This window comes from Bos indicus x Bos taurus, chromosome 1, assembly GCF_003369695.1.
Source record: "Bos indicus x Bos taurus breed Angus x Brahman F1 hybrid chromosome 1, Bos_hybrid_MaternalHap_v2.0, whole genome shotgun sequence".
Classification (NCBI taxonomy): Eukaryota; Metazoa; Chordata; class Mammalia; order Artiodactyla; family Bovidae; genus Bos; species Bos indicus x Bos taurus.
Genome location: NC_040076.1, coordinates 145,912,374 through 145,973,321, shown reverse-complemented (window position 1 = coordinate 145,973,321; position 60,948 = coordinate 145,912,374). Strand labels below are relative to the sequence as shown.

At 47.0% G+C, this 60,948-nt stretch overlaps 1 protein-coding gene and 1 long non-coding RNA gene across 7 annotated transcripts; one reads left to right on the top strand and one right to left on the bottom strand.

The window, feature by feature from the left end:
- Nucleotides 1-609: 609 nt before the first annotated feature.
- Nucleotides 610-28,650, bottom strand: FBXO25 (F-box protein 25). Of its 6 annotated transcripts, none has more exons than XM_027548507.1 (11): nucleotides 28,155-28,256; nucleotides 18,219-18,359; nucleotides 15,649-15,752; nucleotides 14,509-14,558; nucleotides 12,026-12,118; nucleotides 10,258-10,351; nucleotides 8,234-8,418; nucleotides 7,126-7,308; nucleotides 5,847-5,990; nucleotides 2,312-2,338; nucleotides 610-1,711 (listed from the first exon to the last, which is right to left on the bottom strand). In XM_027548507.1, the coding sequence occupies exons 2-11, from the start codon at nucleotides 18,350-18,352 to the stop codon at nucleotides 1,622-1,624; spliced, it is 1,104 nt and encodes a 367-aa protein (XP_027404308.1). In that variant the 5' UTR covers nucleotides 18,353-18,359; nucleotides 28,155-28,256; the 3' UTR covers nucleotides 610-1,621. The 6 variants fall into 6 exon arrangements, with proteins under 6 accessions (XP_027404308.1, XP_027404336.1, XP_027404301.1 ...); XM_027548500.1 differs by lacking the exon at nucleotides 28,155-28,256 and adding an exon at nucleotides 28,541-28,650 and having other exon boundaries at nucleotides 945-1,711; XM_027548516.1 differs by lacking the exon at nucleotides 28,155-28,256 and adding an exon at nucleotides 28,541-28,650 and having other exon boundaries at nucleotides 945-1,711; nucleotides 7,126-7,305.
- An 80-nt stretch (nucleotides 28,651-28,730) lies between these two features.
- On the top strand, nucleotides 28,731-30,404 carry LOC113896306. Its single transcript, XR_003512022.1, has 2 exons — nucleotides 28,731-28,849; nucleotides 29,887-30,404. It is a non-coding gene; the product is annotated as an uncharacterized LOC113896306 (long non-coding RNA).
- The last annotated feature ends 30,544 nt before the right edge of the window (nucleotides 30,405-60,948 follow it).

Genomic DNA, 60,948 nt, shown 5'->3' with positions numbered 1-60,948 from the left:
TCCAAGCACATCTACAGCCTGTGGAGATGGGCTGATTAATGGGGGACAGCTACACACGTCTCCTAAGACTTTTCATGTTGTTGAGGGGGAAGAACTCACTTCAAGAGGTTAATGTCTTCTTAAGAAATTAACACAAAAAAGACCAACACCCCAAAAGTAAACACACATTAGGTAATTTGCCAAAAGTAGAACAGAGATAAAAGTGATCAGGAAGCTTTCAGGAGGAACACCCCCACCTCACAGCCTCTTCACACATCCGTCTTCAGGGGAGAAAGATGCCACCACCCACTCTCGCCACTGCTCTGGGAATGTCCCTGCAGATTTCTGACTTGCTTCCCGGGCTCTGCTGCTTGTCTGACGTGAGGAGAGCATCATCAGATGGATGGAAGCACCTGTGCAGTGTTGCTGATCACAGAGTGATTCTTTCCAGCTGCATGGTACCGTGTCACCAATAAAAACCGTATTTCTACAAACTCTTGTGAAAAAAAGAGCTGGTTGTAAAATGAAAACAATATATATGCCGTTGATGGTTTTATGAAAAGCTTCCACCTGATTCACAACACAGGGTAACAATCATCTGACAACTAAGCATAGTTTTGGCTACACCAGTTCGGCACAGAACGTGTGCTGAAAGCACAGACTCTTTATTTACAAATACGCAAGACTGCACATTTCCACCTGCTAAGAAGGAAGCAGGAGTGCCTGGGCTCGGGTCCCTGACCTTGTTCATTTCTCCCCTGTATCTGCCGGGGCCATTCCAAGCACACATATTCTGGGTGCCAGGGTTATGCACCAGTTTTATTCTTTTATAAACCTTTATTTTCAAAATTTTCTAAAATGTACATGCAATATTTTTAAAATAAAATTATCTTTGAGAGGTTTCAATACATGATTATCAAAATCATTGACACTACTTTTTTCAGTAAGATGCAAAATTGACAAAGTTAAAATAGGTAGACAAACATGATTTATTACTTTGCTAGAAGAGGATTCCAAGCAGTGTGGTGCAGGCCACACCAGGCTCCCCCAGGTCAGGGCCCTGCCTGTCAGTCTTGGGCACGAGCCCAGGACCACAGCCCCAGACTGAGGCCCTTGTGGGTCTCAGCCATCTGCACAATTCACAACCCACTGCTGAGCATCCAGGAGACAGGCACATACTTCCCTGGATCCTTCTGTATCTGAGAAGACTCGTGCAGACACAACCAAAACTGTTAATATACATCTTAAGAAAAATAAATATTCTGTACAATGTCATTACAAGGATCCGTGATCTACCCTCACCCCAATCACTACAAAATCGGGAAACCATCATTTGAGTTAAGAGGCAGTCTTCTTGGCTGTTAGTGTCAGTTCAGCACAGGATGTGGTGCTGAAAACACACTCTTTTTGAACCATATTTACAAATACACAAAGTTCCAAATTTTAATGTGCTTAGAAGAATTTTTTAAAGAGAGAAGCAGAAATGATTTTGCTGGGGTTCCTTGACCCTATTTCAAAGGTGGATTTTGCTGGGGTTCCCTGACCCGGTTTCAGAGGTGGAAGCCACAGGCACCCTGCCCACAGGCCCTTTTCACGTTGCCTCCAACGCAGACTCCAGGTCATGGTGGGCCTGGGTAGGCCCTCAGTACTTGAAAAGGTCGATGAAGTGCTGCGGGGACACAGGCGTGAAGCAGCTGTCTGGGTCGGCAGCCGTGCAGGGGTGGCCCGAGTCCTGTGGGAAGGGCAGGGCGTTACCGCACGTGCTGGGAAGGAAGACAGCTCAGAAGTCACCAGGCATTCACTTAAATGCACCTGGACCCCACCACACAGGTATGTGGACAGCAAGCAAGAATTAGGAACACGTGGCTGCTCAGCGGGGAGAGTTTCTCTGCCAGTGCATGGGGTACAGGCGGCCCTGAGTCAGGGGGCCGGGAGGAGCCTGTGCTTCCCTCCTCCCCACCCCCAACCCTGCCCTGGTCATGCTGCCCCCTCCCCTGGCGGTGGGTCAGGATCCACTCTGGAACTGCTCTGGGCACCACCCACCCACGTTCACCCGAGGGCCCAGCACCACGCCCCACGGCAGAAACACCCAGGGCTCACTTGTGTCAGCAGACAGAACAGCCTCAGGACCTGGGGGCCAGTTAGGCCAGTGTCTGGAGACAGGACCCCCCCCCCCCAACCCAGCCAAGCCTACACCCCTGGTCTAAAGGCAGCTCGCGGGACCCCGATGGTGGCCAAGTAGGAAGGCCAGTCACACGTCAGCAGAGGCTGCGGCCTCATTGGCCCAGCCCCAGACAGGGGACGCGCACAGACGCGGGCATAGAGGAGGTACCTCGAGTAATAAAGCAAGGCGGCAGTCCTGGAGGTGGCGGAGGAGGAGAGCAGTGAAGGGAGGAAAAAAGGGAAAACAGGGTTAGGAAGAGCCAGGTCACACCAGGACTCAGGCTGAACATGAATCATTTATGAAAATGACCAACATCACTGGGCAGTGAAACCGAGGGGAGAGCTGCCCCCGAGGCCCCACGCAGCAGCCAGAAGCCAGAGGACGCGCAGGCCGTCTGGGGCCGACCTGGCTTCCACCTCCTCCAGTCTCGGGCCCACAGCTGGTGAGACAGCAGAGCCAAATGACCGTCACGACTTCACTGAGAACATGCAGAGCAGCGGGCCACACTGGAACGTTTCTAGCAGGTTTCCCTGAAGCCCACTCACTCCCTCTGAGTCAGCTCAGTGGAATTAAGTGAACAATGTAGGTTCCATGGGAGCCAGCTCCTTCCTGCTCACCCACGGTTTTCAACTCGAGGTCAGCACCAACTTGCCCCTCTCACCACCGGCTGGCTGCTCCCCCTCACCACAGCCCAGGGGTCTGCAGGGCTGGCTGTCGGCACAGGCCCAGACCAGTGGCCTCCTGGCCCCCGCTGCACACTGCAGTGTGGGCCTGGCAGTGGACACACAGTCCTGATCCCTGCCTTTGACTGCATTCACTCTGTCGGGCTTCCAGCCCACTCCACACCTGGCTTTAGCTGAAGTTCCTGAAAAGCAGCTAGAGGATGGGGTGAGCACAGTGGCCTCACAGGAGGGCCACCCCACGGAAGGCAGACAGGCCTGAGCTGCGCCTGTGTGCAACTCCAAGACCTCCTTTCACCTTGCCAACGTTCCCCAAAGGCAAAGCAGAAAAACCGACACAGTGTCCAGACAGTGAAGCCAGGTCAGACAGGACGGCTTGGGGCAGCTGGGGCGGCTGCATGAGCTCGCGGCAGAGCCCCAGCCTATGTGTGTGGAAGAGGACAGGTCCGGTGGGACGCGGGCAGCACGGGCACAGTGGGGTATTGCCCCACATGGGGCTGAGCACCATGCAGCCTCCACGCAGCAGGCCTGCCCTCACGGAGGCGCCACGAAACTGGGCTGAGGCCTGCGGGGGCCAAGCTGTGTGTGGGGGTGCAGTGGCCAGCCAGGGGGCTTGCTCAAGAGCTGACACAGGCAGCAGGGTCCACCACAAATTCCAGACACTCGTTTCTTCTTTATATTTCCACCCGCAGACTCAGTAGAAAGTGGAAGGGCCTCTGGGAGAAAAAGCTGCCATGTGACCCCACAGATGGACAGAGCCAGTCCCCAAGGCTGCACAGAGGTCAAGGCGCTCGGCCTTCAAGGCAAGGCTGTGAACAACATTTCACAGCCCAAAGGCCAGCAAGACACTTGTTCTGAATTTTCATAAACAGAAGAACCTGTAGGCAAATTCTTCTGGAAACCCAAAAAATTACCTCTCCATTTTTAAAAATCCAGAATGCCCCTATTTCTGGATACTTCACCTGAACATGCTGTATGCCAACACAGAAAGCAGCAAGGGTGCCTCTGTTCACTACATCAGAAACAGTGTCCTCAGACGGTCTAAGACAGTCTGCCACATGCAAAGACGAGACGTCTGTCCCAGGGGGACACACCACTGCTCCCAGTGTCTCTGGAATAAACCTTCAGCTCGGGGGAAGCGTCGTTCAGAGCAGCGACCAGATCATCTCATCCGCTGACTCGGCTCTGAAGCTGCCACATGTCTGGGACTACCCTCTGTGTGCTGTGGCAGACTGGCTCACCCGTGTCCCGCTAGCACCCTGGCAAGACTGAGCGTGAGGTGCCCTGGCCTGGAGGAAGAGGTTGCACAGAACCACCACTGCAGCCGTGCAACACCTTTCCTCGTTAACTGTGCAGAACAAGCCGTGCCAGACTCCAGAACAAGTCAGAAACAAAGTGGTCTCCGGCTGGCCCCCTGCAGCACCAGCAGTAAAGCCTTGTTAACACGGGGACTCCCACCGTACAACCACAGGGGTACAGGTTAAAAAAAAGCCCACGTTATCATGTATATAACCTGAAATGAAAACAATTTAAAGTAGTCATTTGTTTTTTAGCAGTTTAGAGTTGGCCTCATAATCCAGCCAACAAATTACAGATAAACAGAAAACAAAAAACAGCCACGGTGCTTCAGACCAGGCAGAAGGCACGTGGCCCATGGCCCCAAGGGAGGACCCTGAGCAGCAGGGGCAGACCGCCTGTCACCCTCCTCCCCAGTGAAATTTCACAACATTAAACAAATTCAGACTCAAGGCAAACTACGGAAATGGTCTTTCTAAGAGGAGGTGAATAGAAGCACCCGTATCTCCCCCAGAAACTTGTTTTTATCAGAGTCTGGACGGGAGAGGAAGGGGCCAGAGAGGAAGAGGATGGGGCTGACAACTGCGGACACAGCTCAGTCTTCACAAGGACCAGACATGCTAAGTTTGGCTCAAAAAAACAGGAGGAGCCCGGGCGCTTTCATGGGCCTCTCCTCTGCTCCAGGGCTGTGCTGTAAGGAAAGCCCCTGGAGGCACCATTGCTGGGGTCCTGACAGTGGAGCTGAGGCCAACTGTGGAAAATGGGGGTTGGGGGTGGCCTCCCTTGACTTCCAGAAGAGGCGGGGATCCTGACCCTCCTCTCAGGCTGAGCCATGAGAACAGGGGGAAGCAGCCCGCCGGGACTCAGGCCGCAGCACAGTCAGCGTGCTCACAGCCAGGGACCAGATCACGCCCTAACATCCTGCACCAGACGAGGTTGGGTGGCCCCAATTTCAGGTCCAACCATGTTCTGCTTTGGTGAACCTGTCCCTGGCCCCAGTCCCTGGGGAGACGCCGTCGTGTCATCACACTCTACACTCGGGTGGACAGTCCCTGCTGAGACACCATCATGTCATCACACTCTACACTCAGGTGGACAGTCTCTGGTGAGACACCATCACATCACACTCTACACTCCGGTGGACAGTCCCTGGTGAGACCCCATCATGTCATCACACTCTACACTCGGGTGGACATCCCTGGGGAGACGCCATCATGTCATCACACTCTACACTTGGGTGGACAGTCCCTGGTGAGACCCCATCATGTCATCACACCCTACACTCGGGTGGACATCCCTGGGGAGACGCCGTCATGTCATCACACTCTACACTCGGGTGGACAGTCCCTGGTGAGACCCCATCATGTCATCACACTCTACACTCGGGTGGACAGTCTCTGGTGAGACCCCATCATGTCATCACACTCTACACTCGGGTGGACAGTCCCTGGGGAGACGCCGTCATGTCATCACACTCTACACTCGGGTGGACAGTCCCTGGTGAGACCCCATCATGTCATCACACTCTACACTCGGGTGGACAGTCCCTGGTGAGACCCCATCATGTCATCACACTCTATACTCGGGTGGACAGTCCCTAGTGAGACACGATCATGTTATCACACACTACACTCGGGTGGACAGTCCCTAGTAGACACCATCATGTCATCACTCACTACTCTCAGCTGGACAGTATGTCTCTCCAGGAGCACAGGTGCTATCCTTACCTTCCAGAAGAGGATGCTGCAGTGCCGGCAGAAGTGCAGGGTGTCTCCATACTGCTCCTTGGTGGGGTAGTGCTTCTGAAGTGCAAAATACATCAGCTTCCACTCCACATGGCCTTTTTCTGAAAGGATCAAGTGTCTACAAAACTAGACAAACAGACTTCTGTTCAGACGCAGATGACTTTCATAGCAACGTCATTTGTACAACAACTTTAAAAGGCAACACACTGCAGGAAACATTTAATTATGTGAAATTAAATTTGAGCTGAATCCATACAATGGAATACCATGCAGCTGTTCAACAGACTTAAAGGTTTTTATCTGGAGTGATGTCCATGATGTCTATTAAGCTAAAAATAAGTTATATGCTATCGAGTCTGACGGGGACTGGTAACTAGAATGCAGAAAGTATCCAAATACAAAATGGGCAAAGGATTTGGAGAGACACACAAGCAGGCAACAAGCACGTGAACAGATGCTCAGTGTCTTGGACCCCAGAGACGGCAGGAGGCGGCACCTCATACCCTACGGGGCAGCGACCACACCCTCAGAGGAACAGGCACGGATGGAATGCTGAGCAGGCGGGCTTGGGCGTGGCCAGGGGCTGCCAGACGCAGCAGCATGTTCACAGTTCCTCACAATGTTACCCTCCGCTCATGAGCCCCGTGCCCCCAGGAGAAGGTGACCATGGTTGCTCCACGGCCTGGCTGTGCCCAATCCTCACCCTCTGATTCAGGCAGGAACCTGCTTGCTGCCTCCACCACCTGACTTTCTCCTGGATAGGTACGTGACCCCTGAGGTCTGCGAGCCTGTGTCTGAGGAGACACATGACATCTGGTCCTCCCTGGGGCCTCCCTAGGGCAAGACTGTGTCTGCTTTGGCCCTGCACACTGCTGTGTATGTCATGGGCACCCAGCTGGCGGAGCTGTGCTCCAAAAACCACGCAGCACAGGGGTGGCAGGGAGAGGCAGCGATAAGCGGAGACACACAGCATCCACCAGATCCCAAGGCTGGCCCCATCCTGGGAGGGCAAGGTGCAGGGAGCAGGCGCCTACCCGTGAGTCTCTGAGGGGACACGCCGCCTGGAGAGGGGCCTCCAGTTACAGGAAAGACTAATGGCCCATCCTTGACAGGAAGAAACTGCCCTGGTTCTGCTGCTCTGTTCTGGATCATTTTTAAAATTATGACTTTCTCCACATGAAAAGCAGGCTTTCCCGTAGTGATTCTAGTCCACTCCCTGAAGCGGCCAGGCTCAGCCATCAGGGCCACAACCCCCACTCACCTGCTTCTCCCCAAAGTGGTACTGGCAGAGCTTCTTCCACAGCTGCCGGTCCTCGCTTAGCGCGGACAGTGTCGGGGTCACCTGACCCAGGGTGACGATGTCCCACCCATCCGAGAACCTGTACAGGATGTTGCTGAGCATGTGCACAGGAAGGTCGCTGAGCGTCAGGCCACTGTCCACCTGCTGGGAGGGCCCGCACACTTACTCCAGCGGGAACACGGGAGCTCATCGGTCACAGTGACGTCTCCCTCCTCCCCAATCCTCCCAGATGACACCCTGCAGCGGCCCTGGCTGAACCTGGGGCCCCGGACACTGAAACCCTAGTCCCAGCGTTCGCCGGGTGATGTGGCGTCACTGCACATCAGGGACTTGGGGACAGTGGCATCTGGGGCACGTGGCCTGGTCACGGTCTGGAAAGCAGACACACCCCACATGTAAGTGTCTTACAGGCGAGTGGCCCTCACAGCACAAGCCCCTGAACACGGGAATGAGGCTGCCTGGACACGGAATGTCAGAGCACCCCTGCTAACTGCAGGGCCTTAACTAGGGAATCATCACTCCCTATAAATCTCGCATTTACACGACAAATACTGGCCCAAGGTCACCTCTGAACCCAACCAGAGATAAACCAAACACAGCGTAAGACACTTTAGTGAATGGGGTCAACATTTCTCTTGGTGAAACCAGTTATCAGAATAAACACAAAACATCAAAGACAGCAAGAAATGGAGATGAAAACACCAACCCCAAGAAGCAACAGCAGGTGAACAGTCACCACTACACAGTGCAGTCTTAATTTACCGAATATCATTCTAGTCTAAAATATCTAATCAGGTGTCAAGGTAAATTAACTTACCACCTCATCACCCACAGGACCAGCTGTTTTTAATAATTACCATCCCCACTGTCTTTCCAATGACACCTATAAGCCATTAAAGAGTCTTCTGGCCTGAATCCATCTTACGACAGTTTAATACGTATTCAGGAAATGTAAACAGAAAAAGCCTTTGGAAAAGCTGTGATAGTCTTCCACATACACTCAGAAGTAGCAATGGCTTCTGTGATGTAACAGCAGAGACTACTCACGTTCAGGCCAGAAAGCACATACCTCCGTCATCTGAAGATTCTGCAGCTGCTGCTGCCAGCGGAGAACGGTCTCTAATCGGCAAATCCAGATGTTGATGTTTCCCACCAGCACAGACTTCCCTACTCCTCGGATCAGAATGCACAGGGTGGAGCTGAGGTCTTGGAGAAGATCCTTGATCAGGCGAGGGTTTTGGTGGTCACCGAGAACTGGAATAAACAAAAACGAAACAATCCAACAATCCCATCAGCCCCCATTGTTAAAAATGACCTGCTTTCGGGCTTCCCTGGGGGCTCAGTGAAGGATCCATCTGCCCATGCAGGAGAGCCACCGGGTTTGCTCCTGGATCCGGGAAGATTCCACATGCCTCAGAGCAACTAAGCCTGTGAGCCACAACTATGAAGCCCGTGCTCCAGAGCCTGGGAGCCGCAACTACTGAGCCCATGAGCTGCAACTACTGAGGCCTGAGAGCCCTAGAGCCTGTGCTCGCCAACAAGAGAAGCCGCCACGATGAGAAGCCCGTGCACCACGACTAGGGAGGAGCCCCCACTCTCCGCAACCAGAGAAAGGCCCGGGCGGCAACGAGGACCCGGCACAGCCAACAGAGAAAAGAAGCAAAATGGTTTTTAAAATGGCCTGCTTTCACAACCCAAGGGCCTCTCGACAGACAGCACAGGTGAACAGAATGTGACTTATACACACAGGGGAGTGTCACTCAGCCTTAAACAGGGCAGAAATGCTGACATGCATCGCATGAAACCTGAAGACCTTAAGATAAGAACCAGTCACAGATGGGCAAGTGTTGTTTGATGCTCCTGATGAGGTCCTTGGAATAGTCAAGTTCACAGAGCGCGTAGATGGCGGGTGCTGGGGAGGCGGCATTAGTGTGTATGGGGACAGTGTGTCAGTTCTGCGGACAGCGTGTCGCCGCTGTGGTGGCCACAGCCACAGCGATCCGTGTGTCAGTTCTGCGGACAGCGTGTCGCTGCTGTGGTGGCACAGCCGCAGCGATGCATGTGTCAGTTCTGCGGACAGCATGTCTCCGCTGTGGTGGCCACAGCCTCAGTGATGCGTGTGTCAGTCTGTGGACAGCGTGTCTCCACTGTGGTGGCCACAGCCACAGCGATGAGTGTGTCAGTTCTGCAGACAGCGTGTCTCCACTGTGGTGGCCACAGCCGCAGTGATGCGTGTGTCAGTCTGCGGACAGCGTGTCACCGCTGTGGTGGCCACAGCCGCAGGGATGTGACCGCTCAGTGCCACTGAGCTGTGCACTCAAGATGCACAGGAAAGATGGTATTTTATGTATATTTCACCACAAAAGGAAAATAATGATCTAATTTCACTGCATATCCAAAGTGGCATCATTTTTGAGGTATCACAAGTATGATGAGATTCGAAAACTTCCAAATGCTGTCTGATAGTGTATTTGTGGTTGAGTCTACAATTTTGTCTTTAAATCCATCTCTACTTTCTTTTATACTTAATCATAAAGAGAATTGATAGTTAAAATGGCATATTTATACATAAACTCTTAAAGTTCCATTTATTATTGGCCATTAACTAATCGAGACAAACATTAAGTTAAAAAGAAAATTACAGGCTTGTCTGATGCATAAGAACTAAGTCACAACCTTGGTAATTACAGAATCACTATATAGCAAAAGTGAGCTATGAGTAGTTAACCATGAAGGAGAACGTGTCCATTTAAAACTCAGGGATACTTTCTCAGGGACTTCCCTGCCAGCCCGGTGGTTAAGACTGCACTTCCACTGCAGGAAGCATGGGTTCAATCCCTGGTGAGGGATCTAAGATCCCACATGCCTCACGGTGTGCCCCACAACCTGTCTTTCTCATTACAATATATTCTTCTGTGTCCAAAAGCATCTTTTAAAGAACACCACCAAGAACATCAAGTACCAAGCGGCCAACCGGAGCCCATCACATTATCTGACACCATTAATACTGGGGGTAAATGAAAGAAAAATCTAATCTCCTTGTACTAAGTTAACTAAGACTGAGATCAGTAAAAACACCAGTGCTCGCCTTACCCTTCTGAACGATCTTATCCAGGATGTTGAAGTAGTTCTTCTGGGCCACACCACTCAGCGAGGTCAGCTGGGACTTTGCAATCAGCTGCAACAGCTTGAGAGGGGGAGGGGCTACAGGTGAGCATTGCCTCTGAAGGGACGCCCACCTCCCCACCCCAGTCACCCGAGAAGAAAGCAAAGGATGCAGGTAGGGCTGCTGCTCAACCTCCGCCCTCCAGCCCCGGCCGGTATCCCGGCCACCCCTGCTGCAATCTGTGTCCCCTCCTCTGACCGCCCCAGCCTCACATGAGCCAGGCCTTCCCTGATGGCCCCCCAGCACATCTGTCCCTCTGTCTGTCCCTCCAGCTTCCTTGCCAGTCCTGCCCTCCCACCACTCCTGCAGGTCCATCGGGCCCCAATATCCACCTGCCTCCCAGGCTCCCCCTCCGTCAGAGGCTGGCTGCTCTCAGCACATGGAAGCCGTTGCAGCCCTCCTCGGCTCTGCGGGAGGAGCAGTCCTGGTGGCCAGCAGGGAGGCCAGCGGGGAGGACCCGGGGGGACCCAGCAGCAGGGCCGGCTTCTCGGACACAGAGCTGCCCCTCCCCTCCGCACGTCAGGGACACCGGTCATCATAAACACCGCTCATCTGTAGGAGTCTCCAGTGACCCACTCCCAGCTCTGTGCACACCGGTTCAGGAGCCCTGGGTCAGCCCATCCCCACTGCCTCACGTCCTGTGACTGCTGTGCCCGAGCAGGCCCTCACTGTGGCCACGCCTGTCTGTGGTGCTGGTCAGACCCGTGCCTGCACACACCCGTTCACTGCGGCCCGTACTGTTCCTGAGCAATCTGAGCCCCTCTGGGTGAGCCGCAAACACATTCCAGAACCCAGATCACATCTGCTCCTGTGTCTCTGAAAAGGGATTCTTCATCCCTCCTCTCCAGCCCTCCCTGCTGCCTCTGTCAGTTGCAGAGGGAGGAGAGAAAGTGCCAACTCACACACACTCACACACTCTCGCACACACTCTGTGTTGACTGTGGAGGCCAGAACGACAAACATGACAATCACACGCTAACTGCTGGGGAGGATCACGCCGCTAATTCTAGTGTGTCTACACACATGTGTCCTGTGCTGCAGTGATTACAGAAACCACACCCCAGCCCGGCTGGGGTCACGTAACCAGCCAGCGCTCTGTCCTTGCAGGAGCGCTCCTACAGGCCGCTACGGGGAGTACGTACCACAGCCTCGTGGCACTGTTAAAAATCCCAACTAACAGTTTCATGACTCATCACTTAGTCTTGGCTTAGGACAGTCAGGTGAGTAAACTTGCTAGGCAAATAAAAACAATAAATGGAATATATAGTGAGATCCCTTATTTTCTGAATGCAGGAAAAGGTAAAAATTTCTTCTAAAAATGTATCATTAACACAATAAGGCTTCTATGCAGCTCTGTTTTGTATCAATTCCCTTCTCTCCACTAGCTTGCTCCCCTCTATGGAGCAGGGCTCATGCTCTGGGAAAAACAAAGTAGAAAATGCATATGAAACCACCGGGCAAGAAACCCTGAGAGAAACTCCCGCTTCTCCCTCTGTCTCCAACGTGACACGTGAGGTGGGCTGGAGGGAGCTTCAATCCTCCTCCTCCTGACCCCCACCCCTCATCCCATGGTTCTCCACCAGGAACAAGCACAGCTTTACGCAGCTGCCAAAAGGATCTTAAACATGTGACATGATAATCTTTAGGGCGCAACCACTCCACGTGTCCTCTGGTGGCTCTGAAATGAATACTCACCCTGACCACATAATTGAATCTTCGGATGTCCTGGATCGCACTCGAGAAGTCTAAGCGATTAAAAGCTTCTCCCAAAGTACAGTAGCCATGTCTCTGGAAAAACAGACACAAGTTACGATACCTCAAATCAGCCAACCAGGCAAAATGAACGGACAGCCAACGGGAATTAGTCTGTGCAACTTTTTTAATTTTCGCAAAGGATATTCATTTTCACTATGATTTATTCCATATTTAATTTTAGAGTAAAATTAAAGCCATTCTAAATCTGTCATTTATGTATAATCAATTATGTATATGCATTGACACTCTACACCACTACAGATACAAAGATAAATACTGATTAAATACTTGTCAATTTCTTTTGTTGACATGCATTTGGGGAGGCCCAAATTAAGCCTAAAATAACAAAATAACCAGATGTACTCTAGGCTGTGCAACTACAAATACATAAATCATGCTTGGCCACTACAAAAGGCATCTTCCATGAACACACATGTTGCCATTCAGTTCCTCTGCAGGCAGTCCTGCGTTCGTCCAGCCACTCAGGATCAAGGCCGAGACGCACCTGAGTGGGGCAGGAGGTTTGAATACCAGTGGTTAGGTGGAAAGGGCTGGAGGCAATGGGATATGACAATGGGCAGTGTTCAGGCTGGGAACAGGGGGCCGAGCGCCCCAAAACCCAAGTATGTGGTAATAAGGCTCACAGGTTCGAGGGTCAAAGACCACGAAGGAAACGTGACTTTTTTTTCATTACCAGAAACACTGCTATTTCAGATGTTTTTCCTTAATGATATGCCCCACGTTCTATATTGAGTGCTGTACAGATCTGAACCCTAGGTTTCAGAGACATTTTAAACTCTATCTCTGTTTTTGAACACTTAGAACACAGAGAGGTTTTCAGTTCAGCGTTGTGAGGATAAAGCGTGTGAATAATCACAGAAAACATGAGGAGACAGACGCGCCTCGTGTTTCAAACAGAGACAGGAGCGGGCCCAGCGGGGCGGGAGGTGCAGGGGACGCCTGGTCTCCGACACGAGACACACCCCCAAACCGCAGCAGCCTCGAGGTGCACAGAAGTCAGCAAGATACACTCGTCGCAAATGCTCAACACCACGAGCTGCAGAATGCTTCCCTGGGAGCTGTGGAGGCAGCATCGGTCATAACATGAAACCCATCACAGCCGGTAACGTTTCTCTCTCTCAGTGAACAGCATCCAGACACTGCTGTGACAGACCCTTCCCGGGCAGCAGACACTTGGTGGGCCCAGAGGAGAAGACCAAAGGTGCGATGCTCCACGGAGAGGGGCCCTCCCGACTCCCGCCTGCACCCCTGCCCCGTGGACCCAGCGCCGTCTGAGGCCTCGAGGCCCCTCCCCTGCTGCCTCGTGTGCACCAAAGCAGGACCCTGCTCTGTCTCGGAGTCTTTCATGAGCTCACACAGGTTCTCCCGGCGGCACATCCATTTAACAACAGCAACTACTGCCAAACAGCTCAGAGTAACTCCGTCTCAGGATCTAACCCTTAAGCTTCTAGGAAACGCGGCTGGTTTCAGAACATCCACTACCAACACTGCCAGAGCACTTCACTCACGCTAACATAGTCTAAACACATGCTGAACGACTCCTCCCAAATCATTTCCCCCAATTGTCGCAAAATAAGGCAAAAGCAAAAGGGTCTTTCAGGTTACAGATGGAAGCAAGCTTCCCCAGATACCAAGCAGAGAAAAAGGAAACAGACAGCTGACGTGAACAGACCAGACCTTCTGCCAAGAAAGGGCGATGGCAGGGCTTGAACTGCATGCTCTTTGCAGATTCCAACTTAACTACCAACACCACCTTCACTACTCTACAAATAAACGAGGGTTTACAAGCTGTTCCCACCCTCCCAGGACACACAGGGGCCGAGAAACAGCCCCACCAGCAACAGCAGCTCACTGTGAACAGCTCGGGGAGGGCGGGGAGAAATATCAAAGTACTTGCAGGCCCATACTTGTTCTGAAACAGCCCTCAGCTGAATCAGATCTGTACAGGGCACTGACATGCACCACACACACACACACATACTCACACCACACACACACACACAGGCACATACACCACACACACACACATGCACATTCACCACACACACAGGCACATATACCACACACGCGCACACGCACACTCACACCACACACACACAGGCACATACACCACAGAGGCACACACACGCACACTCACACCACACACACACACACACACAGGCACATACACCACACACGCGCACACACACACACACCCCACACACACAGGCACATACACCACACAGGCGCACACACACACCCATGCACATGCAAACACTGTCTGAAAGACCCTCGTAAAGCTTTCACCCGTCAGAGTTTGGACACTGATTTGATATTGCAAAAGAAACAATTTACTTAATGTGACATCACACAACCAACAGAAACAATACAAAATATACTCTTATTTATAACAGAATACTTACTTCTCTTGTGCTTTCTTTATGGACATAGATCCAGTTTTCACGATAAAAACCTAGGATAAAAATTTGTTTTTAACATCTGGTGACTCATTACCAAATGAGGATTTTGAGGAGCTTCAAAAGCTGCACGTGTAACGCTGTCTGCTGCCGTGTGGACAGGAGACCCCCGGACTCGGCCACGTGCTTCGCGTCCCAACATCAGTTTACAAAGTGCTGAAACGTCATTGCATGAAAGGTGTCATGGCACGGCCACATCTTGGTGACTTAGAAGAAAATAGTGTCACCAGCGACTTCAGCCATCTCCAAACATAAATGGCTATAAATGTGCATTTTGTATATACTCTAATAAAAATTATCTTCCTCTTTCATTGTCCCTATATGGTATTCCATTTAAATACACTTTCCACGTAACTCCTGTCCCAGAGCTTCAAGGATCGAGACTACACTGTCCAGGGGAGCCTCCAGGGGGCGCACGACTGATCACACTAACAGGTCCTCAGTGGCTCAGGGCTGAGCACATGCACAGGCGCCCTCTCAGAGCTGCCCCATCTCCAGGTGCTCGCCCACCCTGCCTACAGGCTCCAGCTCTGACCACAACTATCTCCTGTTCCGAACCAGCAGTGTCTCCTGCACCAAAGCAGTGTCAAGGCCTCTAAAGGTCAGTTTCACTGCTTGGGAGTGAACAGACCTGAATTCAGGACTGCTACTGTGACTCAGTGGTAAAAAACCCACCTGCAACGCAGGAGACACATTCAGGGTTCAATCCCTGGGTTGGGAAGATCCCCTGCAGGAGGAAATGGCAACCTGCTCCAGTATTATTGCCTGGAGAATTCCATGGGCAGAAGAGCCTGGGCAGGCTCGCAAGGAGTAGGACATAGCAACTAAACACACATAATTCAACATTCAGACAGGCTGTTCTGTGGGTTTTCCTGTCCTTTATTTCATTGCTGTAAATCTTACTGATGACTTAGTCAAGCAAACGGCAGAGCTGCGAGACTCTGACCACCAAGTCTGACCTCTGGACACACTATTGCTTATGTAACTGGATCAGCATTTCTGCCCTAGAAAAGCACTGTCAACACAATCCAATTTATCAAAACAGTCCACAAGCAAACATGAGATTATTAACATAAATGATCTTACACTGAGTATTTGTGTCATTTCTAAAATGGTCCTTTTTCCTTTTTTTGGATGCAAATTCGTGCTCTTCATTACTGAATATTTCTTCATCTTCACTATTTAAGATACTGAAACAAAGATACATTTTATTAAAATATTTTTACAAGGATTTCTTCATTTGGATTTTCTTTTGTAAAATAAATAAATAAATTTTGGTTTATTTGGACAATAAATACTTTTACAATTCAGGAGCCCAAAATAAAAATCATGTTAAAATCTGAAGGCAATCACTTAATTTTCAAAGCAATAAATCACACGTTTGAAATCACAAGGCTAGTATCTAAGTTTTTTGTTTGTTCTGAGAAATATGAGGTTTATCCTGGTTATCAGAAAGTTGCATCAGGAACTGATGTACATGTTTTAGAATCTCCTAAGGATTTTGACATGCTCAACCAAGGTCATTTCAGACTTTAAAACTTATATTTATAATCTATACACTGGAAAAAAGTACCTGATACTAATGATCTGCTGTCTCCCTGATCCAATGCTGAGGAAACACCCGACATTTCTGCTTGTCCCCACATTTCCAAAGCCTCAACTAGAATTATTACTGCACTGGCACGTATTCTTACAAAGCATCAATCAAATAATGCTGCCTATTAAGGCCTTTAACTGAAGCCAGATGAGGTAAAACATGTCTTTTATCCACTGAAATACATGTAATTTAAAGCTTTCCCATTTTTTTTTCTTTTGGATGATACAAGATAATAAAATCATAAGGTGATAACTAAACAATTTGAAAACACTTTCTTTAGAAAAAAAAATCTTCCTTGTAGTTAAAAAAAAAAAACAAAAAAAGACTAGGCAAAATGCAGCCCACCCCCTTCCAAAGTGAAGACGCACACAATGGTTACTCTCAGCACACTGACCCTGGACAGCTTTCCAGCTGGTGGCAAAGAGGGGCTCCCTGGAGATTCTGGCCAGCAGAGGTCCAAGCACCGATGCTCAAAACCAAGGAGGTCACACCGCTGGCTTCCTCGCCACCACTCTCTGACAAGAAAATTGTACACAGGCGCCATCCACTAACCCGAATTCACTTTTAATAAAAGCAGCTGAATTTGCCAAATGAATGCATTCATCACTGTCAGAACAGACTTAAACACTGGCAAGAACTGTAAATCATCAAGACATGCAAAAGAGCACTTACCCAAAACAAACAACTTAACATCCAGTGACAGGCGCTAAATAACACCAATTCATAGAGATCGGATGATCCTGTCTGTATCTCATACCTAGTCACACACGAGTTTGCTGTCACGGATTCAAGCACTAAAGGCAGACGCTCTCAAACCTGAACAGCTTTGCTAACGACAATCACAGAGGTATCCAGGAGGAGCAGAACCACACTGCTCCCCAGAAGGACATCAGAGAAGCGGAACCCAGCACGGGGGATGAGGGAGCTGCCCGGCACCTCCCTCCACGCCCTGCCCCCGGAAAGGCAGGCTCAGACACATGTCTGGCTGGCCGAGAGCAGTGAGGGGCACTGGGGAGACATGCCCACGTGTGCTCTGCCACACTCTGCCCTGGGCGGGCCAGGCCGCCAGACTGCCCCTCATCTGAAGGGAGGGAATGGTATGGGGACAAACGTACAGGAGAAAGTACAGACACCTATGCACTTACGCTGTCTGACCTAGTTGAGAGTTAGGTCAATGTGAGATAAAGATATGCAGTATGATCCACGCCAAGACCCGTGACTCTCTGGAGGAAGAGGTCTCCAGACCTCCCACTCCCCAAATGCCGCAGGACACTGGTGACACAGATGGTGAGTGACATGCCACGGCCCGCCAGCCTGCTCCTGTGTCTGCAACCATCCACTTCCATCTGGAGAGGACCACGGCCCCCAGAGCCCCCTGCCGCTCACACACCAGCTCGTGAGGTGGGGACAGGCGTCTCCCTCCTCCCTTCTCCCACCAGGAGGAAGGCAGCCCTGGGGTGAAGCTGCACCCTGAACCGCACAGGTGAGGCTGCACGCTGGGACCCGCAGAGCAACGAGACGCGTTACTTCAGCCCCCAGCAAAGTCACAGCGCCATTCAGGCCTCCAAGAAAGACCTCTCCCGTCTGGTGCAAGCCATTATTATGGGCCTCGGACGTAGGCCACCAGCACTGCATCTTTCCATTTCTTCTCCTTCCTCAGCTATGCGTGCATCTTTAATCGCTTCAGTCGTGTCTGATTCTTTGTGACCCCATGGACTGTAGCCTGCCAGGCTCCTCTGTCCGTGGGGTTTTCCAGGCAAGAATACTGGAGTGGGTCGCCATTCCCTTCCCCATCCTCAGCTATAATGGGAGGTTAATAACAACAACACCTATCTCTCAGAAAGCTATAAGGAGTAAACGCTTTAAATAAAAAGAAGACAGCAGCATCTGTGTGTGGGCACCAGGCACTCCACCAGGCTGAGACTCTGGCTAATAACTTGTCTCCTCACACCAGCCTGTCTGGGGGCGATTCTCAGCCAATTGGTAAGTCACGGGGCTTCAGCAGATGTGACATCAATGTTGGATGGGACACGCCGTGGCTCTGCTGAGCTAGACTCACATGCCATGGCCTATGTCACACTGGCTGTTCTCCCCCTCAAGCTCCTGGCTCCACGCATCACATCTTTTCCAGCCGTCTTCTGTTTTCATCCAACTCCATCCAGGAGATCTCCAGTCCTGGCCCAAAAATGGCATGGTTCACCTATAAAACATGGTTACTTCATGTTAAAAATGTGTAACTGATACGGTTCTTTTCATTTAGAACATGTGTTCATTAATTTTAATGAATACAATCCTATTGAAATGTCTATATGTGCCTTACATGCCGGCTACACACAAGGATAAGACAGTGAAGATAACACAGTACCTCAGTTGTCCTAACAGGGTCAGACAGATGAGGACTGGTGGCTTTACTAGCCCAATCCTGCATGTGTCATGAAAGGTGTCCTAGGGCTGACATCCCAGGTCATGCCTGAAGAAGCAGCACTCAGAGTAAGGAAGAAAGGGGGAAATGACACTAAACAGAAAATCCACTCAGAAGTTAGAAGCAAAGGACACAAGACACTGACGCTCAGCCCTGCACACAGTCAAGTTTGGTGAGGCTGACCACGTAAGGGGAGGAGCGGGGAGTGCCTGACATGAGAACGAAGAGGCCACCGCTGCAAATGACTCAAAGGAGCTGGACTGCATTTTGAGGACACAGAGTGGCCAACAAAGGGACCTCTGCAGAGAGGCGACTCAACGAGATCTGAGCTTCCCAAAGACCTCAGGCTACTCAGTCTCTCTGCCAGCACCTCCCGTCTTCCCAGTAATAAGTGTCCTCTGAAATTACATGGCTGCTGCCTGCCTTTCTCAAGAAAATATCATGTCTTGTTCAACTCTGTATCCTAATACCTGGAATGATGCCAGGCACACAGGGAGCTCACCAATCACTGAATGAATGGAAGAATGAATGAAACACAAGCAGATCCATGACTCAGAGGAGAGGGTGAGGCAAGAGAGTAAGGTAGGAAAACCATCAGCATCCAGACATGACCACAGGAACCGTCTCTCAGACAGAGACCAGACAGAGTAGGGCAAGGAGAGAGTCAAGCCACAAGCTCTAAGACTCACTGACATCTAAGGGACAGGCAGATGAAGAGGAGCCAAGAAAGGACACCAAAAAGGAAGAGCCACAGATGTAGTGGAAATGGGAAGGCAAGACAAGAATGGATTCAAGAAAGAAACCATCGGCAGGGAGGTAAGTGTGATAAAGAAGCCAGTACGGTAAGAACTTAAAAGTATACATTGTATTCAGCTGTACAAAAGGTATTTCATAATCCAACAGAAAGTTTCAATAGAGTAACTGTGTTATACTAACCTCATGTCCAAAGTAAATCTGGGGTATTTCCCTAATATCACACATCATGTCACAGAGTACACAGGAGATTAAAGTGTTTAAATACTATCTCCCAAATATATTTAATATAACTCACAAAAAATAAGCTATTAAATAGGCATTTATACAGGCTTAAAAAAGATAAAAATATTTCAGAGAGAAATGATAAGCCTTCAACAATATTCCTGAGTTAAGTACAAGTGCCCAACATGAAACGTATGAAGTAATTTTCTGCCATACCAAGAGGATCTCAAAACCTTGTTAAACTAATTCATCAGAACACATCTTTTTTAGTCATATGTTATTTAAATCCTTGCTTTAGAAAATAATTAAAAACAATTACTTAAATCTCAACAGTACATCAATAAAGCTCATATTACACTCTTGTTTCACAACTACAGATCACCCTGAAATGCAAAAGCTGCCACCCGTGTCCAGTCAATCCAGATAAAACACAAACAGGGGAAAAATGTCTGTTAGGACTACTCTGACAATTGCCAAAGTATCTTTCAATATCATATTTAAACTGAATTTTAGAAGAATCAAATGGCAACCATACAGAATATTGCCAATAGGTCCAAGATACGATTTCTTCAATGACAAATATATAAACACAGACTAAATGCATTGTTCCAATCCCAAAGAAAGGCAATGCCAAAGAATGCTCAAACTACTAAACAACTGCACTCATCTCACATGCTATCAAAGTAATATTCAAAATTCTCCAAGCCAGGCTTCAACAGTACGTGAACCGTGAACCTCCACATGTTCAAACTGGAAAAGGCAGAGAAACCAGAGACCCAACTGCCAACATCCAGTGCATCATCAAAAACGCAAGAGACTTCCAGAAAAACATCTACTTCTGCTTTACTGACTATGCCAAAACCTTGCATGTGTGGATCACAACAAACTGTGGGAAAATTCTTCAAGAGATGGGAATATCAGACCACCTGACCTGCCTCCTGAGAAATCAGTAAGCAGGTCAAGAAGCAACAGTTAGAACTGGACCCGGAACAACAGACTGGTTTCAAATCAAGAAAGGAGTATGTCAAGGCTGTAAATTGTGGCTGACCTTATTTTGGGGGGCTCCAAAATCACTGCAGATGGTGACTGCAGCCATGAAATTAAAAGACGTTTGCCCCATGGAAGAAAAGTTATGACCAACCTAGACAGCTTATTAAAAAGCAGAGACATTACTTTGCCAACAAAGGTCTGTCTAGTCAAAGCTATGGTTTTTCCAGTAGTCATGTATGGATGTGAGAATTGGACTATAAAGAAAGCTGAGCGCAGAAGAATTGGTGCTTTTGAACTGTGGTGTTGGAGAAGACTCTTGAGAGTCCCTTGGACAGCAGGGAGATCCAGCCAGTCCATCCTAAAGGAAATCAGTCCTGAATACTCATTGGAAGGACTGATGCTGAAGCTGAAAGTCCAATACTTTGGCCACCTGATGTGAAGAGCTGACTCATTTGAAAAGACCCTGATACTGGGAAAGATTGAAGGCAGGAAGACAAGGGGACGACAGAGGATGAGATGGTTGTATGGCACCACTGACTCAATGGACATGAGTTTGAACAAGCTCAGGGAGTTGGTGATGGACAGGGAGGCCTGGTGTGCTGCAGTCCATGGGGTCGCAAAGAGTCGGACATGACTGAGAGACTGAACTGAACTGGTTGTTACATTATGCATCCCTTCCCTAAAGGTATACCAGTATACTCCTTTGACGAAATGAAAAAAACAAATGGAAGCCCCCTCCACATACAGTATATGTAAATACATTTATACATAATTGCAGATGAAGGTAGTCAAAATGCACAAACTTATAGAATAAACAGGTACTATGGATGTACTGTACAAGCTAGTTAAAACTGCTGTACATTATATATGAATGTTATAAAAACAGTAAATCTTATGACTTCTCATCATGAGGAAAAATACTTTTTTTTCCTATTTCTTTAGTGTTGTATCTATATGAGATAATAGATGTTCACTAAACCTACTGTGATACTCATTTCGTGATGTATGTAAATCAGATCATCATGCTCTACATGTAACATTTGGTTTAAAAAACTGAAAATAAAAGCTACCATATGATTCTGCAATCCTACTCCTGGGCATATATTTAGAGAAAAACACGATCTGAAAAAATACATGCACCCGAATGCTGACTGCAGCAGTGCTTACAACAGCCACGACATGGAAGCAATGGACAGAGGCCTGGATAAAGAAGACGTGGTACATACATACAGTGGAATATTACTCAGCCACTAGAAAGAACGAAATCATTCCATCTGTAGCAACATGGGTGGACCTGGAGATTGTCATACTGAGTGAAGTAAGTCAAAGGAGGAGGAGTATCACATGACATCCCTGATGTGTGGAATCCTAAAGAAATGCTGCAAACAGTAAGACTCAAAGACTTAGAAAACAAAGGGAAGACACAGTTTTGGAGTTTGGGACGGACATGTACACTCTGCTATATTTAAAACTGCAGAGAGAAGTGGGAGGGGGGTTCAGGATGGGGAACACGTGTACACCCGTGGTGGATTCATGTTGATGTATGGCAAAACCAATACAATATTGTAAGGTAAAAAAAAAAAAAAGAAAAAAGAAATGCTCAAAATATAAGAGTTTTCCAATCTCAAAAAAAAAAAAAAAAAAAAAAGGACAACTAACAAGGACCTATTGTACAGCACATGGAACTCTGCTCAATGTTATGTGCCAGCCTGGATGGAAGGGGGGTTGGGGGAGAATGGATACATGTATATGTATGGCTGAGTTCACCTGATACTTTCACTGTTCACTGGATACTATCACAACATTGTGAATCAGCTATACCCCAATACAAAATAAAAAATTTTAAAAACTTATATACAGTGCTATCAGTTCAGTTCAGTCACTCAGTTGTGTCCGACTCTTTGCGACTCTCCATGGACTGCAGCACGCCAGGCCTCCCTGTCCACCACCAACTCCCAAAGTTTACTCAAACTCATGTCCACTGAGTCACTGATGCCATCCAACCATCTCATCCTCTGTTGTCCCCTTCTCTTCCTGCCTTCAGTCTTTCCCAGCATCAGGGTCTTTTCAAATGACTCAGTTCTTCTCATCAGGTAGCTAAAGCATTGGAGCTTCTGCTTCAGCAGCAGTCCTTCCAATGAATATTCAGGACTGATTTCCTTTACAATTGGCTTTGCAGCCCAAGGGACTCTCAAGTCTTCTCCTACATCACAGTTCAAAAGCATCAATTCTTCAGCACTTAGCTTTCTTTATGGTCCAACTCCTATATCCATACATGACTAATGGAAAAATCATAGCTTTGACTATATGGACCTTTGTCAGCAAAGTAATGTCTCTGCTTTGTAACATGCTCTCTAGGTTGGCCACAGCTTTTCTTTCAAGGAACAGGCATCTTTTAATGTCATGGCTGCAGTCACCATCTGCAGTGATTTTGGAGCCCCCAAAAATAAAGTCTGTCACTGTTTCCATTGTTTCCCCATCTATTTGCCATGAAGTGATGGGACCAGATGCCATGTTCTTAGTTTTCTGAATGTTTAGCTTTAAGTCAGCTTTTTCACTCTCCTCTTTCACTTTCATCAAGAGGCTCTTTAGTTCCTCTTCACTTTCTGCCATAAGGGTGGTGTCATCTGCACATCTGAGATTCTTAATATTTCTCCCAGCAATCTTGATTCCAGCTTGTGCTTCATCCAGCCCAGCATTTCACATGATGTACTTTGCATATAAGTTAAATAGGCAGGGTGACAAAATACAGACTTGTCATACTGCTTTCCCAACTTGGAACCAGTCTGTTGTTCCATGTCCGATTCTAACTGCTGCTTCTTGAACTCCATACAGATTTCTCAGGAGGCAGGTCAGGTGGTCTGGTATTCCCATCTCTTGAAGAATTTTCCACAGTTTGGTATGATCCAAACAGTCAAGGCTTTGGCGTAGTCAATAAAGCAGAAGTAGACGTTTTTCTGGAATTCTCTTGCTTTTTCTATGATCTAATGGATGTTGGCAACTTGATCTCTGGTTCCTCTGCCTTTTCTAAATTCAGCTTGAACATCTATAAGTTCTCGGTTCCTGGACTGCTGAAGCCTGGCTTGGAGAATTTGACCATTACTTTGCTAGCATGTGAGATGAGTGCAATTGTGTGGTAGTTTGAACATTCTTTGGCATTGCCTTTCTTTGGGATTGGAATGAAAACTGACCTTTTCCACTCCTGTGGCCGCTGCTGAGTTTTCCAAATTTGCTGGTATATTGAGTGCAGCACTTTCACGGCACTTTTATATATAGTGCTATATGTCACTAACGTCTCAGTAAAACTGGGAGGGGAGATGTTATGTAGAAAAATGCCCCTTGAAGAATTCTTTTTAACAGGAACAAACTGTAACAATTAAAATATCTAAAAGAGGCTTTGTTAAATATATGTTATTACACCAGGGATATAAGTGACTGTAAATAATAATTGTGTGAATATTTATTATCATAAAAAGATATTCATAGTATATTAAGTAGAAGAAGTTTTAGGAAAATATATGCAATACTTCTGTGTATTTCTACATCTGAGCACAAGTTTATACATGTGTGCACAGAAAAAAGTCTAAAAGCAGATAAAGCAAAATGTAAACAGTGAATACCTCTGTATGTTTCAATTTCAAGTGATTTCACGTTTGAATTTCAAGTACATTATTTTTTCTTTGAGATATTTTTATTTTTAATATTTATTTTCTTAGGTGAACATGTATTAACCATGTGACAATTTTTATAGAACACAATTTGCTGATGTGAAAGACAGAAATGGTGACATTGTTAACCTATATTATTTGATTCCTAATGTAGGTGAAGAATTATCCCCAGTATTTGTTTCTTTTTTTCTTTTATGATTTGTAAGCTCACAGGTTTAATAAATTTATTATTTTAGTTTTTTCCTTTCTTGTAGAATTTAGAAGTTTTTGTATAGTTAAATTAATAAACTTGGTTTCTCATTTAAATATATATATGTATGTATAATGCACTCTTGTACTGAGTGAGTGAAGAGAGAATGATTAAAAGAAATTCTGTGCAAAAAGCAAACCATCTGGGAAATGCGTGAAGAAAAATGAGGACATGAGCTTAGCCTTGGAGCATGTTTAGACCTTAAGTGAATGGAGAGGAAAGAAAAAATACCAATCACAGAAATGATGGGTGAGAAAAATATGAAGACAGGAATACATGTGACATGATTGAGAATAAACAGAACAGGCCGGCTGAAATAGAGAAATTTACAGCAAGGCTGGCAGGTATGTTGAAAAAGAGACTAGGAGAATGTTGCCTATCAGAGATATTGGACTTTATTCTCTAAGTAATTCAAAGTTTCGAGCAATCCAGCAATGTGAGCAACACTATTTTGAGAATCATTTGCCAGGGTCTGCAGGATAAATTGAAGGGGAGAACAGAGGCAGAAAGAACAACTACTTAAGCCGTAGAAACCTCTTGTCGACACGTCAGCTGACAAAATCATTTAAGACTTTATGACACGCATTGTACTTGCCTCTGTGAACACCATGCCCACTCACCACTTAATGCATTTATATTCAGGCCTCACAAGCAATCCCTATAACATTTACACCAAGTTTCTACTGTAAAGTTAAGAGTCATCTTGGGGTTTCCAGTAAGATAATTGATTGCTTTACAACTACCAAAACTCGACAGATAATCACGGTGACTTCAACAACTCTGTGAGAAACAAATTTATTTGGCCTTAATTTTTCAGCTGCTAGGGAGTGAAATGCAGCTAAATGGGCCATGGAAATAATAATAGTACATTTCCAAAGGTTTTATTTTCAACACAGAGTAAAAGATTTGTTTCAAAACAAATGTGTATATTCCATCCTATAAATGTGAATAATCTTTATACTTATGCTTTATACTTGCATATAACCTTTTTTTAAAAATTGATGTATAGTTGATTTACAATGTTGTGTTAGCTAAGTAATTCAGTCATATACATATTTTTCACATCCTTTTCCATCATAGGTTATTACAATATGTAACCTTATATAATACTCAAATGTAATCTTTATGCTTTAGTTCATAAACTAAAGCAGAGATTCTGGAACCACAGTGATCACAAACAGTAAACTGCCCTCCCCCCAAAAAAGAGCCATCACAGAAAAGAAAAATAAGAAAACACATGACTTGCAATGTGAAAGACTTGGCTCTCAAATTTTCAAAACTGTTCCCAGTGTGAGACATCTAACAAATCTGCATACTGAAAAACAGTATTACTAAAGTTTTGGAATGATGACAACCATCATCTTGTATGGAAATGTATCTATCTGTTCTACTAAAAGATCTGAACTGCTAGCATTTTACAAATTTACTTAAAATCACTATTTTTTTTTAAATTTCCAAATACAAAAATAAAAACTAGAAATTACTCCTGAAAATTATTAAATGTGTAAGAGTAACGACTCAAAGTGTGGCTACTCTTGTGAAGTAGCTGGTACAATCTGCAATATTATGCACATTTTACCAACTAATGTCAGAGAGCATATGGGGCTATCTATTGTAAACCTTTCCTTGATGTCTATTCTATACAGCAGGACATGGAGGTGAAGCACTGCAACAGAACAGGACTTCGTGAACTTCATTTACCAGCTCAAACTCCTGCACAAGCGAATCAGAAGTAACCAAAAAATGTCTTTCCTTCAAAAAGTTAACTTTCTGTTAACTAATGATAACAGAAGCAAACATTTACTAGATCTCAGTATGGGGTAGGCATTACTCTAGACAATCTACCTCTACTATCTTTTAGTCCTTACACTACCCTACAAGGCAGGAAATGTTACAATCCCCTTTTAAGAGTTTAAATCTGTATTTTACAGATGAAGGAACTGAGGCCCCAAGGTTGGTGGAGCTGGGATTTACAGCCATGGAATCTCAATCTACGATCCATCTCTAGCACAACACTGTTATGACGGCAATTCCTGGATACCACCATCCATCTCTATCGCAACACTTTTATAACAGCAATTCCAGGACACCGTATAAAAACAGATGTCATAAAACTGCAGGGTTTTTTTCCCTTATTTTTTTTGGCTCATATGTCATACATCAGATATGATCTAAAGTAATGCCATAAACTTATAGCAGAAAGGCAAAGAAGAACTAAAGAGCCTCTTGATGAAAGTGAAAGAGGAGAGTGAAAAAGTTGGCTTAAAACTCAACATTCAGAAAACTAAGATCATGGCATCCAGTCCCATCACTTCATGGCAAATAGACGGCAAAACAGTGGAAACAGTGGTTGATCTTATTTGGGGGGGGCTCCAAAATCACTGCAGATAGTGACTGCAGCCATGAAATTAAAAGACGTTTGCTCCTTGGAAGAAAAGTTATGACCAACCTAAACAGCTTATTAAAAAGCAGAGACATTACTTTGCCAACAGAGGTCTGTCTAGTCAAAGCTATGGTTTTTCCAGTAGTCATGTATGGATGTGAGAGTTGGACTATAAGAAAGCTGAGCGCAGAAGAATTGGTGCTTTTTAACTGTGGTGTTGGAAAAGACTCTTGAAAGTCCCTTGGACTGCAAGGAGATTCAGCCAGTCCATTCTAAAGGAAATCAGTCCTGAATATTCATTGGAAGGACTGATGCTGAAGCTCAAAGTCCAATACTTTGGCCACCTGATGCAAAGAACTGACTCATTAGAAAAGACCCTGATGCTGAGAAAGACTGAAGGCGGGAGAAGGGAACGACTGAGGATGAGGTGGTTGGATGGCATCAGTGACTCAGTGGACATGAGTTTAAGTAAACTTCGGGAGTTGGTGATGGACAGGGAGGCCTGGTATGCTGCAGTCCATGGGGTCGCAAAGAGTCGGATACCACTGAGCAACTGAACTGAAAGTAATGGTTGATCTAAATATAAAACACAAGACAAGGAAAACATATGAAAGGAAACAGAGCTAATAAGTTTAAAAAGGCTATATATACCTTGCTTTTTTAAAGTCAGATGGAAAGTAAATGGAGTAACAGTACTTATCTCAATCACTAAACTGATTTTCAAAACAATAAAAACTATAACTGTAGAGCAAGAGCTATTGCTATATATACTAGGAACAAGCACAAGTTACAACGAAAATAAAAGGCAGTTTCGTATTTAGACAAAAAGCTGGCAAAGGAGTTTCTTCTCCAGTATTTATCTTTCATCATCAATTTTGAGAAAATAATTTCCATTGTTCTGAGATAAGAATGACTGATTCTTCATTTGATAAGCATTTGACTTTTTCTGTTGCTTTCTTTTCCTTACAAGACTTCCAAACAATGTTGACAGATAAAACATGAATATGGCTTCTAAGTGTGGAAGAATCTTATCCAGAGAGATCAAGCAGGGGTAAATCGAGGGCTGGAAATCAGAAATGGGGTTTACCATACGAAGGCCTGAAAGATAATCACAGATGCCATAAGGAAACGGAAAACAGTCCCGAAAGAGGGGAAGTGGAATAGGAAAGAAGAGAACGCGAGTTATTTCTGATTAGGGCTGGAGGGAAGGGTTTGCGAGAGGCAGGAAAGGAAGGTTCCTCAGGACTCCTTTCAGATGAGTCTTAGCAGGCCAGGGCTGGGAGAATGGGCAAAGCCGAGCTTACCGCGAAGAGAAGGATGCAAAATGCAGAGGCGTCAGCTCAAGAAAAACAAGGAAGGCAACCGCAGAGGGGCCGGAGCCGAGCGAGGGGAGACGACTGACGCCGGGAGGACGGCTCTGGCCTGGGGAGGGCGGAGCCGGAGGGCGGACTCACAAGACGCCAGGCCGAGGGACGGGAATCCCGGAGACGGCGGGCGGGGGGCGGTGGGCAAGGGGGCCAACCTGGCGGGGGCGGGAGGCGGTTAAGGACCGGGCGGGGTCGTGAAGGAAGCTGGACGGCGTGTCGCGGAGGGTGGGCGCGGGGTTGAGGCCGGAAGGCTGCCTCGGTCCCCACCTGACGCGCGAACGCCTACAGTCCCCACCTGGCGCACGCAGCATCGCACTCCTTACCTAGCGCGCCGACGATCCCGACCCCACCTGGCGCTCAGAAGCCCACAGCCCGCACCTGACGGCGGAGCGTCAGGCTTTATTGCCGGAAGTTGCCCGCCGCCTACCCGGGAGCGCCACGGGAAAGCCCCGCCCCCGGCCGCGCTGATTGGCCGGCGCGGCTCCTCGAGGCCGTGTTGCTACCCTGATCTAGGAGTCGGCAGTCCGCGCGTGCGCAGTGGGCGTCGCCTGCCCTAACCTACTGTGCTGCTGACTGCCAGTTCGCAGTGGGTGCGGCCCGGGCCGGAGGGTCCCAGCGCTGCGGAGTCCTAGGTAAACTGAAGAATGTGGGTACCTGGGCCCTGACTGCCGTGTGGACTGCAGATCTGATCACCCCCGCCTGCTCAACCTTTCCAACCCAACCGCTGCCCGGAAACCATGTGAAATTCCTGGTTGTAGCTTCACTTTACGCCCAATTACCCTGTGTACCTAGTTACTTTGTATATTGAGCTTAATATTAATATATTAAGATCGCACAGAATATTCACTGAAAGTACTGATACGAAGAGCTGATTCATTGGAGAAGACCTGATGCTGGGAAAGATTGAGGGCAGGAGGAGAAGGGGGCGACAGAGAAGGAGATGGTTGGATGGCATCGACTACTCAATGGACATGAGTTTGAACAAGCTCCGGGAGATAGTGGAGTAAGGGAAGCCTGGCATGCTGCAGTCTATGGAGTTGCAAAGAGTCGGACAAGACTTGGCGACTGAGCAAGGACAACTACTGAGCTTAAGGCCCAAGTCCTTTGTATTTATAAACGGTTTAGAGTACTGCTCATTTTTTGGAGGTGGAAGTGTCAGCCTGTGGGGTTTTCCCAGTAAGGAGACAAGAATGTGGGGTACTGGGGCAGGGGAGGAGCAGAGTCCTGGTTGTGACCAGTCTCCCCCATCTGTGGAGAGGACCAGAGGCAGGAGGCTGGGGATTGACTGAGGCCAGAACCTCTCTCTGCTTTGCTTTCTCCACAAGTAAAATGGAGCCGGTAGAGGCACTCACCTCAGGGATCTTGATAAGAATTGAGTTAACATGCTCAAAACATTCAGGACAGCGCCTAGTGTACAGTCAGCAGTATGGTACATGCTCCTCATGGCCATGTTTTCATTTATCTTTGCTAAATACTGAGTGTGGACTCTGCTGGGGCATGTGTATGCAGATAAACATATCTGCGAGTGGAGTTAGAGAGAGCCTTGCTGCTCAAAAATAATGTGTGTATCCTCTGACTGGGAACCAGGACCCTGCTTCAAAGATACTCTATTGTTTCTTCTGACAGTACCTCTCTTGTCTCCGCATCCACTCCCTTCCTTAATTAACAGCTGCTTGAACCTGCCTGTTGGAACTCGGAGAAGGTCATGGAGGCTGAATGCAGCCCATTTCCAAGGATTCTGTGCCCAGGAGCTTCATGGGGTCCTGCTTGGTATCAAGGCATGTACACTAATGCTCATAGTGGTTTATTGGTTGGAACAACCTATATACCTGTCTGCAAGGAAGTGGACTAACAGGTGGGAATATTCAAGCAGTCAACCACTACCCAGTGGAAGAGAATGAGCCTCTGATACATGCGACAATGTGGATGCTTATTAGGGATAGTATGTTAGTGAAGGAATGCAGACACGGAAGTGTATGCCATGTGATTCCATGTGATTCATGTGAAATTCTAGAACAGACAGAGCTACTGTGGTGATAGAATGACACCTGTGGTGGCTTTGTGGTGCCAGAGGAGTGCAGGGCAACTTTCTGGGGTGGTTTGGAATGAGAATATGAATGTGTTAAATATCACAGAGCATGTCACTGGAAGTATGTTAAACCTCAATAAACCAATACATATTTTTCATTGGCAGAAACATTTCTATCTGACTTTTCCTGATCGAATTTTATGCAACATGTTGACTAGTAAACTTTGATGAGGGGGTCATAGATGCAGAGAAATCACTTTAGTGTGAGCAGTCAAAGAAGATACTAAAATACACTTTGGCAGGTGAGGAGGGAAAGCATAGTCTCCTAACTTAGTAGGGAATCTGACAGGGCACATGTTTTTGGCAACATCCCGTACAGCCATGCTCCCTTTCCTCAAATGTAAAGCCCAGGTAGCAGGTACTCCAATCTAGAAACAAAAAATGCTAGGTCTCTAAGTCTTTCCCAGTCCTGGATCTTGAAATTCCATCCACAAGTTCAAGGGAGCATCTGTCCACACAATCCTGTTCCTCAAGGCTCACACCAACCTTTTCCTTATATGGTGATGACAAGGACAGTTCTGATCATGACAATGGTGACATGAGTGGCTGACCTTTACCTACTGCTCACTGCACAGCAGGCTTTGTGCCAGATGCTCTGCTTGCCTTATGTCCAAGATTACCCTAGAAGGTCAGTCCTATGTGTCTTGAAGATGAAGCCCCATGGCTTCCAGAAAGCTCAGCGACCTTGTTGGAACCCCACAAGTAGGCTGATTCCAGGGTATGGCTTGGTTAGGCTGACGCCGTCATTGTGTGTCCATCCTCCCTGGGAGGCAGCCCACTGGGCAGGGGCTCCTTCCCCTAGCCCTCCAGTGCTTATAGTCTTTACCAGTCCCTAGAAAATCACAGGGGCTTCCCAGATAGCTCAGTGGTGAAGAATCCTCCTGGCCAATGCAGGGGACTGGGGTTTGATCCCTAGGTCGAGAAGATCCCCAGGAGTAGGAAATGGCAACCTACTCCAGTATTCTTGCCTGGAGAATCCTATGGGCAGAGGAGCCTGGCGGGCTACAGTCCATGGGGTCACAAAGAATTGAACAAGTTTAGCAGCTACCCAACAAAAGACAACCCAAGTTTCTTGTAAATTCTTTCAGTCTCCTAAATCCCAGCCCTGCCCTGCCTCGAGCTTTGCATGAAGACTGTAAGCTCTCTGAAGGCAGGGACTAGGGCCTGATACTTTACAGAGCCCTGAAAGCCGAGTTCTCTGTAGAGAAGGCAGAGAGAGGCTAGCTACCCATCCAGCAGACACCACTGGATCTCACAACACGAGGACCAGGAACAAGTCCGCCTTCAGAGTCACCTCATATATGGTACTGAGAGCTGGCTTGGCATCTGCATGGTTGGGGCTTCTCTGGTGGCTCAGATGGTAAAGACTCTGCCTGCCAATGCAAGAGACCCAGTTTGATCGCTGGGTCAAGAAGATCCTCTGGAGAAGGGAATGGCGATCCATTCTGGTATTTGTGCCTCGAGAGTTCCATGGACAGAGGAGCCTGGCAGGCTACAGTCTGTAGGGTTGCAAAGAGTCAGACACGACTGAGTGATTAACACTTTCACTTTCTGCATGGTTAGTTCCATGCTAGCATGTACTTCTTTTATTTCTATGCTGCTTTATTTGAGATCCAAGCCATAGATTAAACTTCCATAGATTGTTAGAACCAAGAGAGAACTGTGCATGGAGCCTAATCTTGTAGTTAAGGCCACACTTTCATGACTCAGCTGGTCCACCAGAGCAGCAGAGCTGGGCCCAACCTCCCACTGCAAACATGGCAGATGGGTTTCTGTGTCTGCTGTCCTCTGAGCCTGGAATTCTTGATTCTTCGCCCTACATCCATCAAATGGGAGACCACCATGGGTTGGGTGCAGTTGGTAAGGTGTCTGCAGCCTTTTATCAACCAACCAACAGGGATGTGTGCAAGGGCAAAGTTTGTTTCTGTGCACACCAGAACTCACGCTCACAGGGACATGTAAGCAGGGGAAGTACTTCCTGGCCCCGTGATGGCTCACCTGTTGGTTGGTAAAGGTTGGTAGTGGTTGGTAAGGTGTTAGCAGCCTTAGCATTGCTAAGCAGCCCTCTGACTGCCCCAGACTTCACCAATGGTCACCCTGGTCTCCTGTCCTCTGCTGAGTAGGGGGACAACTGACCATATCCTCCTGGGAGGAGCACAGAGGCACAGCCTCCGGGAGATGAGCAAAGTCTACTAAGGGGATCCTTCTTTGTGAAGAAATGCATGAGTGGAGACTCTCCTGTCCAGTCGTGAGAATTTTCTGAGTTTCTGATCAAGTCACTAATTGTACAAATGAAGGCAACTGTACAGATGCCCTGTCACCCAGGCTACGGTAAAAACCTGTAAATGAAAACAGCAACATTGCCTGCTAAACAGTTGGGTTTTTCCAAGCAATTTTGCCAGCAGAAGTTTACTGCTTTTTGATAGAATTGAAAATAAACAGAAACAATAGAAAGGCAGTATTTTACATGCATCTGGGTTTTAGTAAATCTTTATAGTAAGGTGCCACATAATTTTGGAAAATTAATTCTAGTTTGAGTATGAGCAATAAAATGGTTAATGAGCTGCATTAATCATTCTTCCAATGTCTGGGAGAAAATGAAGTTAAAGCAAATCCAAATAATTTAGAAAAGCAAGGGGAAAAGAATGGGTGAAAATGTCGACAGAAAGGAGCCTCATCTTTTGGAGACAAGTATCTAATGCACACATGGAAATATACAACCAGAACACAGAAATTTAGCTTCTCTGTTCACATGGAAATCTCATCGTCCTCTGAAGTGCTGGGAATGGCAGGATGAGAAAAGGGTGAATTTGTGTCATCAAGGAGTCTGGATGGGCTGGACGAAGGCGACCACAGCCAGCGGAGGGGATGTGTGCAAGGGCAAAGTTTGTTTCTGTGCACACCAGAACTCACGCTCACAGGGACATGTAAGCAGGGGAAGTACTTCCTGGCCCTGTGACGGCTCACCTTTCCTCCACGTGCTGACCCACAGAGCATCATTCCAGGTGTCTTCACCCAACCCAAGGTCAGGGGAAGTGAAGGACGGCAAAAATACAAAAACTTTGCACAGTCTTTCAACAAACACTTTTTTCTTTTACTCCAGCCTGAAACCTGGGGCAATGTAAGTGACCTGAGCCTCTGGCAGGTATAGTGTCACTGAAAGGACTACGTAGAGTGCAGCGCGTACTGCCTACAGCGTCTCTGCTCAAGTCATTCTTCCTGGAGAACTTCTCTGACCTGTCTGAGTGGAAAGAAGCAAGGAGAAGCAAATGCCGATGCTAGGAACATGCTTAGGCAGGGAGCCTGACTCCAGATGCCTGGTTTATAGATATCCTGCCGAAACCTTGAGACACAGCCAAACTGGGACGGAACTTCCACTTGTCCTATGTCCTGGGTCTCAGTAAGAGTGGGTCCCCAGGGTAGCCTCTCAGTTGGGACTCAGGGAGGTTTTGTGCACAGTCAGTGTCTCATCATCATGATCCATGAGTCTGACACGTAGGCAGCTGTTGATGGAAATTTCAGGGATTAGTTGGCTGCTCTGCTTAAGTGACTCAATCAAGTTGCCCCACTGGTATAGCAAAACCTGGAGACAGTAGCCTAGCTCCTGTCTGTTGGCCCTACTGACTCAGGTTGGCGAGTTGCAGTAAAATAAATCAAACATCTTCCCTTCCTTCTGCTTCTCATTCCAGCTCCAGAACTCCTACTTCTTTTCAAGGCAACGTAGATGTTCTAACCCATGCAAAGTCATGTAAAACGGAGTCGATAAAAGAAAGTCACGGAGATTAATGTTTCAAGATACTGTCCTTACCAGCCGGGAGAATACATGCGGTGGTAGGAAATATTTGGCCAGCATTCTGTTTGCCAGAGAGCCTCAGAGTCCCATGGAAACAGTATGTGTTTTAAAGAAAGATGTTGAGAGGAAAATAAATACGCAATTTATACAGACATGTCTCCTTTGAACAAGGACAATTGAGCTGTCCACAGTAGCTCTTAGAGCGATGAGACCTTCAGTTCAGTTCAATTCAGTCACTCAGTCATATCCGACTCTTTTCGACCCCATGAATCGCAGCACGCCAGGCCTCCCTGTCCATCACCAACTCCCGGAGTTCACTCAGACTCACGTCCATCGAGTCACTGATGCCATCCAGCCTCTCACCCTCTGTCGTCCCCTTCTCCTCCTGCCCTCAACCTTACCCAGCATCAGAATCTTTTCCAATGAGTCAACTCTTCACATGAGGTGGCCAAAGTACTGGAGTTTCAGCTTTAGCATCATTCCTTCCAAAGAAATCCCAGGGCCGCCCTGAATGGACTGGTTGGGTCTCCTTGCAGTCCAAGGGACTCTCAAGAGTCTTCTCCAACACCACAGATTAAAAGCATCAATTCTTCAGCTCTCAGCTTTCTTCACAGTCCAACTCTCACATCCGTACATGACCACTGGAAAAACCATAGCCTTGACTAGACAGACCTTTGTTGGCAAAGTAATGTCTCTGCTTTTGAATATGCTATCTAGGTTGGTCATAACTTTTCTTCCAAGGAGTAAGCGTCTTTTAATTTCATGGCTGCGGTCACCATCTACAGTGATTTTGGAGCCCCCCAAAATAAAGTCTGACACTGTTTCCACTGTTTCCCCATCTATTTGCCATGAAGGGATGGGACCAGATGCCATGATCTTTGTTTTCTGAATGTTGAGCTTTAAGCCAACTTTTTCACTCTCCGCTTTCATTTTCATCAAGAGGCTTTTGAGTTCCTCTTCACTTTCTGCCATAAGGGTGGTGTCATCTGCATATCTGAGGTTACTGATATTTCTCCCGGCAATCTTGATTCCAGCTTGTGCTTCTTCCAGTCCAGCGTTTCTCATGATGTACTCTGCATAGAAGTTAAACAAGCAGGGTGACAATATATAGCCTTGACACACTCCTTTTCCTATTTGGAACCAGTCTGTTGTTCCATGTCCAGTTCTAACTGCTGCTTCCTGACCTGCATACAAATTTCTTAAGAGGCAGGTCAGGTGGTCTGGTATTCCCATCTCTTTCAGAATTTTCCACAGTTTATTCTGATCCACACAGTCAAAGGCTTTGGCATAGTCAATAAAGCAGAAATAGATGTTTTTCTGGAACTCTCTTGCTTTTTCCATGATCCAGCGGATGTTGGCAGTTTGATCTCTGGTTCCCCTACCTTCTCTAAAACCAGCTTGAACATCAGGAAGTTCACGGTTCACGTATTGCTGAAGCCTGGCTTGGAGAATTTTGAGCATTACTTAACTAGCGTGTGAGATGAGTGCAATTGTGCGGTAGTTTGAGCATTCTTTGGCATTGCCTTTCTTTGGGATTGGAATGAAAACTGACCTTTTCCAGTCCTGTGGCCACTACTGAGTTTTCCAAATTTGCTGGCAAATTTGGAAGTTTTCCAAGATTGCTGGGAGAGTGCAGCAATTTCACAGCATCATCTTTCAGGATTTGAAATAGCTCAACTGGAATTCCATCACCTCCACTAGCTTTGTTCGTAGTGATGCTTTCTAAAGCCCACTTGACTTCACATTCCAGGCTGTCTGGCTCTAGGTGAGTGATCACACCATCGTGATATCTTGGTCATGAAGATCTTTTTTGTACAGTTCTTCTGTGTATTCTTGCCACCTCTTCTTAATATCTTCTGCTTCTGTTAGGTCCATATCATTTCTGTCTTTTATCAAACCCATCTTTGGATGAAATGTTCCCTTGGTATCTCTCATTTTCTTGAAGAGGTCGCTAGTCTTTCCCAGTCTGTTGTTTTCCTCTATTTCTTTGCACTGATTGCTGAGGAAGGCTTTCTTATCTCTTCTTGCTGTTCTTTGGAACTCTGCATTCAGATGCTTATATCTTTCCTTTTCTCCTTTGCTTTTCACTTCTCTTCTTTTCACAGCTATTTGTAAGGCCTCCTCAGACAGTCATTTTGCTTTTTTGCATTTCTTTTCCATGGAGATGGTCTTGATCCCTGTCTCCTGTACAATGTCACGAACCTCCGTCCATAGTTTATCAGGCACTCTATCTATCAGATCTGCTGCTGCTGCTGCTAAGTCACTTCAGTCATGTCCGACTCTGTGGGACCCCATAGACGGCCTCCTACCAGGCTCCTCTGTCCCTAGGATTCTCCAGGCAAGAACACTGGAGTGGGTTGCCATTTCCTTCTCCAATGAATGAAAGTGAAAAGTGAAAGTGAAGTCGTTCAGTTGTGTCCGACTCTTAGCAACCTCATGGACTGCAGCCTACCAGGCTCCTCTGTCCATGGGATTTTCCAGGCAAGAGTACTGGAGTGCGGTGCCATTGCCTTCTCCAATCTATCAGATCTAGTCCCTTAAATCTATTTCTCACTTCCACTGTATAATCATAAGGGATTTGATTTAGGCCATACCTGAATGGTCTAGTGGTTTTCCCTACTTTCTTCAATTTCAGTCTGAATTTGGCAATAAGGAGTTCATGATCTGAGCCACAGTCAGCTCCCCGTCTTGTTTTTGCTGACTGTATAGAACTTCTCCATCTTTGGCTGCAAAGAATATAATCAATCTGATTTTGGTGTTGACGATCTGGTGATGTCCATGTGTAGAGTCTTCTCTTGTGTTGTTGGAAGAGGGTGTTTGCTATGACCAGTGCATTTTCTTGGCCAAACTCTATTAGTCTTTGCCCTGCTTCATTCTGTATTCCAAGGCCAAATTTGCCTGTTACTCCAGGTGTTTCTTGACTTCCTACTTTTGCATTCCAGTCCCCTATAATGAAAAGGACATCTTTTTTGGTTGTTAGTTCTAAAAGGTCTAGAACTTTGATGAGACCTTAGGGCATTTATAAGAAGGAAGCACAGCTTTGCCATGATCCCTGCTGTCAGAAGTGAAGGGCCTCGTGCTCTGCATTTTATTATTCGAGTATGGAAGGGGCTAAGCCTTTGACTGTGTGGATCACAATAAACTGTGAAAAATTCTGAAAGAGGTGGGAATACCAGACCACCTGACCTGCCTCTTGAGAAATCTGTATGCAGATCAGGAAGCAACAGTTAGAACTGGACATGGAACAACAGACTGATTCCAAATAGGAAAAGGAGTACGTCAAGGCTGTATATTGTCACCCTGCTTATTTACCTTATTTACAGAGTACATCATGAGAAACACTGGGCTGGATGAAGCACAAGCTGGAATCAAGATTGCCGGGAGAAATATCAATAACATCAGATATGCAGATGACACCATCCTATGGCAGAAAGTGAAGAGGAACTAAAGAGCCTCTTGATGAAAGTGAAAGAGGAGAGTGAAAAAGTTGGCTTAAAGCTCAACATTCAGAAAACTAAGATCATGGCATCCGGTCCCATCACCTCATGGCAAACAGATGGGGAAACAGTGGAAACAGTGACAGACTTTATTTTGGGGGGCTCCAAAATCACTGCAGATGGTGATTGCAGCCATGAAATTAAAAGACGCTTACTCATTGGAAGAAAAGTTATGACCAACCTAGACAGCATATTAAAAATCAGAGACATTGGTTTACCAACAAAGGTCTTTCTAGTCAAAGCTATGGTTTTAGTCATGTATGGATGTGAGAGTTGGACTATAAAAAAAGCTGAGCGCTAAAGAATTGATGCTTTTGAACTGTCGTGTTGGAGAAGACTCTTGAGAGTCCCTTGGACTTCAAGGAGATCCAACCAGTCCATCTTAAAGGAGATCAGTCCTGGGTGTTCATTGGAAGGACTGATGTTGAAGCTGAAACTCCAATACTTTGGCCACCTGATGCGAAGAGCTGACTCATTGGAAAAGACCCTGATGCTGGGAAAGATTGAGGGCAGGAGGAGAAGGGGAGGACAGAGGATGAGATGGTTGGATGGCATCACTGACTCAGTGGACATGGGTTTGGGTGGACTCCGGGAGTTGGTGATGGACAGGGATGCCTGGCATGCTGTGGTCCATGGGGTTGCAAAGAGTCGGACACGACTGAGTGACTGAACTGAACTGAACTAAACTAAACTGATGGAAGGGAAATTGTCTGGTAGACAGTGTCCGCACAGGGTCTTGTGGACACTGGGCCTTCAGGTGGCCTGCACATCATAGGTTTGCAAACGATGACTTCCTGCCTTAGCAAGGCTCGGTTCCTATGTCACCTTCTCACTAGACCTACCTGCAGCATGTCAGTTAAAATTGTAACCGCCTTCAGGCACTCAGAGACCCCTTCACACTGGTCTATTTTTCATCTTTATTAATTTGTTAATTAATTTATTAATTACAAGGATAGGGCTTCCCAGATGGCACTAGTGGTAACAAACCCGCCTGCCAGTGCAGTAGACATAGGAAACACTGGTTTGATCCCTGGGTTGGGAAGATCCCCCAGAGGAGGGCATGGCAACCCACTCCAGTATTCTTGCTGGAGAATCCCATGGACAGAGGAACCTGACAGGCTATAGCCCATGGGGTCACAAAGAGTCGAACACAATTGAAGCGACTGAGCTAGGACCCGCAGGATGTAAGCTTCACCAAAACAAAAAAGATTTTTTTCCTCTTATCCACCAATGTACCGCAGCTTCCAAGACAATACTTTATCTGTACTAGACACGAAACAGATACTTGCTGAATAAGTAAATGAGCAAATGAATGATACACATCCTTCATATGAAAAATGTTCAATATACATGTTCTTGTTCTAGACTTGAAGATTCTATTGAACCCAATTGAAAAACTATACCAGGAGGATTGGTAAATTGAGATATTTCCAGATTATGTTGCTTATTTACTTGATGAAGTTTGATGTCACTATGACCTGAATTAAAACGTGATTGGTCCTGCTCTGTGAATACTGTGTGTGTGGAAAACATTTGCTCAACGTCCTATGCGACGCTGGTCTCTGAGTTGCAGCAAGTGAGGACTTTTCCAGTGAGTGGTGTCAAGAGCAGAGAACCGCAATTTCTGAAACAAAACCAAATGCTAAATTACCTCTGCCCGCTTAACTCAGTGTCGGTTCCCCAACAGGACTTTTCACAGTGGCAACAGGAAAATGGTAACAGTATTTCAGATAGCCCTCCGGTTAAGAAAAGTGCAAAAGTAAAAAGAAAATAGGGTTCTATTGCAGATATCTGCCTAGGTAATGGCACCCCACTCCAGTATTCTTGCCTGGAGAATCCCATGGACGGAGGAGCCTGGTAGGCTGCAGTCCATGGGGTCGCTAAGAGTTGGACACTTCACTTTGACTTTTCACTTTCATGCATTGGAGAAGGAAATGGCAACCCACTCCAGTGTTCTTGCCTGGAGAATCCCAGGGATGGGGGAGCCTGGTGGGCTGCCATCTATGGGGTCGCACAGAGTCGGACACGACTGAAGTGACTTAGCAGCAGCAGCCTAGAGTGCAGCAAATAGAACTCTGGGGCTCTTCCAGCTTCTGAGGGTTTATTTTGAGCTGTCCTCTGATGTCCTGTCTACCTGCAGCCTCCTGTCTACCTGCAGCCTCCCCAGAGGAAGAGGGATGACTCGATGAAATGTCACACGTTTACACCATCTGGGTTGAGTTACAGAACACAATATGCTTTTTCTCAAAACTACAGGCATTTATTTTGCCAAAGCAAGTGGAAAGAGGTCTGTGTTACCTAGTAGGTCCCTGGTTCCATCCTCAGGAGTAGCAGGAGCCCTGTGGGGGATGATGGAAACTTCATACAGGGGTAGCTTAAGGCGGGTTTAACACAGGGACTATGTACACATGTGTGGGCAGGGTTTTGGACACCCAGGAGAATAGTGCAGTGCCTGGGGCTTGGGAACGTGTTGTCCCCTGTTGTCCTTGGGTGAGCAGAGTCAATGCCCAGGACAAAAGCTGCAGAGATCGGGCCATCTGGGGGAAGACCTCCTGATAACCCAGGACAAGAGATTTATGGTTATGGAAACAGAGCAACTTTTCCTTATTGCTGATAAGTAGATACCATGATGCTGTTCCAGTGGATCTTCACGTGAACTTTGGTTCTCTTTATGGCTCTGGAGAGGTGGTTTGTTACATGTGTAACTGAACAATTTAGTGTTTAGAAGTGAAACTTAGGAGAGGCAGGTCCCCGTCAACAAGGGCTGAGACGTGCAGTGTTTTCCATGGGAATTCCCTGTTGTTTGGAACCCTGCTGATGGGCTGTGGGGGGGTGGTGAGGCAGGGAATGTGGATGTGGGGAATGGGGGTGTGGGCGTGGGTGGGGCGGGAGGTGGACGGGGTCCCAGCTGAGCAGCTGGAGTTCGTCCCCTGTGGACAGAGACTCGCAGATGAAGGTGATGGCAGAAGGGAGGAGGAGCTGAGTCCTGCCCAGATAAGAGCCAAGGAGATCACATGTTTCTCCTTCTCAAGGTCAAGGAGACCTTCCTAACTATACAGGTGCAGAAAGACTCCTTGAAGGTCAAAGAGAGGTGGCCCCACCCCACAGCAGGTGATATCAACCTACCCACAGGCCTCTGTGCAGGAATCTGTCTCAGCTTAGAGACATGCATGTACACAAGGAAGGACCCCAAGATACTCCAGACAAGAACTCAGAGTCAGACAGAGCCAGGTGATTGGCCAGAGAAAACTGGAAGAAATGCCTGGGTAAGCGATTCAGACCACCCCGAGGGCATGACTCCCTCTCTGAGCCCACTGGGGGTCTATCTGCTGCTGCTGCTGCTGCTAAGTCACTTCAGTCGTGTCCGACTCTGTGCGACCCCATAGATGGCAGCCCACCAGGCTCCGCCGTCCCTGGGATTCTCCAAGCAAGAACACTGGAGTGGGTTGCCATTTCCTTCTCCAATGCGTGAAAGTGAAAAGTGAAAGTGAAGTCACTTAGTCGTGTCCGACTCTTTGCGACCCCATGGACTGCAGCCTACCAGGCTCCTCCATCCATGGGACTTTCCAGGCAAGAGTACTGGAGTGGGGTGCCATTGCCTTCTCCACGGGGGTCTATCTGCACATATTCTTTTTCCTCCTAGTATACTTTACTCCTTTCACTACTTCTGTCTCTTTGTGGAAATTCACTTTCACAAAGCCGACAGGCCAGGGCCTTGTCACTGTCCCCGGTGGTCTAGTGGCCAGGATTCAGCACTCTCACCACTATGGCCCGACCTCAGTCTCTGGCTGGGAGCTGAATCCTGCAGCAGGCCGAGGCCCACTGAGGCCACGGCGACGTGGGTGTCAGGAGTGGAGGCTGGGCTTGGGGGTTGGGGTTGTGCCTGCATCTCAGGCTTGAAGGCGCCTGTGCCTGGGGTATGACCTTCACAAGAGCCCCCTCCCCACTGCAGGTGAGACCTTCGGTTTGCCCTGTGATCGCAGTTCTCTTGCAGATCTAAGAAGCACTGTTGGTTTTCAACTTGTTGGCTTCTTAAACTTGTAAAACCACAGGCGTGGTGACATCCAGGCTCTTTGAGTGCCAACTGGGAGCCTAGAGGCTGGAAGGCCACGTTGTGAGCCCAGGGCTCTCAGCTCTTGCCCTGGGAACCTTCTGGACAGCACAGGAACTATACTCAATATTCTGTGATAACCTATATGGGAACAGAATTTGAAAAGCAATATATATTCAGTTATATGCTTATAACTGAATCACTACGCTGTACAACTGAAACTAACATGACATTGTAAACCAACTATACTTACTTCAATAAAAAATAAACTAATAGGGACTTCTCTGGTGGTCCAGTGGCTAAGATTCCACACTTCCAACCCAAGGGGCCTGGGTTCGATCCCTGGTCAGGGAACTAGATCCCATACATCATAACTAAGAGTTTGCATGCTGCAGTGAAGATTGAAGACCCCACATGCCACAACTAAGACCCAGCACAGCCAAATAAGTAATAAAGCTCTCATTCCAGACGACGCTCGACGCTGAGGGCTTGTATACGAGGCTCAGCAGTAAAATGCATTTTGGATGCTGCAGGCTTGGCTGGGGGTCTTGGGACCCTTGGCCGTGTGTGTCACAGGGACCCTCTACTCAGCGTGGTCCAAAAAGCACACATCTTTCACCGTGGCTCCTTGTCTACATATGTACTTAGATGTGTTTGTGATTAATAACACATTTGTTAAATGTTACTGAACAAATAGTACCCGTTTGGCATTATACCCTTTCCCAAAAAACAAAAATTCTGAGTACAATATTACCAAGTATGTGTGCATGGAGGTAAAGTTGGGTTTTCGTACCTTCATTTGGGAACCTTGAGGGAGGCAGCTGGCAGACTGGACAGCCAGCCAGTCTGGTGTGGCCACTGCTTCCAGGAGGAGCCCCAGCCGAGTGGGAAGGCCGAGGGCCCAGGAGGAACTCCTGGGAGGCACCTCCTCCAGCGCCTTCAGGCGAGGCTGGTTAAGTCTGCTCACTTGGCAGACATCTCACCCACGAGAGCCTGGAGCTCACTCAGAAAAGAGGGGGTTGCTGTTGGTGTTCAGTCGCTAAGTTGTGTCCGATTTTGTGACGCCATGGACTGCAGCATGCCAAGTTTCCCTGTCCTCCACTGTCTCCCGGAGTTTGTTCAAACTCATGTCCATTGAGTCTGTGATGCCATCCAACCATCTCATCCTCTGTTGCCCCCTTCTCCTCCGGCCCTCAATCTTTCTGAGCAATAGGGTCTTTTCCAATGAGTCGGCTCTTTCCATCAGGTGGCCAGAGTATTGGAGCTTCAGCATGAGTCCTTCCAATTCAGGGTTGATTTCCTTTAGGATCGACTGGTTTCATCTTGTTGTCCAAGGGACTCTCAAGAGTCTTCTCCAGCACTACAACTTGAAAGCATCAATTCTTCGGTGCTCAGCCTTCTTTTAAAGCAAGTCAATGTCATTTATATAATGTTACTTTGCAACCCCGTGGACTGTAGCTTACCAGGCTCCTCCATCCATGGGATTCTCCAGGCAAGAATACTGGAGTGGGTTGCCATTTCCTTCTCCAGGGAATCTTCCCAACCCAGGGAATGAACCCAGGTCTCCCGCATTGCAGGCAGACGCTTTACCGTCTGAGACACCAGGGAAGCCCATAACATCAATTAACTCTTCAAAAAAATGACCTAATGCCAGGAATCTAAATTGACCTCTAGTGGTCACTATTGAGCAAAAGGAAACTAGAGGACATAGTACCTGATTAGTCTTTGCTCCTCCACCTCACTTTGCTCACCAGTGACCATTAGAGGTTTAGGAACCATTCACCTTGACGCAAGGTCCACTTCAATAGTAGTAATAAGTTGTCAAGAGCAACAATCTGTTATTTCGAGAGAGGCCTTAGCAAATGTCCTGAGTGGAAATGAACTTATTAAATCATCAGTCCTGAGGGCGTAATGGTCTGCCCAGGGCCAGGGGAGCAGGAGCCACAGGGCTGTCCACTCCCTGTGGCAGGTCACAGGGACCTTGGGCAGGAGTAGCAAAGAACTCCATTCTACTGGAAAAGCATCAGATGAAATGGGCTTCCCAGGAGATACAGTGGTAAAAATTCCACCTGCAATGCAGGAGACACAAAAGACACAGGTTCAATCCCTATGTTGGGAAGATCCCCTGGAGAAGGGCATGGCAACCCACTCCAGTATTCTTGCCTGGAGAATTCCATGGACAAAGAAGTTGGGCGGGCTGAAATGCATGGGTTCGCACAGAGTTAGACACGACTGAACATGCACGCACTCACATATGAGATGAAATGGTTCTAGTTACTAATAGAAAAGAACAAAATGTTGAGGGTCCAACATGCTACAAGATACTGCATGTAGGCTAATTATGCTTTGAAGAATTCACCATCAAAGCAGGCAGGGCTGCTGCCACAATAATCATCTCTGACTCTAATTGGAGAATGACCCTTTGGAAGCAGAGCTCAGAGAAACTATTTGCAGATAACATCAAAAGAGATTTAATCATATGTCTTCCTGTTTGAAAATGTTAGATGCTGCCATGTAGCCATATAATCGTTAATCCACCAGGTGAAAGATAGAAAACTTGGCCCACCCACTAAATCTTCTTTTTTTTAAATACGTTTTCTCTGATTGCTTGTTTTTTGACTGAGAAACATTCTGCTTATACAGTGGCTTATTTCCTGTTGCTAAACTACTCGATGTCCAAATGTCCTGAGGTGAAATATGGAAAAACAGGCTCTTGGGTCTTCCTTGACATGACCATACAGGAGGCTGGAAGTAGAGCCTCGTTTTGCAGTCTTGGGAATCAGGTGCAGGAGGGGAGGGAGCAAAGAAAGCCTGAGTGCCCAGGGCCTCCTGCACCGCAGGGTCGCCTGTCCCCCCACCCATCCTCACGTCCTGTCCCTGACTCACACCCAAGGCAAAGAAAAGAGCCAGGGAGAGAAAGCAGTGGGGTCTCAAGGACACATTAGGGTGGAGGTGCTCGGCCACTGGGGGTTCTTGCCCCATTCGACCTGCTTCTGGAGCTTAGCTATACCCCAGAGGTGGGGGTGCAGGAGAATTCCCAGATTTATGGGCCTGAGAAGAGGGAACTGAGATCCATCTCCAAGGCAGGAGGTAAAACTGAAGGCCAGGGCTTTCCCTGGCAGCTCAGTGGTAAAGAATCTGCCTACTGATGTAGGAGACACAGGTTCGGTCCCTGGTCTGGGAAGATCCCACCTGCTGTGGAGCAACTGAGCCTGTGCACCACAACTACTGAGCCATGCCCCAGAGCCCTCAGGCTGCAACTACTGAAGCTGGCGTGCTCTAGAGCCTGCATACCACGAGAGAAGCCACCACAGCGAGAAGCCTGAGCACCGCAGCCAGAGAGCAGCCCCTGCTTGCACAGCTAGAGAAAAGCCCGCACAGCAACAAAGACCCAGTACAGCCAAAATTAAATAAATAAAATTACATGAAAACAAAAACTGAAGGCCAGCCTGCACCGGAACTCTACTGCCCACAAGTCAGCCTTTTAGCTGAGGAAGTTGGCCAAGGGGAGGTGGCGGGGTGGGGGTGGGGGGTGGAGTTGGGGGGGGGCAGCCATCGCCCAGTGTGATTCAGGGGCACCTGGAGGGACGACAGCAAGCCCAGGTGGCAGTCACAGTCTCTCTGCAGCTCAGCCCATCCCTCCCTCCATGGGCCTTCAGGACTAGGCTGGCTCAGCCCATCCACTGCCCCAAAGATGAATGATAACCGGTCAGAGTCACCCTGGGGCTGGTTTGAGACCTGGAAACAAGTCAAACAGCTGGGCAGGAAGCTGTTTGGGGAAACTTCGTGACCCACGGATGTGAGGGCCAAACTCGAAGGCGAGTTAGCACTCCCTTCTCAACCATGTGCTGGAGCAACAAGCCTTTGCAGCAAAACGAAAAATAGAAACAATGAGTGTTCAGGAATAGTTAAGAGCAAAATGATCATTTCCTTGCAGATGATATGACTGTATATAAACTCCAATAAAATACCCTGATTAATAAAATTTCAGTAAGATTTGCAGAGAATAAGAGCAATGCACGAAGTTCATAGTATTTCTTTACAATAGCAATAACAAGTGAGAATTATAAAATATTTATAGCCACAGTAAAATCAATGACATTCATAGTTGTGGCAAAAGCTAACAAGTATGCAAGCTCTTGACAGAGAAAACAACAAATGGGTTATTGAAAGATATAAAGAAAGCATTCAATATATGGGGAGAAGGGCCAATTTCATAGATAGAAATATTCAATTGTGCAAGCGAGCTCTCCAAAATCTTTAAATTCAATGATAATTCAATCAAAGCTCCATCAAAACTGTGGAGAACTTAACAAGCTGATTTTAAAGAATATGTGTAAAGAAATAGCTTAAGAAATGCTTGGAATGATACAGTACCTGGTTGGGGGATCAGGGGGTAGGCATAGATGAAACATACTGGGCAGGAGTTGATTATCACTGAAGCTGGGAATGGGTTACACTACTGGGCCCGACTCTTGAGAGTCTCTTGGATAGCGAGGAGATCAAACCAGTCAATCCTAAAAGAAATCAACTCTGAATATTCATTGGAAGGACTGATGCTGAAGCTGAAGCTCCCAATACTTTGGCCACAAGATGTGAAGAGACAACTCATTGGAAAAGACCCTGATGCTAAGAAAGATTGAAGGCAGGAGGAGAAAAAGGGCAACAAAGGATAAGATGGGTGGATGGCATCACTGACGCAGTGGACATGAGTTTGAGCAAACTCCAGGAAATAGTGAAGGACAGGAAAGACTGGTGTGCTGCAATCCATGGGGTTGCAAAGAGCTGGATAAGACTTAGCCTCTGAACAACAACAACTACTTTTGCATGTTTAAAATTTATAATTTTATAATTTATATTATAAATTTATAATATAAGGTTTAAAAAGTTTGAGAAGAAAAACTACCTGAAACTTTTTTTTTTTAGAAAAAGCCAAGTTGGGATTACTTTTAAGAAAGTGAATATATCAAAGGTACAATAATAAAGAGTGTGACAACAACACAGCAGTAGAAAAGCAGGCCAACAGAGAAACGCTCAGACAGTCCTGTACGTATTTGAGGATTTAGGGATCTGACAATGTCAGCATCCCCAGACGTTCAGTATGGAATATGGGGAGACTAGACTTCTCGGTCAGGAAAATCATTCAGGGAGACTCCTGCTTTAAGAATAAGATGAATTAAAGCCTAAATGTGACAACCCAAACACAAGTAGGATGAAATATGGATAATAAGGATTTTGTGATCATGACATGGTGTGAGAAGAGGAAAGGACAGAATAATTACTGCAGCATGGTGCCATTTGTGTAAAGTAACACTTTCAAAAACAAGTTTGTATAATATATACATGTACATTCAGTTCAGCGCAGTCACTCAGTCGTGTCCGACTCTTTGCAACCCCATGGACTGCAGAATGCCAGGCGTCCCTGTCCATCACCAACTCCCGGAGTTTACCCAAGTTCATGTTCATTCAGTCAGTGACGCCATCCAACCATCTCAGCCTGTATAGTGCCTTCTCCTCCTGCCCTCAATCTTTCTCAGCATCAGGGTCGTTTCAAATGAGTTAGCTCTTCGCATCAGGTGGCCAAAGTATTGGAGTTTCAGCTTCAACATCAGTCCTTTCAATGAAGACTCAGGACTAATCTCCTTTAGGATGGACTGGTTGGATCTCCTTGCAGTCCAAGGGACTCTCAAGAGTCTTCTCCAACACCACAGTTCAAAACCATCAATTCTTCGACACTCAGCTTTCTTTATAGTCCAACTCTCACATCCATACACAACTACTAGAAAAACCACAGCCTTGACTAGATGGGCCTTTGTTGACAAAGTAATGTCTCTGCTTTTTAATATGCTATCTAGGTTGGTCATAACTTTTCTTCCAAGGAGTAAGTGTCCTTTAATTTCATGGCTGCAATCACCATTTGCAGTGATTTTGGAGCCCAAAAAAATAAAGTCTGACACTATTTCCACTGTTTCCCCATCTATTTGCCATGAAGTGATGGGACCAGATGCCATGATCTTAGTTTTATGAATGCTGAGTTTTAAGCCAACTTTTTCACTCTCCTCTTTCACTTTCATCAAGAGGCTCTTTAGTTCCTCTTCACTTTCTGCCATAAGTGTGGTGTCATTTGCATATCTGAGGTTATTGATATTTCTCCCAGCAATCTTGATTCCAGTTTGTGCCTCTTCCAGCCCAGCATTTCTCATGATGTACTCTGCATAGAAGTTATATAAGCAGGATGACAATATACAGCCTTGACATACTCCTTTCCCAATTTGGAACTAGTCTGTTGTTCCATGTGCAGTTCTAACTGTTGCTTCCTGACCTGCATATAGGTTTCTCAAGAGGCAGGTCAAGTGGCCTGGTATCTCCATCCCTTTCAGAATTTTCCACGGTTTATTGTGATCCACACAGTCAAAGGCTTTGGCATAGTCAATAAAGCAGAACTAAATGTTTTTCTGGAACTCTCTTGCTTTTTCAATGATCCAGTGAATGTTGGCACTTTGATCTCTGGTCCCTCTGCCTTTTCTAAAACCAGCTTGAACATCTGGAAGTTCACAATTTATGTATTGTTGAAGCCTGGCTTGGAGAATTTTGAGCATCACTTTACTAGCATGTGAGATGAGTGCAGTTGTGTGGTAGTTGGAGCATTCTTTGGCATTGCCTTTCTTTGGGATCAGAATGAAAACTGACCTTTTCCAGTCCTGTGGCCACTGCTGAGTTTCCAAATTTGCTGGCATATTGAGTGCAGCACTTTCACAGCATCATCTTTCAGAATTTGAAATAGCTTAACTGGAATTCCATCACCTCCACTAGCTTTGTTCGTAGTGATGCTTTCTAAGGCCCACTTGACTTCGCATTCCAGGCTGTCTGGCTCTAGGTGAGTGATCACAGCATCATGATTATCTGGGTCGTGAAGATCTTTTTTGTACAGTTCTTCTGTGTATTCTTGCCACCTCTTCTTGATAGCTTCTGCTTCTGTTAGGTCCATGCCATTGCTGTCCTTTATTGAGCCCATCTTTGCACGAAATGTTCCCTTGGTATCTCTAATTTTCTTAAAGAGATCTCTAGTCTTTCCCATTCTGTCATTTTCCTCTATTTCCTTTCATTGATTGCTGAGGAAGGCTTTCTTATCTCTCCTTGCTATTCTTTGGAACTCTGCATTCAAACAGGTATATCTTTCCTTTTCTCCTTTTCTTTTTACTTGTCTTCTTTTCACAGCTATTTTTAAGGCCTCCTCAGATAGCCATTTTGCTTTTTTGCATTTCTTTTTCTTGAGGATGGTCTTGATCTCTGTCTCCTATACAATGTCACAAACCTCTGTCTATAGTTCATCAGGCACTCTATCAGATCTAGTCCCTTAAATCTATTTCTCACTTCCACTGTATAATCACAAGGGATTTGATTTAGGTCATACCTGAGTGGCCTAGTGGTTTTCTCCACTTTCTTCAATTTAAGTCTGAATTTGGCAATAAGGAGGTCATGATCTGAGCCACAGTCAGCTCCTGGTGTTGCTTTTGCTGACTGTATAGAGCTTCTCCATCTTTGGCTGCAAAGAATATAATCAATATAATTCCACTGTTGGCTATCTGGTGATGTCCATGTGTAGAGTCTTCTCTTGTGTTCTTGGAAGAGGGGTTTTGCTATGACCAGTGCGTTCTCTTGGCAAAACTCTATTAGCCTTTGCCCTGCTTCATTCCGTATTCCAAGGCCAAATTTGCCTGTTACTCCAGGTGTTTCTTGACTTCCTACTTTTGCATTCCAGTCCCCTATAATGAAAAGGACATCTTTTTTGGGTGTTAGTTCTAAAAGGTCTTTTAGGTCTTCATAGAACTGTTCAGCTTTAGCTTCTTCAGTGTTACTGGTTGGGGCATAGACTTGGTTTATCGTGATATTGAATGGTTTGCCTTGGAAACGAAAAGAGATCATTCTGTCATTTTTGAGATTGCATCCAAGTACTGCATTTCAGACTCTTTTGTTGACTATGATAGCTGTGTACTATTATGACTATGTACATATGTAAATGTTTTTAAAGTAATATAATAATACAAACCACCAAACTGTTTACCAGTGGATCACTGAGAACAGGCCTGTGTGTTGTTTGTAAAGGATTCCTAAGCTGTATCTATTATGTCTTTTTTTAAGAGATTAGAAACAAATATGACAAAATGTATAGCTAAATTTGGGTTATGGGAACACAATATGTTTTGAAAAATTTCTCTGTACTTTTCCTATATCTTTAAATTTTTTCAAAATTGCAAAAAAGCAAAGAAATAAGAAATAACAATATCAGTGAACAAAATGAGAGCCCAGACAAGCTCTCTTAGGAAAAGAGAAGAAGGAAGAGGTGTAAGGCCTCAAGGAGAGCTCTGTCCTGGGCACAGGGAGTAAACCTGGGGTCACTCAGGATGCCACGTGTGCATCTGCAAAGCCGTCTAGAGACTCGGAGGCCGAGGTGGAAGCCATGGGAAATGACCTGTGTATAATTGGTGCTCTTAAAGATAAAAACAGAAGAAATAAAGGGGGGAATTCAAGATGTGAGTGCATAAACATATCTCTTAAAAAATGAAAACTTTTTATCTGTTGGTCGTGTGTTCTGGGAATAAGATGATACAAAAGGATGGATATAAAACACCTTGATTAAGTAACTCAAACTTCAAGGATAGAGAAAGCCCCCTGGGGTCTAAAAGGAAAAGTATCAAAGGCAGGAAGAGGCTCAGACACCAGGACCAGAGGAGGGGCCGGATCACCAGGCAGTTGGAGGGCTGTCTCCCAGCCTGCGGCGGCTCCCACACAACGTATGTCATATGCTCTATATGTGGCGCTCCCCTGCCTCCCCTGGTCTCCCATGCCCCTGAAAAACAAATGCCAGGCCCTGGTCCTTGGAACGTGTGAGTGCCATCTTGTGTCTGTCCTGGGACCGCTTGTGTCCCTGAGTGTGCATCCTCCAGACTCACCATTCTGTTGCACACTGGGAATTCCCTTCTTTTCCAGCAGCCTCGGCATGTGACGAAACCTCCTCGCTCCCCACTTATCACCAGTGTAGCTTCTTGCTTGGTTGTATTGATCAAACATGTGTCTTTGACTCCACTACCTTAAATGGTGCTCTAGAGCATGACCATGAGCATTGGGCGGGGGACTCAGAAAGAGCTGCAGGGTCCAGAGGGCATGGTGTGGGGAGAGTCAGCTGTCTGCCCTTCTCACCTTCAGCAGCAGAGCTCCAGGGCTGAAAGTTTCACGGCACCTCAGCCTTCCAGACTCCAGTGTGGTAACTGACTGGAAGCTGCTGAGCGAGGAATTTTCCTGACTCTGTAACTTTGTGGACATGCAGAAGGCCCTGCAGAGTCACTTGAAGTGAACATATGGGCTGTGACATCTCATTTATGAATTTTGTCAGCAGAAAACACATGGCTTCATTAATGACACGGCATTTGATTAAGTTTAATCATGTAAAGTTATTACCACCATTAGGCCAGACAAAGTCACCAATAAGTGCTTTACTGAATTCATTAGAAGATGTGAAAAGTCGATGGGGAACATGTCATCTTGAAAGCTCAGCAAATTGGCAAATAAAATGACAGAGACTCTCACACTCAGGTGGCTCTTCAAAAACCAAAATGCACCTTGTCCTCTGGGACAGGCTCCCTTGGAGACCCGAAACCCCGCTGTTCCATGGACAGCTGGTGGATCCGAACTCCTGCCTGGGTGTGTCCAGCTCTGCAGACCATGATAACCCCAGGATCTGGAGCCCTGAAGCCCAAATAAGACGAGCCCATGGGGAGGCAAGGAAAGTCATTCCTCTTGCCCGTCACTGTGACTTCCCCCTGGTTTGTCACCATGGCTCAGTCTAGCTGGTCTTGATTCATGCCTCCATCTCTCGTTCCAAGAAGTAAGACCAATTTCTTGTGACTGTTGCCTGTCTGACTGCCGTGTGCATTTCAGCAGCATGTGAGAACCAGTGATCATCTCAGGCTCTGGTCACTCATACCCCAGCCAGCTGCTCCCCAGCCTCTGTGCCAAGGCCTTGGCTGATCGCCTGCAGTCAGGTATGTTTTGAGGGCTGGGCCTTTGCACCGCCTAGGCAGTGAGGTAAGGGCAGCGTGGTCTTGGCAATGATGTTCCAGGCAGTGATGGCAGAGCCCCAGGATCTCTGAAGAGCTGAGGGTTGGCATCATTTCCAGAAGAAATTGGAACCCTGGTCCTGCACTGCCAAGACCTAGGGTCGGCCACTCCCTTTCGAGGGCATCAGCTCCCCTGGACCTGGAAGACCCATGACCAGGAGGAATCAGAACCCTTCAGATGAGAACCTACCTGCACTTGTCTCAGGAAAGCAAAGAGGCCAGGAAACAGTGGGCGAGCCCAGAGGAGAGTCCGCCTACCACTGGCCCCCAGCATCAGGCAACGGTCTGGGACGGGGGGGCACTGTGGTGCTGAGGCCCCCTTCCCCTGCTGGTGCTTGAACCATCCAGACCTTGGTGTCCATCCTCTTTAATCCTCCTGTCCCTGGGTGTCCACATCCCCAGGGGGAGGCCAGAGTGGCTTCAGGGCATCACTCTTCCCTTGGCTGAGCTTCTCCCAGTAAATGGTTACCAGTGCTCCTCTGCTTGGTTTATAAGCACGCTGACCACATTGTGGAGGAAGGAAGTTTTATATTGAAACAAACCCAATAAACACTCCAGATCCAATGGTCATTCAGTCACAGCAGTGCCAGCTTCCCCTTGTCAGGCTTCTGCAGGAATGTTGTCCCACAGGACTGATTTCCAAGCTGCCCACACCGTCTCCATCAATTTGAATTCTTCGTGAAGAGGCTCTCTGACCTGCCTAAGTTCAGACACTACAGAGCCTGAGCCCACCCCATCCCCACCATAGACTGTCCTCAGGAACCGAAGTCCCCAGAGCCCGTCCTAATACTGCTCTCCCTGCACCGCCCACTGCAGACGCCTCCCACCTCTGAGTCCTGCAGACAGCCCCCTGTCTTCCCAGAAAGAGCAGGGTGCCACCTTCGCTCGCTTCCGTGCCCACTCTGCCCCTTCACCTGCACCCCCGCCCTGTCCTCTCTCCAGACACCAGATAGAGTCCCCAGACCCAGAGCAACATGAACCACGTCTTCACTTTGATTTCACTTAATTTCAACCTCAGTTGAAAGGCATCACCCTGACACAGGCAGGAACAGGAGCCTGTGAAACAGGTAATCCCTTCAGAGGAGAGTGCTCATGGCTAACACAGTCTTGCTGGGGAAATAAAGATAAATCTACCTGCCACAACTACTTTGGACCTGGCACACTGAAGGAGGAGGATTTGCTTTGCAAAGATCTGTGAGCTGACTGATAAGAAGAGTCCCCAGGTGGCTGATGAGAGGAGAGGAACGGGAAACACCATCCGGTCTTTAAGGAAGGCTGCTGTGGGAGGGCGCCCCTGCTCCACACCCCGCTCCTCAAGCAGCAGCCCCAGCCCCTTGTCACCCTCCCATAATGTCCCAGCCATTTCTCCCCAGCTCCGCCCACCCCGGCAGACCCTAAACCCTAGGTTCTCACCTCATGGTGCCAATCTGCACAGTCCACACTTTCAGACTGGGTCGGTGGCTGCTGTGATGGTCTGAGTCCCATTACCACCCCACAGTGGGTGCCCTTGAGGTCTGGGAAGTTTCTTGCTTTTGTTTAACATCCCCTTACACAGTCTTTCCATTGTCCTCTCTCTGCTGTTAACCATCTCTTTGTCTCCCTGCTCTACACTTCTAAGCCTTGTCTTCTGACCATTCCACTGCATTGTTACCTCCGTTTTTCTTTTTGGTGTTAAGTCACCCAGTCATGTCCGACTCTTTGTGACTCCATAGACTGCAGAATGCCAGGCCTCCCTGTCCATCACCATCTCTGGGAGTTTGCCCAAGTTCACGTCCATTGCATCGGTGATGCCATCCAACCATCTCATCCTCTGTTGCCCCCTTTTCCTCTTGCTCTCAATTTTTCCCAGCATCAGGGACTTTTTAAATGAGTTAGCTGTTCACATCATGTGGCCAAAGTATTGGAGCTTCAGCATCAGTCCTTTCAGTGAGCATTCAGGGTTGATTTCCCTTAAGATTTACTGGTTTGATCTTCTCACTGTCCAAGAGACTCTAGGAGTCCTCTCCAGCACCATAGTTTGAAGACATCAATTCTTTGGTGTTCTGCCTTCTTTACGGTCCAGTTCTCACAACCATACGTGACCACTGGGAAGACCATAGCCTTGACTACAGGGACTTGTGTTGGCACAGTGATGCCTCTGATTTTCAACACGCTGTCTAGGTTTGTCATAACTTTCCTGCCAGGAAGCAATTGTCTTCTGATTGCATGACTGCAGTCACCATCCACAGTGATTTTAGAGCCCAAGAAGAGGAAATCTGTCACTTCTTCCACATTTTCCCCTTCTATTTTCCATGAAATAAAGGGGAAAGATGTCACGATCTTAGTCTTTTTTTAATATTTAGTTTTAAGCTGGCTTTTTACTCTCCTCCTTCATCCTCATCAAGAAGTTAAATTCCTCTTCGCTTTCTGCAATTAGTTGTTGATGTTTCTCCCACCTATCTTGCTTCCAGCTTGTAACTCATCTAGCCCAGCATTTCTCATGATGTGCTCAGCGTATAGATTAAATAAACAGGGTGACAGCAGACAGCCCTGTGGTACTCTTTCAATCCTGAACCAATCAGTTGTTCCATACAGGGTTTCAACTGTTGCTTCTTGACCTACATACAGGTTTCTCAGGAGACAGGTAAGATGGTTTGGTATTCCCATCTCTTTAAGAGCTTTCCACAGTTTATTATGACGCACACAGTCAAAGGCTTTAGTCAAGGCTTTCAAAAGCTGATGAAACATAGGTAGATGCTTTTCTGGCATTCCTTTGTTTTCTCTATGATCCATTCCCACTAAAGCATGGCTACTATATGTGGCCTACTACCCCTACATTCTCTGGTCAGGGACCCACAACCCAGCTGCCCGACTGCCAGCCTGAGCCTCACCCACATCCACACTCATCAATGGACACTGCTGGTGGATGGACTGTGTCTCAGAGCCTGGGGGGGCTTCAGAAAAGCTCCTGCACACTGTTTGGAAAATCAGAAGGAGGACAGTGATAATTTTACCCTCCTGCTCCTCATCTTGTGGATATTTAAAAATGCTGCCCAGAGCATGAAAATTAACTCAAAATGGATTGAGGACTTGAACATAAGACCTAAAACCACAAACTTCCAGAAAGAAAATGTAGGTTGGGGGCATCTGGCAAGTGCTCCTTTTGCCACCCTCATCTGGCACTGAGCCTCCGCTGTGGCCAGGAGTCCCACACCTTGCTTCTCTGCCCAGGCCCTTTCTTGGGTCTGAATTTCACCTGCAACCTGATGGTGGTTGAGGAGGCAGGAAGGCCAGAACCAGAGGAAGAGGACGTGAGAGTGGAAGCAGAGTCCAGAAAAGAAGCTGTTCTTAGGCCTGGAGGGCAGAGGAGGGGCGGAGCCTCGAAGGCAGGGGGAGGGAAGGAGCTTCACCCATGAGAAGGTAGAGGAATATCGACCACGTTTTCTTGGTGGCCGAGAAAATTATTTCATAACCTTGAGAGACCAGACCAGAACCTTTGGAGACAACCTTCCAGAGGAAGCACACCAAATTTGAATTTCAGTGAATGATTATATTGTCCACAAGAATAATGATGTATTCTTTTCTATCAACCCTGTTCTGAGTTCCATTGGAGAGTTGAAAGCCCATTTAAGAAGGAGTCTGGGAAGATGGTGCCAATTTACTGTTTTTGTATTTTCTCCAAATGCTCCCAGATAGACATACACTAGATTTGAAAAGCAAAACTAGCAACCTAGTCGTTCAGTTCAGTCCCTCAGTCGTATCTGACTCTTTGTGACCCCATAGACTGCAGCACAACAGGCTTCCCTGTCCTTCGCCAACTCCCAGAACTTGCTAAAACTCATGTCCATAGAGTTGGTGATGCTGTCCAACCATCTCATCCTCTGTCGTCCCCTTCTTTTCCTGCCTTCAATCTTTCCCAGCATCAGGGTGTTTTCCAATAGATCAGTTCTTCTCATCAGGTGGCCAAAGTATTGGATTTTCAGCATCAGTCCTTCCAATGAATATTCAGGACTGATTTCCTTTAGGATGGACTGGCTGGATCTCCTTGCGGTCCAGGGGACTCTCAAAGAGTCTTCTCCAACACTACAGTTCAAAAGGATCAATTCTTCGGTGCTCAGCTTTCTTTATAGTCCAACTCTCATATCCAAACATGACTAGTAGAAAAACCATCAGTTCAGTTCAGTTCAGTTTAGTCGCTCAGTCATGTCTGACTCTGCAACCCCATGAATCACAGCACACCAGGCCTCCCGGTCCATCACCAACTCCCGGAGTTCACTCAAACTCATGTCCATCAAGTCAATGATGCCATTCAGCCATCTCATCCTCTGTCATCCCCTTGTCTTCCTGCCCCCAATCCCTCCTACTATCAGGGTCTTTTCCAATGAGTCAACTTTTTGCATGAGATAGCCAAAGTACTGGAGTTTCAGCTTCAGTATCAGTCCTTCCAATGAACACCCAGGACTGATCTCCTTTAGGATGGACTGGTTGAATCTCCTTGCAGTCCAAGGGACTCTCAAGAGTCTTCTCCAACACCACAGTTCAAAAGCATCAATTCTTCGGCACTCAGCTTTCTTTACAGTCCAACTCTCACATCCATACATGACCACTGGAAAAACCATAGCCTTGACTAGACGGACCTTTGTTGGCAAAGTAATGTCTCTGCTTTTCAATATACTATCTAGATTGGTCATAACTTTCCTTCCAAGGAGTAAGCATCTTTTAATTTCGCTTTGACTATATGGACCTTTGTCAGTAAAGTATGTCTCTGCTTCTTAATATGCTGTCTAGGTTGGTCATAGCTTTTCTAAGGAGCTAGTTCTTCTTAATTTCACATCTACAATCACCATCTGCAGTGATTTTGGAGCCCAAGAAAATAAAGTTTATCACTGTTTTCATTGTTTCCCCATTTATTTGCCGTGAAGTGATGGGACCGGATGCCATGATCTTCGTTTTTTTCATGCTGAGTTTTAAGCCAGCTTTTTCACTCTCCTCTTTCACTTTCATCAAGAGGCTCTTTAGTTCCTCTTTGCTTTCTACCATAAGGTGGTGTCATCTGCATATTTGAGGTTATTGATATTTCTCTGGGCAATCTTGATTCCAGCTTGTGCTTCATCCAGTCTGGCATTTCACATGATGTACTCTGTATATAAGTTAAATAAGCAAGGTAACAATATACAGCTTTGACATACTACTTTCCCATTTGGAACCAGTCTGATGTTCCATGTCCGGTTCTAACTGTTGCTTCTTGACCTGCATACAGATTTCTCAGGAGGTAGGTCAGGTGGTCTGGTATTCATTTCCATCTCTTTAATTATTTTCCACAGTTTGTGGTGATCCACACAGTCAAAGGCTTTGGCGTAGTCAATGAAGCAGAAGCAGATGTTTTTCTGGAATTCTCTTGCTTTTTCTATGATTCAGTGGGTGTTGTCAATTTGATCTCTGGTTTCTCTGCTTTTCTAAATCCAGCTTGAACGTCTGGAAGTTCTCAGTTCATGGACTGTTGTTGGGGGCCAGCACGAGGCACACTGCCCGTGGCAAAGGTCATGAGGAAGGAGGCTCAACATACGCAAAGAGGAGTCCCCCTGGAAATCCTTGAGCATCTACCCCCATAATCAGAGCCCGCCTACTTTATTACTTTGTGCTCTCACCTACACCTCTGACTTTACAGGGGGCTGTCCCCCACCACCTCTTTCGGAGAAGGAGTTAACTTAGAGCTCCAGTTAGTAAAAACTCCTGGGCATGACAAGAGTGTTTTAACCTACAAACTCCTCTGAAGTTTCTCTGGCCTGCCTGACAGGCTTGTCCGGCCACATGTGATTGTTCACAGCCTCCCAACCATGAGAGGCACGAGATGCTTTAAACCTTCTAAAAACAGGTTCTTTAGAGAAGTTAGAAAACTATTAGTATAAGTATAGTGGGCTGATTAGAAATTGTATTGGTGAAGGGTTTTTCATTTGTTGAGCCAATGTTTACTGCTAAGTCTCCACATCCCCTGCCCTTACACACATAAATGAATATATAGAAGAAATAAGTATTAACCTTTGATATAAATCACATTAGACCTTAGGCTAAGTAAATTCTTTCTTTAACTAAAACCCACTACACCCTCATCCTGTAGGAATGTAACTTTATTTGGGTGGCATCTGTTTTAAGAATAATCACCCCTGGAGAAATAAGTGTCCTGGTTGACTGACCGCTGTCACAAGGAGAGGGTCATAAATTGTCAGCAGGCCCCCTGACCAGAAGATGATGTAACACCCCTAAGACCTCTGTATACATTTGTATGAAGCACCTGACTTTGATAAAAGTCAGGACTGCTGACCCCGTGTGACTTTTGCATAATATCTCAGTGTATAAAAGTAGACCATGGAAAATAAAGAATTGGGATCAGTGCCTCGAAAGACTGGTCTCCCCATGTCTCTCTCTCTCTCAAACTCTGGCTGAGTCTCCATCTGGAGCACGGAACCCGCCATGCTTACTAATTATGCCTGGGCTTCTAAGATCTGACCGGGGAGGCCTCAGTGTCTCCTCTCCTTCGGGAGAACAGAAGGACGCCTGCGGCCTACATAAATGGTGCAAACTTCTTATCTTGAAGTTTTATTGGTCTCCCACGTAAACCAAGCTACTCAGCCTCTTTTCTCCACTGAATTTTCCTATTGAGCTATCCTCATTCTATTACTCTTTATATCTCTAATTAATATCTAATTGAAGCTATTGTATCCTGATCCTCACCGACGCTGTCCCCGCTTCGAACTCCCTGGATCAGCCGGGGCTGGACCCCGGCAGACTGTTGAAGCCTGTCTTGGAGAATTTTGAGCATTACTTTATTAGAGTGTGAGATAAATGCAATTGTGCGGTAGAATTTGAGCATTCTTTAGCATTGCCTTTCTTTGGAGTTGGAATGAAAACAACTTTTCTAGTCCTGTGGCCACTGCTGAGTTTTCCAAATTTGATGACTTATTGAGTTCAGCACTTTAACAGCATCATCTTTGAGGATTTGAAATAGCTCAGCTGGAATTCTGTCACCTCCACTAGCTTTGTTGGTAGTGATGCTTCCAAAGGCCCATTTGACTTCACACTCCAGGATGTCTGGCTCTAGGTGAGTGATCACACCATCATGGTTATCTGGGTCATTAAGATGTTTTCTGTATAGTTCTGTGTATTCTTGCCACCTCTTCTTAATACCTTCTGTTTCTGTTAGGTCCATACCATTTCTGTCCTTTATTGTGCCCATCTTAATATCCACCCAATACCCAACGATTGCACAGTTCTGGAACAATCTGAACCCTATAAACTCAAAACTAACAGAGCTCCCCCAGCACCCAGATTCCTCCTCTCAGAAGAAATGCCTGAGTCCGACCAAATCGAGCAGATCGCACAGTAGGGGCACGAGGAGAAGAGCAGAGGGGCTTGATTCTTAACGTCCCAGGCCAGACTGTTCATCGCTTTGTGAAAACAGCAGAAGAGGAGGCACTAGGGCTATGAAGTTAAAGCGCTATGCCCGCCCACTGCTGCTTCCTAGATTCAGGAGAAGCTTTCATTTGTCTTACTTTTTACAATAAGCAGCAGTGGACAATCACAAGGGAAATCTACACAAGCATTATCAAATCCCTGCCTACAATATCTGTGTGCCAGGAAAATGCAGGCCTTCCTGCATATTGAAACATTCCCATAATGGCACGACTATCACAACACTAACAGGAGGAAACCACCAGTCCCGGGAGGATGGGCACGGGCACCGTTCTGAGACTAATGTTTTTACGTTGTGGTCAGATTGAGTGAGTCAATACTCTGATATCATTGAGAATCAATTGTCTGAGTGAAAGGAAATGTTTATACGGTGGGTGAGGTTAAGTAAAAACACTGTATTCCTAAATTCAAATGGTATAAATACAAAATGACGAGCTTTGTACACAAAAGGACTGAAAACAGTGCCCAAACCCGATCAGTAGTCACCCCCAAGTGAGCAGATTTCTCATTAAAACCATCTGTGGCTTTTGGAAGAAATGGAAGATTTCATGTCTGAGTCAGGAAATGAACAATCTAAAACATTGTGTCCACCAGGAGGCAAGAAAGCCACCATGGGTCACCAGGTCCATGTCAAAAACGTTCGCTGAAGAGGCCCCCCCCTGACTAAAGACGTGAGAATTATCACATTGAAACACTGAGCTTCCCTGCGGCTCAGTGATAAAGAATCTGCCCGCCAATGCAGAAGACATGGGTTTGATCCCTGGTCCAGCAGCTAAGCCTGTGTGCCACAACTCCTGAGCCCGTGGTCCAGATTCTGGGAGCTGCAACTTCTAAAGCCTGTCTGCCTAGAGCCTGTGCTCCGCAACAAGAGAAGCCACCGCAATAAGAAGCTGGTGCACCACAATGCAGAGCAGACCCTGCTCACTGCAACTAGAGAAAAGCTCATGCAGCAACGATGACCCAGCACAACCGAGAATAACTAAACAAAAGTTTTTAAAAACACATTGAATGTTTAAATCCCTGTGAAGACAGATGGTCGTCTGGGGAATCAGGTGGTCACATCCATGCTCAGAAGACTCCAGACTTGCAGAGCCAAGGCAAGTCCAGCCCAGCCTTTTCTCTCCAAACTTGGGCCCCTCCATCATGATCACGTGGCTCTAGCCTGGGGGCTTCTGTCTGAGCTGCAGGGGGCGGGGTCCATTCCCTCCCGCTAGAGACCCTCACCCTTGCCGTGCCCTCTGCCTGCACCATCCCTCCCGCCCATGGTCATGTCCCTATGTGGCCGTGATTCAGATCTGTACACTGACACGTCTTCATCCCCCGACGTGATCACAGACTAGCACTCCATGCTTTCTTACCTGTGCTTCAGCGAGGCCCCGACGGGGGCGTACATCCCCGCTCCCCACCTCTGCGCCAGTGCTAGGCCTAGAGTAAGGGCTCACTCAGTGAAGGCATTTCTGCCCCTTGACCTCAATTCTGATCTCCATCCCCCCCAGAGCAAGTTGTGTTAATCCCCCTCCTAACACGTTGTTCCATTTCTCGGAAGGGAGGAAATGGGTTCTGATCCTCCCTGAGGGGAGGCCGGTTGGTTCCCTTGCCAGGACTCCTTGCAGGTGTGGCCACAGCAGTGCACCTGGGGCCAGACAGCCGTCCCTGAGCTCTGGGCCATGCTCCTGGATGGGGCAGCAGGGTGGGGAGGGGGAGCAGAGACAGGACCCCATGGTTCCGAGGAGC

What these genes read in the sequence shown, in the direction of transcription:
- FBXO25 (XM_027548500.1), bottom strand. Translation starts at nt 18,352, where the DNA reads ATGCCATTTTTGGGCCAGGACTGGAGATCTCCTGGATGGAGTTGGATG. An exon ending in ATAAAGAAAGCACAAGAGAA is followed by an intron (nt 12,119 to 14,508) that starts GTAAGTATTCTG and finishes CTGTTTTTCCAG; the next exon opens with AGACATGGCTACTGTACTTT. An exon ending in GATTCAATTATGTGGTCAGG is followed by an intron (nt 10,352 to 12,025) that starts GTGAGTATTCAT and finishes CCCCCTCTCAAG; the next exon opens with CTGTTGCAGCTGATTGCAAA.